A 60,948-nucleotide genomic window follows, 5' to 3' on the forward strand; every position below is an offset into this window, starting at 1 on the left:
TTGTGGACACACACACGCAAAACCCACAGACATACCAATGCACGTTCACATACACATACACACACACGCACACACAGTGCTGAAGAGGATCAGGGTCCTTTGGTAACACTAGGAGGAAGTGGCATGGGCATTCCAGCAGCGAGACTCCATTTCACGCTGAATTGTACAAACTGAGAGAAACTGTGAGTGTGTGTGTGTGTGAGTGTGTGCGTGTCGGGGAGAGGTGCAGCTGTGAGTGTATGCTCACGTTTGCTTGTGTGGATAAGCGTGTGTGTGTGTGTGTGTGTGTGTAGAGAATGAGAAACACAAGTGTACCAACTGCTGTGTCCCAGTCAGTCTGTTTTCTCTTTGCCACCTTAGATGCTGTATCAATAACAACAAGCCAGCCAAGATTTTAATGGGAATTTAATCTCCTGCATGCTTCCTCTGGCTTTGGGAGTCCCCTTGTACTTGCGAGGGGTTACAGTGGCCTGGTGTTGTTCCACCCCGTGGTTGGTCCAGTTAGAGGAGAGAGAAGGAGGGATGGAGAGGGAGGAAGGTGAGGCGTGGTTATTTGTATCAAACATTTCACACACAATGGTCATTCAAAGTGCCGTACAGCGGTACAGGAGACCATAGAAAATAAATTGGACAACGTTACAGTAAATCAACAGAAGAGAAACAGAGATGATAAAACAGGACAGATACACAGGAGAACTGCTTTTCATTCTAGACTTAAAAATGGCACCAGTAGGGGAACGTGATTGCTTCTGGGTTCTGGTTCTAGCAGTGGGTGGCATGGAAGCTAAAAGCTGCCGCGCCCTGTTTGAACCAGTTCATGGCTCTACTAGTTGGCCCAACTGTTGATCTAAAGCAGGCTGCTTGGTTGGTGTTCTAGAAGCACGTCTGAGCCCTTGAGTGATTTGTTCACAAGACAAAGTACGTTAAACTCAGTTCCGTAGCCAACTGAAGCCAATGTAGGACTTTTAAGAACTGGATATCAGGGCTCAGTTGTCTTGGTTTTGGTGAGCAGGAAGAAAGGGAAAGAAACTAAGAAAGAAAAGAAACCACCTAAGAAGCTTTCCCTCTTTTTTTATCTCTCTCTGTTTTGTTACGTCTCTTCCCGAATCTCTCTGCCCTGTGCCCTTCATGGCTTTGTGAATGCTTCCAGGCCCCATTTCTTTACTGGTTCCTTTTCCAATCACCTCAATCACACACGCACACACACAAAAATACACACACAAACACACACACACACACACACCACAACCGATCCCTTGCTTCTGCTTCCAGAAGAGCAAATACCTCTCTTAGATAACAAGATCCTAGAGTGGAGAGAGAGGAAGGAGGGGGGCGGGATGGATGGAAGACTCCACAGAGAGGAGGAAGGAGAGAGAGAGAAACACAGATGTAAAGAGAGAATGCAGTAAGCGAGAGAGAGGAGAGAGAGAGAAAGATGAGAGAGAGAGAGCGAGAGGGGGAGAGAGAGGAAGAGCGACGAGAGAAGTGATTGGGGGTGAGAGATAACAGTCGCCAGAGCTCTTCAGTCTCTCTGTGTGACTGCAGACTAATAATGCTGTCCTTCATGTGGCTGGGGGTGCTGTTCCCCTCGCTTGGCTTCTTCCCTCGTCTTTTTTTGTGTCTGTTCTTCGTTTGGCTTCTCCCCTCTTTCTTCTCTTCTCTTCTTTTTTCGTCTTTTTTTTTGTCTTGCCTTTTTTCTTTGGTGGGGTGACTGGGGAGAACATATGCCTTTTTGGACACTTCAGTGCCCTAAGCACCCACTTGTGTATGTGTGTGTGTCACAGGCATGGCCACACATTGTCCCCTGCAGGGTAGGTCTGGTATCTCACAGCATGGCAATCTGCAGCGCACCAGCAGAAATCCCCCGACACGACTTTGTAATGTTGATTCTTGCCCTTACAGACGGATTCCTACTTAACTCCAAATGAACAAGAAACAGTCCGTTTTTGATCAAATGTTGTTAAATATCTTATCTGTGTTTTAGTCTCCAGACATATAGACGGTGTTGCTGTGTTTCATCAGAGAGGACGGTACTGTGGAGAACACCTGAAGTTACAGTCCTAATCAAGGCTACTAATGAGTACATACTCATTTGGTTGTTACTTACTAAGATGGCCGAGAGTGGAGGCCAAGGCTACTTCCGAGTACGTGACGAGGTCGTTGAAAATACTCTGATATCCTGGATCACCGGCAGCTCAGCCTTGGTTTCACTCTCCTCCTTTCGCCTACACTCATCACACACAAAGACAGGAACACTTTGAAAATGGTCCGCCATTTTGTACGCTGTGAAATGGCTGGCAATTTTGGAACCCATTTCTTGGTGCTGTGATTTGCCTCCTGTGGTTACTTTCAAATGAGGACGCCCTTCCTCCTCACACTCATGTGCACACACACACACACACATACAGTACTCACTCAGAACAGAACGACCTCCTTACCACCAGTCATCTCGTCTGCACTCAGAGGAAGAATGGGCAGTAGTTGAAGGTTCTGTCTATCATCATCAAATCCAGCTAGGTTACACACACACACAGGCACACGGGGGGGGGGGGGGCAAGCAAACAGTCAGACACACACTTTCACACACACAGGCACACACACAAACGCATGCTCACACACATACACACAGGGAAACATAGGTATGATCACAGACAGGCATGCATACGCACACACACACACACACATACACACATACAGTCATACTGGCGCACACACAGACGCACGTTCACGATGGTAGAGGAGTGACCCCAGCTTTGCCGTCCTCTCAGTGAGAAAGAAAGATTCCCTCTGTTGTTGTTTTTCGCTACTGACAACTGAAGAGATGGATGACACATAAACATAGAGAGAGAGAAAGAGGGAGTGAGGGAGAGAGAAAGAGAGGGGAGAGAGAGAGAGAGGGGAGAGAGAGAGAGGAGGAAAACAGAAATGAAACAGAGATACAGAGATTCCCTCCTCTGTGGATGACTTGTGCAGCGGTTGATGTTGTGATCGTGAAGACGTCTTATCAATAAATGAGAGCTGCTCTGTAATTGCTCACATAGCAGCTGATGTCTTGGGCCCTCCCTGAGCCAGGCATCAATAATAGATGGCCGATCGGGGGCGTACAGGGAGCGAATATGTCACAGTTCAAGTCGGGAGGAGGGGAGTGTTACTTTGCTGTCCCAGAGGTGGTCCTGTCAACCATCTGAACTCATGGACGAGCGGTGTGTGTGCGTCACTGAGAGACAGACGCATAAAGAGTCACCCCCTTGATGTAATTCCCAGTGGCTCTCTTTGTGTGTGTGTGTCTCTGTGTGCATTACACCTGGGAAGCTCCCGGCTTGCCTGAAGACTCGGAGAGCTGTGCTTGGCGGGTGCGCGCGCGTGTTCACCTGTGGCCCGTCACAGGGCTTCCAAGCGCATGCGGCGCAAAGTCTGTGTAAGACAGCGGCAGCAGACAAGACTTCAAAGGAGCCGAGTGTAAGTCCTCCTCCGACTCAGTCAGTCAGGTTTTACCTGACAAGCCTCTTACTCACTCTAATCCTGCTAATTCACAATGTAAGTCTGCTTGCTGCTCTGCTCTCATGCGAAACACGCAGATAGAGTTGGGACCCGGCAACACACAACGGCACCGAACAAATGAGTCTGGCTCACGGGTTTCTGTTTGTTTGTGTGTGTAAGGTGTGTGTGTGTGTTGTATGTCTCGCATGTGTGTGCGTGCGTGTTTGCACAACTGTGATTCCAAGTCCTTGTGAGCATGCCTTTGATCAACGCTGAGTAAACAGGTGTGTGTGTGTGTGAATTGTTTTCTGTGTGGGTGTGAAATGTGTGTCCGGGTGAGAGTGCGTGTACGTGTGCGTGTGTGAAGGTGCGTGTGAGTGTAAGTTTCATTTTTACCCAATTACACGTGAAGCGCCTCTCTCCAAGGGTAACAGTATCATGGACAGCCAGGTCTGAGTTATGGAGTTGGGTGATTCATTGAGCGATTCGGATGAGGTTATGAGCGAGCCAAGGACAAAGTTATCTCTCCTCTCTCCCTTCTCAAACGAAAACATGGACTTTATTAGCTTCCAATCCCGTTTCCTCCCCTGCACACCCTCCCTTCCCTCATCGGCTCCTTACACAGAACACACGTTGGTCAACACAATACATAACATGGCAGTGACATCTATCCCCCCCCCCCCCAAAAAAAAAAAGAAGACCAGAAATCCATTTGCCGGATGCCTCAGCTCGTGGACTGGGAATTCTGGGTAATTTATCCTGCCGCTTGTTCAACCCGGAATGGCCCTATTTACAGAATCCCATTACGACCATGAGACTCAGGGAGAGGTGAGAGAGAGGGAGACATAGAAGAAGAGAAAGGAGGGGAAGAATTGCTGTGGAGGGGACAGAATGGCCCGGCACGCTATATTTGTACACATAGAGAGAGTGAGAGAGAAAGAGAGAGATAGAGACAGTGAGTGGATGGAGAGGAGAAAGAGTTATTCTTGGTGAGGTATGGGCTGAGTGTGTAATTGAATGATGGCACTCCACACCTCCATTATACCAGCTGAACCGAGGGCAGACAGAGAATGAGAGAGGGAGAGAGAAAAGAGAGAGAGGGCCACGGAGAGAAGGAGAAATTAGCGAGAGAGGGAAACAGGAGAAGAGAGAGAGAGAGAAAGGGGTAAAGGGAGGGAATGACAGAAAGGGAGAGAGGGAGAGGGATAGCACGGGAGAGACAGAGAGGGAGAGAAAGAGGGAGAAAGACAGAGAGAGAGAAACAGAGAGAAAGAGAGAGTGAGAAGGGAACAGACAGGGTTGCGATGGGCTAACATGGCAGGACCCTTAGGCTGATGAATGGAATCATAATGACACACCTCTCAAATCCACACACACACACACACACACACACAATTATACACAAACAGTTACACACATTCACCTACACACACACCAACAACTGGACTCACCATCACACACACACACACACACACACAGCACCCAGAGCAGACAGGATGATGTATGGAGTTCTCTCTCAGACTCTAGACAGTGTATGAAGGTTGTTAGGATGTGTGAGCCAGGCTTGTTGAAAAAGAGCTGGAGAGGAAATTAACTGACTTGTGTGTGTGTGTGTGTGTGTGTATGTGTGTGCGCGGGTGTGCAAATGTGTGTGTGTGTGTGTGTGTTTGAGTGTGTTTGTGAGCGTGTGTCTGTGTAAGTGTGTGTATGGGCGTGTTTGTCTTTTGAGGGCATTCATTTGTTCCATCAGGTGTCCTTGCAGCCCTGCTCTCAGCCTAGGGGGCATTTCTGTGCTCAAGTTTTCTTCTTTGGGCACACACACACACACACACACACACACACACAGACACAATCTCACCCTTTACACTCACCGATCTAGAGAATGACTCATCAATCCAAAAAGCATTCCCATCAACGACAAAACAGACACGCACACACATACACACACTGGTTTGGATGCCAGACAACTGTGAGGCGTTGTCAGCCTGGGGATCTCACACTCTGCCTCCGTGCTTCATGAAGTCATCTGTTAGCCCAGACAGACTGAGACGAGCATGTTTATAGCATGTCACGTCGAGGCCACATTAAACCCTGTTAATGTTCGCTCTTGGTCGCCTGGGGCACTCTGGTGTCCAGCAAAACACGAGTCATCAAACCAAAGGGCTAAAGTTCTCATTTTGTGGTCATTTTGTAACAATATAAAGATGAGTTGGTGTGTTTTGTTTGTGGGTTAGCGTGTGTGTGTGTGTGTCTGTGCCTGTCTGTGTGTGTGTGTATTTTTGTGCCTGCATTTGTTGTGTTTGTCTGCGTGTCGTGTGTGTATGCATGTGTATCTGCATGTGTCCGTGTGTGTGTGCGTATACAGACGTTCATTTGTGTATGTGTGCATGTGCTTGTGTACATGCGTGTGCTTGTGTGCCGGCATGCGTGTGTGTGAGTATGTGTGTGAGTGTGACTGAGCATCATTCACTTATCAGCCTGATGAGAGCACCCAGGATCAATAAAACATCAGGCGACAGATGGGCTGCTGTCCTTCCATTCATTTGTTGCCTCTCCAAATCTCCTCCCACTGCAAAAGTAATAGACAGCTACAGCTACAGAGAAAGAGAGAGAGAGAGAGAGAGAGAGAGAGAGAGAGAGAGAGAGAGAGAGAGAGAGAGAGAGCGAGAGAGAGAGAGAGAGAGAGAGAGAGAGAGAGAGAAAGAGAGAGAGAGAGAGAGAGAGAGAGAGGGAGACAGGAGGAGGAGGGGGAGAGAGGGAGAGAGGGACAGAGAGGGACAGAGAGGGAGATGGAAAGAGAGGGAAAGAGAGCGAAAGAGAGGGAAAGAGAGAGAAGAGAGGGAGAGAGACCGAGAGACATTGAGAGAACGAGATAGAGGGAGGGAAGGGGGGAGAGATATAATGAGAGAACTATAGAGCAATAAAGAGAGAGAGAGATGGAGAGAAAAGGAAACAGAGAGAGAGAGGAATGAGGGAAGCTAGGGAAGATGAGAGAAGCGCAGGGTAGTTTATCATCTTCCAGTGATGGAAGCACCAAAGACGAAAACCCCGAAACAGCTCACAACACCTGATGGAAACTGACCTGTGTGTCTATTTCACAGATTTACAGGAAAAAAAAACGTTCGTTTTGTAAAGTAACAATCGTTATTAGCCAATTTTGCCCACTATATGTTCAATATAGCCTCAACTCTGCCTCTCTGTCACCCTCCTCCTCTCTTTCTCTCCCAAGGGCACAGTTGTTAAAGTAGCACTCGGGCTTCTTGACTAGGAACACGCCACTTCCATTCCATCTCCACACCCCTGTCAGACTAAGCATCCCGATGCTGTGTGTCACAACTGAAGTGCTCTCTCCCTCCACCTGACCCACGTTTAACCCCTGCTACCGGGGGTGGGGGTGTGTGTGTAGGGGGCAGGGCGGAGGGGGGCGAGGTGGGGGGTGGGGGTTGAAGGGGGGGGGGGGGGGGGTTGACTGAACAGGCATGTTCCTGGCTCCCTGTGGTGAATGGCTGTCTCTCCAGGCCTGAGGATGGAGATAAGCTGCTGGGCTGTCAATCATGTGGGTGGAGGATGGGTCTGGGGGGGGGGGGGGGGAGTGGGGGAGGGCGGGGAGTGGGGAGACGTTGGAGGTGGTGGTAATGTGTGTTGTCATGACGCCAACGCCTGTCTCCTTCTTCTGTGTTCTTCTCTCTTCAGGCGGTCTGCTGCTACTCCTCTCCTCCTCTACCTCGGGGGACAGCTGGATCCATCACTCCCTCCTCCCTCTCTCTCTGTTCCCAGTCTGTCTTACAGCTCTGTTTCTCTCTCTCTCTCCCTCTCTCTCTGTTCCCAGTCTGTCTTACAGCTCTGTTTCTCTCTCTCTCTCCCTCTCTCTCTGTTACCAGTCTGTCTTACAGCTCTGTTTCTCTCTCTTTCTCCCTCTCTGTTACCAGTCTGTCATACAGCTCTGTTTCTCTCTCTCCCTCTTTACCTCTCACTGTTTCTCTCATTCTTTACTTCTCTCCTCTCTCCTTTTCACCTCCCTGTCTGTTTCTACTGTTTCTCTCTCCCTCTCAACCTCTCTCTCTTTTCCAACTGTTTCTCTCTCTCTTTCTCTCTCTCTCTCTCTCTCTCTCTCTCTCTCTCTCTCTCTCTCTCTCTCTCTCTCTCTCTCTCTCTCTCTCTGTTTCTCATTCTCTTGTTCACCTCTCACTCTCTCTGCATCTCTTTCACGTTCCCTTTACTCCCTGCCACCCTGACTCCTTCCCTCCCTCTCTCTATCAGTCCACATTCCCTCCTGTGACTCCTACTACGTGCCTCCGACTGTGTCACCATCCTGGCCTATAGCTCTCTTTCTTCACCCCCCCCCCGCCCCATCCCCTCCGCCCCCCCTGCCCCCCTCCATCTCCCCTCCCCCTGGGTTGGGTGCTAACCGCTCCCTCCTGCAGGGTAAACTTCTCTACTCCTCCAGCTGCCAGTTGGAGAGGGCTGGGGGGCTGGGGATGGGGGTGGGGGTGGCGAGTGACTGGTTTACCATATCAAAGGTGCTGTCTTGAAATAAAGCTAGCTCATTATCTCAATGTGCAGAAGAGTGCTAAGGTGAGGAGAGGCCAGAGGAGAGACCAGGGGGATCTCCTCCCTGTGTGAGATCTCTTCTTTGACACAGGGGTCAGAGCGGCACAATAACAGAGTTTTATGAAGATTGCCAGGTGTTTGTTGACTGCTATTGTCAATCAGTGACCATTGATATATGACATGAAAGAGGGCTACTTCCAAACCTCAAATTTAGAAAGTAAAAGTGCTTTGATCTGCTTGCATTTTTAAAGTACAACTTTGAAAATGGCACTATTTTCTCTGCTTTTCTACCTCCATCTATCCCTTTATCGCAGCCCCCCCCCCTCTCTCTCTCTCTCTCTCTCTCTCTCTTTCTCTAATTAGTGCTGAGTGCAATGACACTCAGTTTGAACCCAAGAGATTTTCACTATTCATGTTTGCCTGTAATTTTTTCTCTCTTCTCTCCTCTGTATCTCTCCCTCATCTCTCTCCACTCTCTCTCTCTCTGTGTGTCTCTCTCTCTCCTACATGGCGTTGTGAGTCATGATGATGGGATGACCATAACTACTCCTAGGAGTACAGTTGACGTTACAGTTTACTGCAGCTCCACTGGGAGTTTGGGGTAGAGTTACTATGAACTTTAGGGTAGGAAGGGGAAGTTTAAACTAAATGTTTAAGGATTACTTGGGGTAGTTTGGGTTAGCAATTTATGGTTAGGGGTTGTTTACAAAGACAGCTTAGTGGTACTGTGGGCCATTTGTTTAGGGGTCGTTCATGTGAACAGTATTTAGATATCCCACCACCTCATTCTAATAGTGTAGTACGGACACACATGTATGTACTCAGACACGCATGTGCACACACACACACACACACACACAGTTCTGAATGCACACACAAGTCATTAGTGACAACACGATAGGAGTGTGGTGGTGGTGCTTAAAAGTGGCAGGGCTTCTCAGTATCGCCCTTCGTCTGCACCCTCGTTTAGTCAACGTGTCTAATGGTCTCTGCCCTCGTTAATGTAATCACATCCACCACAGCCCCACAAGCTGCGACGGGCCACCTCACACACACTGTGTGACACGGCAGGGAAGGGAACTATCGGGCAGGCAGACACACCCTCCACGGAGAAGGGCACACACACACACACTTACATACTCATGAAACACACACACAGCAACTCTTGTATCCCCACATGCGGCGACACATGTCGGCATCAAATGGTACACCGACCGACAGGGTGATGCGTCAGGGCGCTCCGCAAGGAACCAATTAAATGACAGATTTTTTGCATATGGTCCCGCCCACTCCATACAACCGCCGGCACTTTGATAAAAGAATGGAGATGAGAGAGTGAGAGAGTGTGTGAGAGAGAGAAAGAGAGAGAGAGTGAATGAGGAAATGTGAGAGAGAAAATTCATGAGAGAAAGAGACAGAGGGAAAGAGAGAGAGAAAGAGAGGAAATGAGAGCGAGAGAGGGCATACACAAGGGAGAGAGAGAGAGAGAGAGAGAGAGAGAGAGAGAGATAGAGATAGAGACAGAGAGAGAGAGAGATAGAGAGAGAGAGAGAGAGAGAGAGAGAGAGAGAGAGAGAGGAAATGGGAGAGAGGGACAGAATAGTGAGACAGAGTAGTGAGACAGAGATGACAAACAACACACTGGTTTGACCAAGCGAGAGGGGAAGAGTAGGACGGGCTCACCGTTTGTTTGTTCATCACTCAGATGAAGGGTCATGTTGGAATGAGACACGGAGGCTGACTATCCATCACCAGAACGCATGCTGCAATCTGCCACTGACTTCCTCTCCTCCTTCTTACTGTCCGATTCTTCTTGTCTTCCCATCCTCCTTCCTGTCTTTCTGTCTTCCTTCCTGTCTTCCCATCGTCCTTCCTGTCTTTCTGTCTTCCTTCCTGTCTTCCCATCGTCCTTCCTGTCTTTCTGTCTTTCTGTCTTCCTTCCTGTCTTTCTGTCTTCCTTCTTGTCTTTCTGTCTTCCTTCCTGTCTTTCTGTCTTCCTTCCTAACTTTCTGTCTTCCTATCCTCCTTCTTGTCTTCCTACCATCCCTCGTGGCTTCCCTTCTTCCTCTCATGTCAGCAGACAGCTCTGAACATTGTGTGTATCTGATGATATCATCTCCTCACATCTCTTTGATCTCGTTTTGCTTTACCATATCACACACACACACACACAAAACCGAGCAACCACACATATCCTTAATGAATGGTGTATGTTTCCTAGGTAACAAGCTACATTAAGTAGATAATTACAAACGATGAAATAGATCATAACTCCAGGACAATCTCAGCTATTTCTAACCATGAGACCCAGAAAAACAAAGAGCATTTAACATGTGAATAGGCTGAAGTAGTGCTAATCCACTTTACTGTACTGAGATGAAAAAGATTATTCAGATGGAAAAGGAACCACTACTAACCAGCTATGCGGGTGAACTGTATACTGAAGAGTAGTGAATTTACTGATGCACCGTAACTACATATGCAGCCTGACCTGAACTGTGGTACTATGTCATACTATTTGTTGTAGCCTACTTGTATCCTATTGAACTAAACAGACAAGTCCTGTAACGATTTGATCTTGAAAGTTTTGCTTTGGTAGGGGTTTGGAAAATGTCTTGAAGTATTTTGCGACACTTTCACAAGCCAGCTAAAGCCAGCTGCTGTGCCCTACATGTGCGTGTGTCTGCAAATAAATGCCTCTGTGGGTGCCTCAAACACAATCACCAAAAACAAATCCACAAACAATAAAACGTTTTTTAATATGTAAATCAAACACTCAATAATGTCCACTCTCTCCGCTCACAGTCTCACACTAATCCCGAACTATCCCGGTATAAAAATGTGTTTTAAATGTAGGCCCGTGTTGGTTTTAATTGCCTTTGCGGTTAAACAAAAGAGAGAAGGTAGCGGGTGTTGCAGCACCCCCAGCACCCCCACTTCCCACCTCTCTGGAAACCACTCCTGCTGCGTTCATCCAGGGATGGAGAGGGTGTGAAAACACAGGTGCAAAGAGGGCTGCAACAAGGAGCAGAATGGGGAGAGAGACAGAGACACACACAGAGGTAGATGAGCAAGGGAGAGACTCAGAGAAAAAGAGAGGGAAGGAGCAGATTGAAGTAAAGAGAGAGAGAGAGCGGGCAGGAAGAGAGAGTTAAAGGGTGAGAGAGTGAGAGAGCTGAAGAGAGAGGGAGAGGAGAGAGACATGGAGAAGGAAAGAGACTAAGAGAGAGGGAAACAGAGGCAAAGAGAGAGAGAGAGGAGAGATAAAGAGAGAGAGAACAAGAGAGTCAAAGAGAGGGGGAAGGAGAGAGAGGGGGATGTAACATAGACCAGCAGGGAACTCCCTCCTATTGATTGTGAAATGTGATCTCAGCAGCGTCTGGCTGATAGATTCAGTACTTAACTATGACCTCTAGTTCTCTTTCTTTCTGTCTTTTTCTCTTTCATACACACACACATATACGCATGTACACACACGCATTTTACATACATACCCACATATCGTACAGACATTTACAGTTGCAATCTAAATTATTCAACCCCCATTGCACATTAGGTTTATTGGCAAAATACACAATTTCTCAACTGTTTGCGATAAACAAATTACACAGGAATTGTTTAAGTAGTTCAATGAAACTGATATTACAAGGGTTTATCCAAATTCAACACAAAATGCTACTTTTAATGACTTTAATAAATTTACTGCAGTCTCAAAATTATTCAACCCCTTCATGACAAGCATCTTCAGTACTTATTAGAGCACCCTTTTGCTGTTATGACCTGCTGCAAACATGATGCAGAGCCAGACACCAGCTATTGACAGCGTTCCTGAGGAATCTTAGCCCATTCCTCATGGGCAATGGCCTCCAGTGCAATAATATTCTTTGGTGTGCGTTTGTGCAACCGCCTTCTTCAAATCCCACCAGAGATTTACGATGGGGTTCAAGTCCGGCGACTGTGACGGACACTCTAGAATCTTCCATTTCTTCTTCTGAAACCATGCCTTGGTGGACTTTGAGGTATGCTTGGGATCATTGTCCTGTTGGAAGGTCCAATGACGCCCCAAGCTTCAGCTTCATAACAGACGGCATAACGTTTCCTCCTAAGATTTCCTGATACCTCACTGAATCCATTGTGCCCCTCCACACGCTGCAGGTTTCCAGTGCCAGAGGCAGCAAAGCAGCCCCAGAGCATCACTGAGGCACCGCCATACTTCACTGTAGGCAGGGTGTTCTTTTCAGCATACGATTCATTCTTCTTCCTCCAGATATACCGCTGATCCATGGGCCCGAAGAGTTCCAGTTTTGTCTCATCGCTCCACAGAACAGAATTCCAAAGCTTTGGTGGCTTATTTATATGTTTTTTAGCATATTGGAGCCGACTTTTCTTGTGCTTTTGGGTCAGTAGTGGTGTTCGTGCATGGAACCCTTCAGTGTTTAGTATACACCTTACTGTGCAAACTGAAACCTCAGTGCCAGCTGCCACCAAGTCTTGCAGCAGTTGTTTGGCAGTCACTCGAGGGTTTTTGACCACTTGCCTCCGCAAGAATCTGGTGGCAGCCGCTGATAACTTCTTCTTTCTGCCACGTCCAGGTAGTGTAGCCACTGTTCTTTCAACTTTGAACTTGATAACTATGCTTCCAACTCTATCTCTAGGGACATTCAGGGATTTTGATATCTTTTTGTATCATTTTCCTTGTTTTTGCAAGGCGATGATCTCTTCTCTGAACTTTTTGGACAATTCTTTTGACTTTGCCATATTTCTAACATGCAATCAAACATCACTCTCAAAACCCTAGCCAGTCCAGGTATTTATGTGTTCTATCTCAAGCACACCCGAACTAATGAAGCCCTTGATTAGTTGCACCAGGTGTGCTTGATACAGGGATTTGAATCATTTCAAAGAGTGCTCTACTCAGTGCTGAAGATGCATGTCATGTAGGGGTTGAATAATTTTGAGACTGCAGTAGAGATTAAAAGTAGCATTCCGTGTTTAATTTGGATGAAAACCATGGTAATATTAGTTTTCTTGAACTATTTCAACTGTTCTTGTCTACTTTGTTTATTGCAAACATCAGAAAAATTGTACAATTTGCCTATAAGTCTAATACGCAATGGGGGTTGAAAATATTTGATTGCAACTGTACACACACATACACTCAAGCACACAGACAGACATTTACGCACCCATATAGAAATGTAGACACACACATACATTGACACGACCTTCACGTGCTCATCCGAAGATCCTATTTCCTACTTGTGAAGTCGAGATTACCAGGACGTCACGTTCAAAGCTTTTGTTGTCGAAATGATGTAAAAATTGTGGCCGCAAAATTTGGCTGCACCACCATATTATGGAAATCCGTTTTGGATTCCATTTTTCACCTTCCACGGATTAAAATCATGTACACAAACAACAGCTAACAATGGTTGCACTGTCAACAATAAAGAATGACATACCTTCCACTACCGTCCCAGTCCTCTTCTCCACCATGTTGAAAATTGAAAGGTCATTCAACTCGGGAACTCGAGTATCAAAATGATCTCTGACTTTCCAATGGTAATTACGACTTGAGGGGGCTTTCATGTGCAACTTCCCAGTTGTAAACTCTAATTTGCCATGATTCCGATGGCACGTGAAGGCAGCAATAGTGTGCACACATCCACACACGAAAATGATGAGTGGTTATGGGTAAAGAATCAGAGCCCCAAACTGTCAGCAGGAACTCATTACTCATGAGTGTGTGCTTGCTGCCTCAACCTCTCTCTCAACCCATTATCTCGTTCAATCCTTCCGTTTCTCCATTCTCTTCTTCCATCACATCTTTCTCTGTTTTATTTGATTTGATTCTATATTTCCTCTCTTTTCCTGTCACACCCCCGTCTCTTTTCCTCTCTCTGTCTCTCTAGCTCTCTCTCCCTTGCTCTCTATCTCTCCTTCATCTATGCTAAAGAGATTCAGCACGCTCATCTAAAAGGTAGTTTTTAGTGACTTTGGCTGGCTCTGCATACAGAGTGAGATAATTATTACCGCCCGACTTCCATCACATCCTCACCACCCTTCACCTCCTCCTTCACCACCGCCCATCTCTCTTCACCATCGCCCCCCCCGCCCAGTCCATCCATCCGTCACCACCCAACCTCCCCAACCCCACAACCCTCCTCTCCCACCAGCTAACTACTGTCTCTGGTGTTCATTGGCATTGTGGTGGGGGTGGGGGTGGGGGGGGGCGGTAAGGCTGTGGCACCTACCCCCCACGGTGCCAGCCCCCCCTCCCCCAACACACACACACACAGCACACACAAACCCCTGCCAGGCTGGCATTAGCATGCAGGCCGAGCCGCACCGCCTGCCAACCTGAGGGTGGTGACTCCACCCCCCCCCTCCACCCCCCCCACCCCCCGGTGACACAGCGGGCGCCAGCAGTAAAAGTGCCACGCAGACGGTGGGTGACGGCTCTACAAAACGGCACGAGTGGCAGGGGGCCGTAAAGAGGAAAAGAGTGAATGGGGGGAGGATGAAATAAAAGAGGCGACGCAGGAGTCACACCCTTCCTCTGGCACAGAGTCAGACGGGAGAGGGGGAATGGGAGAGACTATGCGGCAGTGAGTGCTCGTCGGAGGTATTGATGTCATTGACCAAGGAGAGGGCTTTAGGACTGGCCACAACTGTAAGAGATTAATAGTTATTTATTTTCGCTTTTATTTTTTCAAACGGAGGCTTGAGCAGACGAGGAGGCGGGCCAAATTTACCTCAGGTGACGTAGGTCATCGTATTGATCCACAAGATAACGGTGGTGGAAGTTAAAGAGGACGCCGCTTTGTCGTCGACAAGAGGCATGGCTCTGGAGTGTTGCCGCTTCTTTTGTTTATGGCCCTCAGCGCTAGGGAGGAACGCTGGGGTCAGGGGGAGGTCGGAAGGTGGTGTCAGGACAGCAATTGGTCAATGATTGCCTCTCGTTTGTTGCAATACTACAGAAGGGAGTCGACTGTGGTTGTTTGAGTGTAAACACTCTCCTGGTCGCTGAAGGCCACACCACAGATTACTACTCTGTGAACCTTTGCTACTGTACTAGCCGAGCTAGCCACAGAGTCAAGGCCTTATTTTATAGAATAGTTATTCTCCGTTTTTTATTTAAAAAAATTGGCAACACTTTATATCACCAAAGCAACACATGCAGTAACAGCATAGTAGTTACATAGGAACTGCTGTGTAGTTACACACCATTCCGATTTAGCAGTACAACTGACTATCCCTTACCCTAACATTTAGTCATTTGCACCCTGAGCTCCACACTCCCCTGTCCAGACCTGGAAGGCTGTTTGGATCTGAGGCAGTCTGGGAGAGCTGACTGTGCAAAACAAGAAGGAGCTAATAGTTCCTATGCATTGTCATGGAAGAAGAGAGAGAGAGAGAGAGAGAGAGAGAGAGAGAGACAGGGAGAGAGAGACAGGGAGAGAAATCAGAGAGACAGAAGGAGAGAGCAGAGTGACCAAGAGACCGAGAGAGAGAGAGAGAAACAGAGAGAGAGAGAGAGGCAGAGAGGCAGCGATGCAGAGAGACAGAGAGCAGAAAGACAGGGAGAGAAAGCAGAGAGACAGAGGTAGAGCCACGGGACAGAGAGAACAGAGAGACAGACAGGCAGGGGTCACAGAAACGGAGAGACAGGGGGATGCATGCAGAGAGACAGGTGGGCAGAAAGCGGACAGACAGGGGGACGTAGAGCAGTAAGAGGGGATGGAGAGCAAAGAGACAAGGGTATGCAGGCAGAGAGAGAGAGCGAGCAGGTAGGGGAAGGCAGAGATAAACAGGCAAGAGAGAACTCAGAGACAGGGAGATACAGACAGAAAAGGAACATACTGTTCTACCTATCAGGTAACAGGTGTATTTCAGATTACGAATAAAATGTCAGAATGTAAGTACAAACGGTTGCGGTAGCTGCATGGTATCTGATGATGTAAGGCAGAGCCGTAAACCAATCCGCTTTGTGCTCCCAGCTCCCCCGTTGCTGTCATGTAGAACTGTCTCAGTGAAAAAGTCAGACTTTATGTTCACCATGTTCACTCTAAAACATGTCATGTCTTCCTTCATCCATGACCAAACTGGAGAAATGCTTCGTGATTTATTTTTCTTTTTGCAGTGTCCATTTTACCTAACAAATGATACGTTGTTATTTGCTGTCCTGGCAATGTTACTGGCCTTTTCTTAGAACCATTTCTGAGAACCAATTAAAATGTTTTATTCGAATCCACATGGTTATTCCATGAATACTGAGTACAGTATTGAAGTGTTGTTGTAAGAAGCTCTATTATATTTACAAGATTGCATTGTTGGATGAACAATTATTTCTTTTTGTCAACATAATGGAAAAATAGGCATGATTCAAACTCAAAGTAATGTTTAATTTTACAATCACATTTTCAGATGGAATCTAAATGGACCCATAACAGTAATTGCTTCACATAGCAGTGACAGGTGAGTCCTGTAAAGCCTTCCCTGGATGTGTGTGTGTACGTGTGTTTGTGTGTGTATGTGTGTGCACGCACGACACAAACTCGACATGACACAAACTCTGCTCTGCTCTTCCGGTCTGAACAGCAGAGCAGAGCTGCAACATCCAGGCAGTAGGCCTCAGCCCTGCTGAGATCCCAGCTGACACGGTGTCACCTCCGTCCTCTCGTGGCTCTCCACACAGGAGCCCTGGGGAGCCACAGACAACCTGGTCCCACCCAGTGTCAGGCACTTCACATCAAGCAGAACGATAAGAGAGAGGAGAGAGGGAGAGAAGAGAGAGGTCGGAGAGAGCGAGAGACGGCGAGAGAGCGGAGAGAGACATGGTGATGGAGGAGAGAATTTCTCGGAGACTTCTCAAACTGCCCCTCCATATCATCCTGTCAAGAGCGATTCTCTCTCTCTCCGTCTCCCATCCTGAAAATTGAAAATATGATGACTCAAAGCCCTCCCCCCGCCCCCCACACACACTCTCTCTTGCTCACACACACACACATGTACATACACATGCACACCACACTCCCCAGTGTCCCAAGTTCCATCCCCTCTGATGGCCACACAGAGTGAAAAAGTGGACCCTTTTTTGCTCATCTATTATTCAACAGGTGCTGCTTGGAATACGGTGCTCCCTTGTCCCCACTTCTACCAGGGTTCGGAGAGGGGGTGGGAGCGTGGGCGAGAGAAATAGAGAATGAGGGGAAGGGAGGGAGAGAGAGAGAGAGAGAGAGAGAGAGAGAGAGAGAGAGAGAGGGAGAGACAGAGAGAAATAAAGGGGGGGTGGGGAGGAAGACAGAGAGGGAGAGAGAGGAAGGGAGAAGAGAGAAAGGGGGGAATGGGAGAGGCACAGTGAGAGAGAGGAAAAAGGGAGAGAGGAGAGATAGGAGAGAGTGAACGACAGAGAGAAGGAGAGAGAGGGGGAGAAAGAGGAGATAGAGAAAAATGTCCTGCTTGAGAAGGGGAGAGGATGGAGGGTTTTGTGGAGTGAGAATGAAGTCTCATTCGCCCTATTTTTTTCGTTCTCTCTTTATCTCATTGTATCTGCTCCATATCTCCTTCCTGTCTCTCTATTTCTGTCTTTCTGTCTCTCCATCCCTCCTTTCGTTTGCACTAGGAAGTGAGAGGTAGAGGAGGGTGAATAATGGATGATTTTTTATCTCTCAGCCCTCAGATCTGGCCAATGCTGGCGATTAGCATTCACATCCTGTCTGGAGAATGAGCGGAAAGAGAAGAAAGAGGAGAAAGGGACAAAAAGTATTGAGGAAAAGAAGATTAGGACTGAGGGAAAAGAGCCAGACATCTATCAGAGAGCTCTGATATATGACACCACATCAGAAGATTTTTCATTAACCAATAGGGAAATAAGTAGTGCAAGAAAATGCATTTAGAAATGCTATCTTGTTTTTTTGTTTGGTACACACAATTTCCTGGATAGACCGCAGATACCTGCTTTCCTGTCAGAGAGTGAAAAAGGGTTTGGGGAAATCGATTTTCTGAGAGGTTGAAAACAACTCAAATGGATTCCAGTCAAATGTTAATACACGCTGCCTGTCAGCAAACCAGAAAATATTCATGCCAAATCATTGACAAAGATCTGGTGATATTCATATGAATGTGCAGTTGGCATGTATCATACTCAATGACATGTTGCACAAGTTTATGTAGAAACAGACTCATACTGTGCAGAGCTCATAAAAAATAATTAATTTTTCATCCGAACAACCAATAATCATTCCAACAATATCCTGCATATGCGCTTACTCATGAATATATTCATCTGTGTTTGGTTTAGCTTAAAGACCATTAGCAACCAGGCGCAAACTCACACACATACAGTAGGCCAGTAGTATTCCTGCAAACGTTTACTGAAGCATGGAGGATGAAGACATGCTGAAGTTTCCCAGCTCATTTCTACATCAAATACCAGCAAGCTCCCTGTTCTCTGGGACACGGGGGGGGGGGGGGGGGGGGGAGAGGGAGGAGGCTTTCACGGCCCATTGACTCAATCTAATTTAGTGGAAGAGAACAATGTATGTCTAAATTTGTCGGGGAGGCCACCGAGGTCGGCGATGGGCGATGGGCGATGGATCGCTAAGCAGCAGAGTCGTCTCCCATATCCATTTCCCCACAAACTCTAAAAATACCCTCAATTAGTCAGAGAGGAAAAACGCAGCTTGTGGACGTGAGCTCTCCAGGGCTCCGGCTGGCACACCCAGGTTTCTGTCTCAGCTCGCTGGACGTGACTGGAACTGAGCTGGCTCCTGCGTTCCACCATGCCGTTGCATGCGTGTGGTCGAAGAAGCATGGGGAAGGTGTGGACAGGTTGATTGAATGTCGATCATGCGTTCATTGAACAGGTGCATTTATGCAAGGTGACTTGCAGGGTCTTCAAACCTGGAACATCTTGATCTCCAGTCAAGAGCTTGAATATGTTGTTATCTTTTGACTCATTCCTTGAACGGTTGCTGCGCACACCCTAGTGAAGGTATGTGAAAGTATTGAGACATGTGTATGCAGTTGTTCATAGAGTAAATTATCCCTAATTTAAGCCTCTAAACTATGTAATTCAGAAAGTCATGAACGATCAACAGGTGCCGAGTCAAATAATCTACTAAACGTTCTCTCTCTCTATCAACATCTCTTGCTCTCTGTCAGTTTTTTATTTCTCCCCGTCTCTTCTTTCTATCTGTCTTGCTCTCTCCCTCTCTGTGTCTTCTGTCTATCAGCCACAACTTATAGTGTCATTCACCAGCGGCTGTAAAACTACAACTCCCATTCATTCGACAGCCAGGAAGTAACTTCCCTCACTAATGATGACCAATTACCTTACCCCCCCACCCCACGCTGCTCTGCAGAGCCCTCTCTCCACGACTGACAACCAATCACGACTGTCAAAGGCGAACGCTAATAAGCTAATACTGGCAACAATTGGTAATTAGCTGTCCCAGAGTAAGCAATTAATTATCGCCTCACAATGGGTCTTTCCCTGGCTAATAGTTTGGTAAAAAAAAAAAAAGAAGACAGCTCAGCTTGATGTGTATAATAGTCATAAACCTTTATTGCCACTCAGACATGAAGAGTCAATTACATTGGAGAGGAGGGAGGTGCCTGCTCTGTTGGTGGGGGATAGATAGAGAGGGGGAGATAGAGAAAGACTCAGATAGGGAGAGAGAGAGAGAGAGAGAGAGAGAGAGAGAGAGAGAGAGAGAGAGAGAGAGAGAGAGAGAGAGCATAAAATGAGTGGGAGTGCTAAAAGGATGGAGGGAGAGTAAATAATGAACAGATAATTAGGAGCGGTGCCTCTGTTATCGCTCTCACTCTTTTTCTCCCGCTCTCGTTGTTTTGTTCTCTTTGCGTTACCTTCAGTTGTTTAGAGATCTTCCAGTAGAACTGTTGAGTCGGAAATAAAGGGTTCATAAAAACTGGCATAGGCTTCTAGTGCAGGGATGTTCCATTTTTATCTCGGTGGATGATTGTGTGTCTACCACTCATTCATTATTTTAGCTGAATCCATTAGCCCAAATCAGCCAAATAAACAAACATCTTATTGGCTTAACATACTTATTACCGTAACATACATTCAAACAACCCAGAGAGGAACTTGAAGAGGAAGTCATCAGCTGGCATGAACACACACACAGAACAACCTAACACACAAACAAACAAACAGAACAGAACAATGCACACATACACTCATACACACACAAAAATCTTAGTGGTTGTAATGAGCACTGATTGGGCAATCCAGAGGGGTAAAGAAAAGGAAAGCCTTCAACTGTCTCACACACACACAGTCACAGACGCACACACACACACACACACCACACACACAAATACACAGACACCCTCTCCTCTCAGAAGTGAAGTACTGTATGGGTCAGGATGCCCTGTGAGCATCTTCAGTTCTCCCAATAGACCACAGAGTGTGAGGAGAGTGTAGCTGCACTCCTCAACACCATTACCAGCAGCACTGCTCAGCGATGACTCATGGCTGCTCCACCCAGGAGCCCTCGCGCTCCCCAGCCTGTGAGGGCTGGAGGGGGCTGGTCGGGGCTGGAGGGGGCTGAAGGGGGCTGGTCGGGGCTGGAGGTGGTCATGCCAGGTGGTCAGACACCTCCAGAAACATCGACCCAACCAGCTGGGAACAGAGAAGATGGTAAAGGAGCGTGTAATAGGATGCATTTCTGTGTTTATGGAACTGCAATTGATTTAGGGGTTAACATACTGAACACTTTAAAGGCTCAGGGTTAGGGTTATAGGTTTACGGTTCAGGGGAATTCCGGTCAAGGTCAGGGTCAGGATTACAGTTTTGTCAATAAAATGCTGGTAAGGAATGTGTGTTCACATCAAACCTGGGCCCAAAAGCATGTTTGCACGTAAAGCGGAGAATCACTGTAGAGAATGTCTCTTGTTGTTGCAGTCTGTTTAACTGTCCAAAGGGATGTATTTAGTTCTGAAAGTTTGATGATAGGAGACATGCAGGCAGAGACTGCCTGAGACTTAGTCAAAAAGAGAGCTAGAGATAGACATGGAAAGAGAGAGAAAAAGAGAGAGAGAGAGAGAGGGAGAGAGAAAGAGAGAGAAAAAGAGAGAGAGTAGACAGATGACAGTTCCATTGTGCTCAGTATTGCACCTCTTATTGCTCTGCCTGTGTCCCCTCCGGGCATCTCTGCATCACTCCTCTCTCTCCCCCACTACTTACGTTCTCATCCTTTCCCCCCTCGCTCTCTCTCTCTCTGTCTCTCTCTCTTTGTATCTTTGTCTCTCTCTCGCTCTCTCGCTCTCTCGCTCTCTCGCTCTCTCGCTCTCTCGCTCTCTCGCTCTCTCGCTCTCTCGCTCTCTCGCTCTCTCGCTCTCTCGCTCTCTCGCTCTCTCCGTCTGCTGTATTTGTTTTTGTGTTTGTTTGTTTTGACACGTTAACGGGCCGGCTGATGGACGGCAGGCTGAGCCGGGAGGGGACGACTTGGTCGGCGTCAGGAGAGAGGGGGCAGGCGGCAGGGGGGGCAGCGAGAATGTGGAGTGTGGGGGTGTGGGGGTGTGTGGGGGTAGGGGGGGGGGTGTTGGGTGTGTGTGCCGTGGGGTGTGTGTGCCTGGGCGTGTGTGTGTGTGTGGGGGGGGGTTGTGCTATTCTGACAGCAGGAGGAGGAAGGTCAGCAGTCTCATAGCTCACCTGCTCTCTCTCTCTCTCTCTCTCTCTCTCTCTCTCTCTCTCTCTCTCTCTCTCTCTCTCCTTCTCTCTCCCTCCCTCCCTCTGTCTTTCTCCCTCCTCCCTCCATCTCTCTTTCTCTGTCTCTCTCTCTTTCTTCGTCTCACAATTTTACTCCCCACTCTCTCCCCCTCTCTATCTGGCTTCCTGCCCCCCCCTTCTCTCTCTCTCCGTCTCTCTGCTTCTGGTTCATGCTTCACTCACCACACAAGGGTACATTGAGTACAGCAGCTTCTCAACTCCTAGCTCCTAACTAGCTTGGGAAGAGGCTTAGTCAGCTAGCAACTTCAGCTTCTCACAGGGGTTTCCACTGGCCAGGAACATTCCCATGGTTGTTTATTTAAGTGTATGAGTGTGTTTCTTTGTTTATTGTGAGAGGACAGGGTGAGCTCTGTAAAGGTCCAGTGAAAGTGACTGAACGGCATTCTGTGATTTCAGTGGAAGTGAATAAAAGGACTTGTTAAAAATATCAAACACCTCACAATAACAAAACACCTCACAGCAAGTACCTACTATGGTTCTCCATATTGAAAGCCCCAGAGATTGCTCATGAACCCTTTGAGTTATGAGATTAAATCATATCCGCTAAGCCACGTAATCACCAAAACAGGCTTTACCATACTTCCATAGCAGCTTCATTCACAATGACTGGTGTTATTTTGTGAGGAGTCTATTTTCCGAAAGGCTGGGTAGTCTTTACCCATCAGCTCTCCAGTGCTGTGACAGGTCCTCAGTCCTCTGTACTTTGTAGCAGGCAGTAACACCACTGGTTCTGCTGTTCCAAGCTTGCAAGACCAGGCAGGATGCAGATTGTTTTCTACCTTCCTGCCTTTAATCTTGTCAAGTGGGTTATAGAGCACAGCTGTTGGCTCGCTACAACAGTCAGTCAGACTGCTGTTTCTGCAACGTTGCTCTCCTCCGTCCCCCCGTCCCCCCCTCTGCCGTCCTCTCTTTCTCTCACTCTTGATTTCTATCTCTTTCCCTGTCTCTTCCTCTCTCTTTCTCTCTCTGTCTCTTTCCATCTGTTTCTGACATCCCCTCACCATCTTTCCTCCCCTCTTTCTCTCTCGTTCTCCCCTCTACTGCACTCTCCCCTCTCTGTCTCACCGCCCCTCTCTGTTTCTCCACTCCGGCAGATGGACCTATGGTGCCACCCTGTGGTTGAGAGCGGAACTAGCCTAGTCCGGGGAGACGTTGTGTCTTTCTGATTTCTTGACCTACTTACTGCACTTCTGTGCCGTGCTTTTTTTCCTTCATATGCGGCAATCAACAAGCTCCAAGCGGGAAGCGCTAATGCAAATGGCGCCGTCGAGAAGCGGGAAGCGTTGCCTTCAAACAGGAGGGAGAGGAAGGAGAGATAGAGGGAGGCAGAGAGGGGTGGGGGGGGGGGGACAGAAGAGGGGAAGGAGGAAGGGAGGAATATTCCCTCCAGTTTTCCAGGCAGACGGAGATGCATCGACAAGGAAGTTAGCAGGAGGCTTGATACGGAGAGGGTCGCTTCACGCACAATTTGCCGGTAATTGGGTGGAGGCTGTTTTATTCCAGGATCAGTCTGTTTTTGTAGATGCTGTCAGTATTTGTGTGTGTGTGTGTGTGTGGAGGGGGGGGGGGGATAGCGTAGGAGGGAAGAGCAAGGACGAGAGAGACGCAACAGAGAGAGAAGAAGGGAAATGGAGAGAAAGAGCGAGGGCGGGGGGGGGGGGGGGCGGGGGGGGGGCAACAAGACAAGTCATTTGGCTTAGTGGCTTACCTGCCACCACGCAGAGAGAAGTGACAGTCGAGGTCTGTTGATTCTACCACAGTAGGGATCCCCACTGTGATGTTCTCATGACAATCTTTCCCCAGTTCATGTCTTATACTGGTCACACGTTGTCTATATATACTGTATAACTTATCAATACAAATATCGACAGCAATCAAATGAGCCATCCTCTTAAAGCGGGTTGTCAGGGGTACAGAGGGAGATGAGGGGGAGATGAGGAGAAGTAGACTAGACTGTAGAGCCATAGTGAGGAGTTTATTTAAAGACATTTACATGTGTGCTAGTCTCTTATTCTTCTTTCTTCCTGTCTTTCTTTCTTTCTACCCCTCGCCCTCTCTCTGCAATTCTCTCTCTCTTACTCTCCATCTTTCTCCCAGTCTTTCTGCCCCTCTCTCCCTCTCTCCCTCTCTCTTTCTTGCGCGCCTCTCTCTCTTTTTTTCTCCCACTTTGCCCCAATGAATGCCTTCAAATAGTTCTAGAAAGAGTCTTATTCAGTGGCCCAAGTGTTCTTCCTCCCAATGCTCATGTAACAGAGAAGAGACACCCAATCTTCCCCAGAATCCATCTTGTTGACCTCAAAGAACGAACTCCAGCCGATTCATTATGTCACAGGATGACGGAGGGACGGGAGGAGGAGGAGAGGGAAAAACGTATACATTAATAAATAAAAACCTGAAACGTAATTTCAGCGTGCCAATGACAAAGCGGCGTCCTGTTCCTGCTTGGGGAGGGGTCAAGGCGGTGGCGAGAGTGGCAGGGAGGTTGATGTAGGGCCCGCGGCACTCTGACAACTTATTTTCGGAAGGTTTATCCGTCACCCATGTTGATTCCATTAGCAGGGGGACTGACAGGGACTCGCAGTGGACCAGGATCCATCAGTCTCACGTCGGGGGGGAAGGGGAGGTAGAGAGAGAGAGATTGTGGGTTAGAGAGAGACAGAGAGAGAGAGATTGTGGGTAAGAGAGAGAGACAGAGAGAGAGAGAGATTGTGGGTTAGAGAGACAGAGAGAGAGATTGTGGGTTAGAGAGAGACAGAGAGAGATTGTGGATTAGAGACAGCAAGTGAGAGATAGAGATAAATATTTTGGGTGGGAAAGAGACAGAGAGAGAGAGAGAGAGAGAGAGAGAGAGAGAGAGAGAGAGAGAGAGAGCTTGTGTGTGTGTGTGAGAGAGAGAGTGAGTGAGAAATATGGGATTAGTTCTTCAAACATATTCCTCTGCTTCTTCAAAAGGTCCGTGAGGGCTTTGCCAGGAGAACATATAGTCTGACAGATAACTTACTGCATGGTGTGAGGTGGGTGGAAGTTAGCATTAGCATAGGCCTATAGCACTTTCGGTATTATGGGATGTTGGAAAAGGAATGCCATTACGTTCTGTCGAGGTGAATTGAATCCAATTGAGGTGAGGGCGATTGTGTTTTGAGTGGAGGTGGTGCACAGGTGTGCTGTTAGCTTGGGGAGACTGGTTGAGTGAGAGAGAGCAGAGCACTGCTGGGGGCAGAGCTTAACTAATTGGGAAGCTCTGGGTTAAAGAACTGGTTCGGCAGAAGTACTCCATCGCTGAGAGAAATTGGCGTAAAGCCTTTAATGCCTTCTTTGTATACATTGACAAAGTTGAAAATGGCCGCCGTCAGCTTGTTATCCTCAGCTCCAGCGAGGCGGGCATAAATCTCCCCTCGTTTACCGTTCAGACCATTGAAATTCAATTCCTTGGAAACACGCTCTAAAAGACACTTCAGGTCTGCTGGGGTGTCGTTTTTGTCCATATCCATCCCCATTTAGGCAGAATCAAATTAACTCTGGGGGAGAGGGAATGGGGTCGGCCGGACATATTTCATCTTTAAAACTAAAGCTCACATCTCCGTCTGTCCTCCCTAAACCACTCTGTCTGTCTGCATGATGACGTGCGCTGGTTAACCTGACGAGCTCCAAACTCCTCCATCCCTTTTTTTTGTACTTTCGGCGGGAGTTTTCCTTGGTCTTTTCTCTGCCTGTCTTCCTGCATGTCTCTTGATGCATTCCTCTCAGATACAGCGGGCACGGATCTTCTCTCTCCGTCTTAAGTGCAAATGCAGGTGTCGGGAAGTTTTTTTTTTACATCTTTCGTCTGAAGATGATGTAAGTGACTCATACTAAACCCCTTCCTGGTATCTGTCATGGCGAGGGAGGAAACTTGATGGAAAAATATGTCGGAAAAATGGCTAAGGGGTGTAAGGCATCAGTCATTCTGAGGGTAATGAATTCAAAACATGATTAAAACTCTTCATTCTGTTGAGCTCGCGCCCAAACAATTGTAGCTGGCAAGAAACTTGGCCCAAATTCAAGATTTGACAGAACAATTTGTATGACGCCTCCAAAGCCATTAGCCAGAGGAAGCTAATTAATGCCGTGTGAATGCATGTTTGACCTTAGAAATCCACGCATCCGTGAGAAAAAAAACGAACAAAATAAAAAATCTTGACGACGATCTAGTGAAACTGGAATTGATTATTTGAGCCCTAAATGCCCTCTTGTGACCTGAGACCATCAAAGCCGCCGTTGTAGATTCAACTGCGTAGACTGTGTAGAATCTAACCATTAGAAAAGCACACATTAAAACATTGCATGTTCTCTTATGTTCTCTTGACAACAAAAAGACAAGAGGTCCCAGAACCATAGATAAAATCCTACCCCAACAACTACATTGGATCATAATATCATATGATAGTATCAGTCGAAGCCATCGACTGGTACTCCCTTCATTAGCATGCTGGATGCTGTGTTCTTGAACTTAAAAGGTCCAGTGGTCCCTGGCTATACACGTATCATACCATTGTCCTTTATCATTTCAGAACATGACATGACATCATAACATTATTTTACAATATCATATCACAACGTAAAATCATGTCATTTCAGAACAACATAATAACAAACCCGTGCTTGATAAACCAGTGACATCAAATGAAAAGTGATTGACATGGCATGTAACACGAAGAGGATGAATAGCAAAAGCACAAGTGTTCAAATCACATCAGTAATAAACAACCTGCCATTTCAACCTCTTGCATATATCACATCAGCACCATGCATGATGCCAGTGTATTCTAACATTAGTCATGCTGGTATTCTGCTACAGCGTGTTTCATAATGAGTATTCTGTCAGTACCAGTGTGGACCATGCTGGTATTTTTCCGAGCAATGTCACATTTCAACACAGCTTTCAGCAGTGCACAGTATTGAGTGCCATGCCGAGCACTGCCCTGATCTTTTAAGGAGTCCTCAGGAGGGTTACCAAGACTGAGTCACCTTCTCTGCTATCTTTGAGGACTTCATCCTCTCTCCCTCCCCCCCCCCCCCCAGGGCAAATCCAAGCCCAGTCCGAAACAAACCATGTTTTATTCACGGAACCCCCCTGGTCTGACATTTTAAAAGTGGGTGGGGGGGGGGGGGGAGGTTTGGAGGAACGTGAAGCTGCATTAATGATGGGAGATGGACCTTGATGAAACAGTACGCCTGCTCTGGAAGCCCAGTGAAGGAGCCTGGGGTCTCAGCCCGGGGTCTCGCTGCCCGACTGGGACTGCAACTGCCTGGAACTCCCCTAAGGGCAGACAGAAACAGTCCCCCCGTAATATAACACTCACACACACAGACTCCCAAATAAGGTTAATCCCTGCCGAGCCAGCGACACAGGCTTTCCAATCTGTGATTGTGAACACACACACACACACTCTGGAACACACACATGCACACTTGCACCCACAGACACACACACAAACTATTCCAAGGTCTATTTTGTCCACAATAAAAATCAAACAAAATATAGAAATACATCAGGAACCCATGTCAGGTAGTATAATTGGTACTGCAGGTGACTTTACAGTAATCTACAGGACCTGGGATTACCCTATTCTGAAACCTAATCTGAATAACAAGACTCCTGGGACTCCTTCAGCAGTTTGTTTGCACTTCTTTCTTTGTGTCTTTCAGAGTAAAATACTGTCTCTGTCTCTCTTTCTCTCTCTATGTCTCTTTCTTTCTCTGTCTCTCTTTCTCTCTCTGTCTCTCTCTGTCTCTGTCTGTCTGTCTGTCTCTCTCTCTCTCTTTCTCTCTCTCTCTCTCTCTCTCTCTCAGTCTCTCTCTCTCTCTTTCTCTCTCTCTCTCTCTTTCCCTCTCTCTCTGTCTCTCTCTGTCTCTCTCTGTCTCTCTCTCTCGTTCTCTCTCTGTCTTTCTTCTGTGTAAGAGTCTCACACGTGCATGCACACACACGCAGAAATGCACACACACTTTGCTCAGAATCTATTGCTAAACTGTTCATCTATGGGTCTTTTTACATACACACACACACACACACAAGATAGCACCACAGCTATGTACACCTTAACCTTAGATGATCTCATTGAGAATTGTATCGCCCTAACCTTTTTCCTTTGGGCCCATCCCTTCTAATTCAAGCAGTTTCAACGATATCTGAAGTATTGACCCCAGGGTCCAATGAAGAGAACCCTTAGAGTCTCTTAAAGGGGTTGATCTTTAGTAATGGCTTGGAGCATCGATAGCAGCACTGTGGGCCATTCAATATGTTCTCCACCTAACAGTTCAGAGAGCTGCTCTCTGTAGGAGAAGCATGCTGGTTGGATGCAAATGAATGATCAAGAGCTGAATTGCTGTATGGATCGAACACCTGAAGAGAGGTGTCTGTGACCGTGGTGGTATGGATCTGTGCTTGTGTGTGTGTGTGTGTGTGTTTATGTACACTGAGTACACTGGCATTACTAGAGCATTGTGGTGTGTGTCTGTGTGGGTCACTTGTGTATCCGCGTGTTTGTGGATACTGTACACTGGAATTACAAGTGCTCATGCATGTGTTTGTCCAGATTCACTGTGTGTGTCTGTGATTGTGTGTGCGGGCATTGTCTGGTATTCTGAGTGTTACTGGTGCAGTGCCCATCCGCAGCACACAGTTAGCATGAGAGCCATGCCTCCATCAAAGCTCAACATTTGATTTCGCAAGACCCCTGGCTCTCTAGCGCAGCTCAACATGGCAACAACTTCAGAGTCCAGAGCAGTACATCTGGCATATTTCGACAAACTTCACACAATAACCACTTCTCAAAATAATTGCGCAACAGACACACACACACAGCGTGTGCATTTGTGTGTGTGGGAACGTATGTTTGTGTGCAGAAAAGTGTAAGGAGGTATGGCAGAGCAGCGTAATGGTTTGGCGTGTGTGAAAATGAACGTTGTGATTGGGATTAATGCCCTCCCTGAAGCCTTGAGCAGGAACAATGGAGTGGAAAAGACATTTTCCAGATAAACCCATTTGAATAGTAATAGGCAGACTGTTCTCCATTTGTAAGCGTGTAAGTGTGTGTATGCGTGTGTTTTGGAGTTGTGTGTCTGTGTGTGTGTGTGTCTATAAAATACCTTTGAGATGTAGTGAAGGGTTAGCCAAACCAATCCAATAATAAATGTTCTTTAATGCAATACATTACTTTCATTCTCTGTTCCTGGCTCTATCTTTCTTTCTTCCTTACTCTGGTACTTTTTTCTTTCTCAGTCTGTCTCTCTTTCTTTCTTTTACTCTCTTTCTTCTTCTCTTTCTCCCTTTCTTTCCTCTCCCCACTTCCCCTACATGCCGGTATCCCAGGGGACAGATGTGTGTAATCCTTGCATGACTGGCCCAGCCCGGACCAACCCTGAAGGGTTATGGATGGATGGAGAGATGGAGGGGTGGAGAGATGGAGAGAAGATAATGGAGGGATAAAGAGATGGACGGGTGAAGAGAAGGAGAGCTGAGAGATGAATGGATGGAGGAGAGGTTGTTAGATGTGTGGAAACAGTCCCGGTGAGGGCCAGGGAGAGGGAAGGCGGAAGAAGAGGACGAGAAGGAAGAGAAGAAGAGAAGGGATGATTTGAAGCAGAGAGAGAGGGGGGGGGGTGTGTGCGGGGAGCAGGTGACACATCTGCTGTCACTACCCTGGTGGCTATGCCTCAGGAGAAAAGAGGGTGGAGAGAGAGAGAGACCGAGAGAGAGAGAGAGAGAGAGAGAGAGAGAGAGAGAGAGAGAGAGAGAGAGAGAGAGAGACCAAGAGAGAGAGAGAGAGACAGAAAGAGAGAGACAGAGAGAGAGAGAGAGAGAGAGAGAGAGAGAGACCAAGAGAGAGACAGAAAGAGAGAGACAGAGAGAGAGAGAGAGAGAGAGAGAGAGAGAGAGAGAGAGACCAAGAGAGAGAGAGAGACAGAAAGAGAGAGACAGAGAGAGAGAGAGAGACCGAGAAAGGGGAGAAAGAGCCAGAGAGTGAAGAAGAGAGAGAAAGTGTTAGGATTACATGAATGATATCATCTCATCCATGCAACTGAAAGTGGTGTTGAGATACAGAGGACACATGTGGGACTCACTGATAGTAGAGAAATCTAGTGTGTGTGTGTGTGTGTGTGTGTGTGTGTGTGTCACAGTGCCATTGTGTGCACATGTCTGCATCACTGTGTGTAACTGTAGTATGTCCGTCACCTGACGATAATATACAGTATGTCTGTATTTCGGCATGCAGGATAAACCGTAGAATAGCAGCCAGTCCACTTCAGCAGTCTTCCAGTCCAGGAATGTGTGGCGTGCCCTCACTGCTGTCTGGTGTCTCCCTGTAGTCTCAGCAGCGTCAGGGGGTGACACATGAGACAGGGGTGCTGATTGCCCATCAGCCTTGGGGTATTTTGAGGAAGTAAAGTGGTCATGAACACTGACATGGGACCAGCTTTGGCTGGCTAAATGCCTCAGGGCGGATGTCAAGATAAGATCAATTTGGTCTCTTAGTGAATCAATGTCTATGTACTGTTGTTGGTTGTCTCTATGTACAATTTCACTGGATTAAAGAGATGTTGACTTGTGTGATAGCTTGTTTATTGTTTGTATATTTACCTTGGGTTCTGAACCGACAGCTATGGATACCTTTGAGCTAATTTAGAGTACTGTGCCATGTGTTATGAGATGCAGATGCTCCTATGAAATCTAAATGTCCGCATCATGATCATGTCATCGTTTCAACCTTGATAGATTCAATCTATCCATCCGTATTGTGTAGGTCCAGAGGGAGCATGTCAGTGGAATCATGGGTAGTGTAGTCTTGGGCCCAGAGGGAGTTGACCAAGAGAATCATGGGTAGTGTAGTTTTTGGGCCCAGAGTGAGAGGTCAGGGGATTCATGTGGCCAGGCTAGAGAGAGGTCGGGGGACAGTGCTTGTAAAGACATGGTGCAGTGTTTAGGTAAGACCGTAGAGTCTGTCCCCTGAGTCTACTCTGTCATCCTCCACACCCCTCACAAACACTGACCTGGTTCCCATGGTCTCTCTGTCACAGTGAGGGAGGGAGGGAGGGAAAGAGAGAGAGAGAAAAGCTGGGAGAGGGTGGTAGAGAGATAATGAAGAATGGTGGAAAGAGAGATGGAGGTAGAGAGAGAGAGAGAGAGAGAGAGAGAGAGAGAGAGAGAGACAGAGAGAGAGAGAGAGAGAGAGAGAGAGAGAGAGAGAGAGAGAGAGAGAGAGAGAGAGAGAGAGAGAAAGCATAAGTCTGGAGTGAGATGATTAGGTAGACAACCCATGGAATGTGAGTCCTTTTCCTTGACATTTGGGCTTGCTGCCTCCCATCACTCATGGCAGAGTGACGTGTGTTGGAAAATGGAGTGTGTGCAAGCACGGAAGACATACATTTCTGCCTGTGTGCGTGTGCGTGTGCGTGTGCGCGCATGTGTGTGTAGGTCTGCTTTGGTGTGGATGTTTGTGGTTGCTTCAGTGTGCGTGTGTCTGCGTACGTGTGGACGTGTGCTTTAGTGTGAATGTGTGTGTGGGTGTATGTCATTCATCACAGAGTGCTGGTAAATGGTCCTGCCATGTCAACATATTTGCCCGATGCAGGAGGAATGGCCGGAATGACCGTGAGGATGGAACTGCTAGCAGGCCAGAGATGGATGACCCATCCAGGGTGTGTGATCAGAGTGTGTGACCAGAGTGGTCAAGCCACACACACTATCACACACCCGGGCCACTCAGGGGTCAGATGCTTGTTCACACACATACAAACACAGAGGCAATGTACTCACATGAGAACATTCTAGTCTTTGTGGCTGGCTGGAAAACGGTCTTTGCGCCTGTGTGTCTATCCAGCGCAGTGAAACCGCTGTCATAATAAACCACAACACATCACATTTACCTCGACGGTGAAGACTCATTAGATGAAATTAAGACTGACAATGTTTTCGATCATCTCTGTAATCATCTGGAAGAACACACAAACACACCCACATACGTCCATCTCGGACACACACACACACACACACACACACAAACACACACACACTTCCTCTCAGATCCGCCTTTTGCACTCTGGTTCCCAGCTCTCAGAGCAGCACTGCATGGCTCTACAAGCACCGTATAGTTGTTGACAGGGGGCTCGATGTGTGTGTGTGTGTGTATGTGTGTGTGCAGTGTGTGTGTGTGTATGTGAGTGTGGGAGCGGTGGTGTGTTTTTATGTGTGTGTGTTGCTGACCCACTTTCCTGTGAGAGAGTTAGATGGAAAAACAGAGACTTTCTCAACCTGACACTTCTCCTCCCCTTTCACCTCCTTTTCCTCTCTTCTTCCTTCCTCCTCCTCCTCCTGATCCATTCCTTCGCTCCTCCCACTCTACTCCTCTTCTCCTCTCCTCCTCTGCACCTCCACTCCTCCTCTCCTTCTGCACTCCTCCTCTCCTTCTCCATTCCTCCTCCTCTCCTTCTGCACTCCTCCATCTCTCCTCCATTCCTCCTCTTCCCCTCCTCCCCTCCTCCTCTACTCCTCTGCGCTTCTCCTCTTCTCCTCCAGCTCCAGCTCCTCTCCTGTTTCTACTTGCCTGGAGTGTGATGGTATCTATGGAAACGTTGCAGTAGATAGAGAAGGTTATGTTTCTGTGGTTCTCTTGTCTCGCTGTTTTTAGGGAAGCTGGGAACCAGACGCTTTATTTAGCAGAAGCTGTCCAAAAATCATAATCATAATTTTTTTTACTGGGAGTATTTTAGGTCCATGTTAAATTGAGTTTTTCCGGTATTTTGATATGGTTGAAAGCTTGAAAAGAACATTTCAAATGGTCCCAATTGTTACAATAATGAATAGAACACAGGTCTTATTTTCACAGAGTTACATTTAGTCATTTAGTCATTTCGCAGACGCTCTTATCCAGAGTGGCTTACAGTAAGTACAGGGACATTCCCTCCAAATTCCCCACAATTCCCCACAAAGTTAAACTTGTTGCAGAAACAGGATATAAGCTGGCAAATGCAACCACTGTTTAGTATCTGTGGGAGCACTACGTCTAACATTAGGCAGGGGTCCCACAAACACACTTTGCTGCGGTGTGTGTGTATGTGTGTGTGCGTACACACTGCATATTGTTTTGTTTATTCTCTATCAGTATCCTCCTGACTCTTGGATCACACTTGCTCTGGCCCACTGCTCTTTTGCTGTATGTGTGTGTGTGTGTACATGTGTGTGTGTGTGTGTGTGTGTCTGGCCCTATCGCTCTTCCCCTGCCGGGCGATGTGAACCAGAGGACTCCTGGCGAAGACAGAAGAGCTTTTGGGATTCTGGGACCTGCAGTCGTATTAATTTTGTATTCTCTCTCTCTGTCTCTCTCTCTCTGTCTCTGACACACATTGTCTACTGCTCATTCAAAGCAAGAGCTCACCAGGTGCCAGTACAAACAGAGCATGAACAGAAAACACACATACACACACGCTCAAACACACACATTCTGGCACACACACCATACACCCGTGCATGAACAGGAGGAGGAAACCTCTAGACAAGCTAACTTGGTTTCCCATTTTCCAGGCGTTATCCTCCTCTCTAATCCCTGGGTGGAGGAGAGGAGAGGAGGGGGAGAGGTGAGGGGGAGAGGTGAGGAGAGGAGTCACGAGGAGGAGTGATGTGATGAGGGGAGGAGAGGGGAGGAGAAACTCAGTGGTATGAAGAACTTCAATAAGCACCTGTAGACAGGAAATTAGCTCAGAATATCCAGTGACTCTGCATCAAGGCAGGGTGACATGTGGGGGAAGACGTTTGAAATAACCTCTGTCTCTCTCTCTCTCTCTCTCTCCCTCATTCCCACTTCATCTCCCTCTCTTTTCCATATAGAAAGCTGTTAACATGTTTACTGCTCTCCATGTCACGCTCAAAACCCCAACATTGTCAGGGGCATGGCAAAGGTGTCTAGTTATTGGTGAAAGGCCATCTAAAGTGCAAGGGGTTGTGGGAATGGCTCAACAGCTACTGATGGATCCAGAACATCTCCAGCAACTCATAACAACAATAACGTAGGGCGTGAGAATGGATATTGTCATTATCAAACCAGACACTATCTAATTTAAACATAGACCGTATACTGTGCATATATATTTGTTTGTGAAGTAAATAGATATTGTACATACTTGTACAACATGCTCATGACTCAACAGACAGTATCTTGAGTCTGAAGCAAGACTCAAGATCACATTCAGAACCTCTCTGCATGTATTACTATTATGTTAGGAAGCACTAATGAAACATTGAGGCCGAGAGAGAGGGAGAGAGACATGGGGACAGAAAAACAGAGAGAGAGAGAGAGAGAGAGAGAGAGAGAGAGAGAGAGAGAGAGAGAGGGAAGAAAGAGTGAGAAAGAAGCTTGCGTTTGCATGAGGGATATTATGAACACGGTCTCCGTCAGGATTGACGTTAAGAAACGGATGCAGCTATTGGCTTCTGCCCCTGTCCGTCTCCACCCACCTGACCCTAGAGACTAGGGTGGTGTTGTCTAACCTCGTATCATGACCACACAGTACATCCCTGCCTCATCCAGTCGTTTGAGATGCACACACACACACACACACACACACATGCACATACACACATCCAAGGGCACACACACTCACAGTCCCTTTCCCACCTATGCACACCCACGCACACACATACACAAGAGAATAGATGAGTCATTGCACATCTCTGGTCCCTGACGTGTGCTTTTGGTGGCCCAGAAAACAAAGCTGTCAGATGACAATAGCAGAGCACGCCCCCAGACCCAGCCTGGCCAGACTGCCAGCTAAAATGGGAATCAGACAGCCACTGAACCAGACGGCCAGGCAATTTAAACTCCCTGACGCCCGGGTTTTCTTTGTGAACGTGAATTTTCCGCGGGTCTATTGTTTTGAGCACATCTGACTTGAACCCATACGCACACGCACTCAGACACACACACACAGACAGACGCACACACCCAAACGTGGGGGGGAACTGGGGTGAGCTGAGTAAATATATATGGCTGAATAACCCACAATCTCTGTATCGGAGAAATAGAAGAACGGTAAGAGAGAGTGAGGGTGGAGTTCTGAGGGGGGGGGTAAGAGAGAGTGAGGGTGGAGTTCTGAGGGGGGGGGTAAGAGAGAGTGAGGGTGGAGTTCTGAGGGGGGGGGGTAAGAGAGAGTGAGGGTGGAGTTCTGAGGGGGGGGGGTAAGACAGAGTGGGGGTGGAGTTCTGAGGGGGGGGGGTAAGAGAGAGTGAGGGTGGAGTTCTGAGGGGGGGGGTAAGAGAGAGTGAGGGTGGAGTTCTGAGGGGGGGGGGTAAGAGAGAGTGAGGGTGGAGTTCTGAGGGGGGGGGGGTAAGAGAGAGTGAGGGTGGAGTTCTGTTGGAGGTGGGAGAGGGTTCTGAGAGTGCATTCACTGAGAGGACAAAATGGACGCCTTTCTGTTCTCTCCCTCGTCAAACAGTGAGAAAATCCCTTGGATCAATAATTGATCAAAGCCATTATAAAGCCTTTGCTAAGTCTTTGTGTGAGTGTGCCTGTGTGAGTGTGTGTCCTTCATGCGCTGTGTGTGGATATACATGGGTTTGTGAGGACGTGTGTGTGCCTGTGTACATGCATGAGTAGGAAAGACAGACAGAAAGAAAAAGAAGGAAAGAAAAAAGAAAGAAAGAAAGAAAGAGAAAAAGAAAGAAAGAGAGAAAGGTAGAAAGAATAGAACTGCAGCCCCAGGCGTTAGAACTCCCTCAACATGTGCGTGTATATCTCTGACAGTGTGTGTGTGTGTGTCTCTGTCACCATCCTGGATCCCAGTCCTGCACACGTCAAGCCAGCAATTACGCTTAATTAACTATTCTATGCTAAATTTCTGTGTGGCTTATGAGGAGTGGGGGGGGGGGGGGGGTTGTGTGCGTGGGGGGGGGGGGGTGTTTGCAGAAGGTAATGGAATTAAAGAGTCTAGATTCAAGAGCTGACAGACTGTACGACAGTCATTAGTTGTTGGAATGAAGAGTGGCATTCCATAACTTGAAGACCATCACATTGTGTTTTACGGTCCAGAAATGAAAAAGAAAAACCAATCAAACAGAAAAACAAACAAGACGTCTCAGATGGAATCAGCTCTTGATTACAGTGCTGGCTATAGAATCACAATGTCATAATTACTCTATTGACGACTGTCATTTCTGGACTGATGTTGCTGATAGTCATGCTAGACATTTTTGATCAGTCTAACCAACATATATTTTATAAATCAAACCAATCAAACTCAATAAATGCCCACTGATTTAAATCACTTTAAAGTAAGGGCACTTTAGAGTGAAATGTATGCCTGTCTCTCTGCCTGTCTCTTTTTTTGTCTGTCTGCCTGTCCATCCATCTATCCGTCTGTTTCTCCAGCTGCTTCTCCGACTGTCTGTCTTCCTCGGGCAGTACCTAACTGTGTTAACGCTCTCCAACTCAAGCTGTGAACTAATCACCAATCCTGACCAATTAGAGCCCTAATCAGAGCTGCTGGCAGCTGGCCTTGTTTCAAACGTCCAGCAAAGGAGGAACCTGTCAGGGTGTCCTCTGTTGGCAGGAAAGTGAGGTATGGCAGAGCTGGCCTAGTCTGGTCAGATCCATCTTCCCTGGTCTAGTCTGGTCCGGTCCAGTCTGGGTTTGTTCTTTCTGGTCTGAGAGAGAGAGAGAGAGAGAGAGAGAGAGAGAGAGAGAGACAGAAAGAGAGAGAGAGAGAGAGAGAGAGAGAGAGAGAGAGAGAGAGAGAGAGAGAGAGAGAGAGACAGAGAGACAGAGAGACAGAGAGAGAGAGAGAGAGAGAGAGAGAGAGAGAGAGAGAGAGAGAGAGAGAGAGAGAGAGAGACAGAGAGAGAGAGAGAGAGAGACAGAGAGAGACAGAGAGAGAGAGAGAGAGAGAGAGAGAGAGAGAGAGAGAGAGAGAGAGAGAGACAGAAAGAGAGAGAGAGAGAGAGAGAGAGAGAGAGAGAGAGAGAGAGAGAGAGAGAGAGAGAGAGAGAGAGACAGAGAGACAGAGAGAGAGAGAGAGAGAGAGAGAGAGAGAGAGACAGAGAGAGAGAGAGAGAGAGAGACAGAGAGAGACAGAGAGAGAGAGAGAGAGAGAGAGAGAGAGAGAGAGAGAGAGAGAGAGAGAGAGAGGAACTCATCACAGCCCATAAGAGAATCCTGAAGGTTGGAATGACAACACATTAACACAGTTTAGGTAACAGAATGAAACAATTTAAAGGTTAATAAATAGCAAAAAAAAATTGTCAGCATGACAAGCATATTTAGATTTGAGTATTTTAGTTGCTACTTTGTATTTGACAAAAAGTCCAGATTTGTTTTTCACATAATTCGTGTTCTGTTAGAATGAGCTTCACACACACAATCTGTCCAACACACACACACACACACACCAAGTCACTGGTCGTTTTAAGGTACGTTTCCCTATAAGCTACACAAACAAAGATTTTCCTGAGGTATTTCCCTGTCTGTCTCTCTCTTTCTCTCTCATCCTCCATAGCCTTTAGCGACCCATCTGTTGAAGAAGGGCAGCATGTAGAAGTTGTCGTGTTCACGCTAATGACATAGTTATGTAAGGAGAACCTGCAGTGGCAGAGGGGAGGAGGGTGGAGAGGGAGAGAGAACATTAGAGAGACAGAGAACATTAGAGAAAGAGAGAGAGTGAGAGAGAGAAGGGGAGAGAGAGAGAGGACAACTTTCTTCAGGTCTCCTAAAGCACGAACACAGTGAGGTAAAGCTAAAAGTCCCCTGTGCTGTGATTGCCCCCTAGTGGCTGAAGTAACACTCTTCTCCTCATCTCTTTCTGTGTTTTAGATCGTCAGATTTCTGGACAAAAAACCCTAGGGGTTATGTCTAACTATGATTAGATTCATGTTAATTAGATCAATGAACAATAAATATAACTTTTGTTTCTATTCTAATGCTTCATATGCAAAATTGACCAACCAGTTGACTGTTTGAAACCTCCAAGAGGAGTACCCTATACATCATCCTCTTCCCCCAAAATAGTCACCCTGTCCCTGGCCTCGCCCGCCCAGATCACCCCCCAATGAATCAAACGGCTGGAACAGAGGTACAGAACGACAAGGACTTATGAGCACGAGTCATCTCTGCTGTTCTCCTCCTCTTCCTGCCCCTCGCTCCCTCCTCCTCTTCTTTCTCCTCCTCATCTTCCTCCCCGTATTCCTCTCCTCCTCCTCCCCTCACTCCCCTCATCCTCCTCCTCTTCTTTCTCCTCCTCATCTTCCTCCCTCTCTTTCCTCTCCTCCTCCTCCCCTTGGCTCCTATGTTCCTCCTCTTCCTCTGCCCTCCCCTGGTTTCTCTCCTCTCCCTCCTTTTTTCTCCATGCATTCCTCCTCATCCTCCCTCTTGCTCCTCTCCTCCTCCTCCTTCTTTTCCTTTTCATCTATCTTGGCCGAGAAGATAAATGATCAGATGTGGTTCTGGGCTCTGTTGGAGAACAACTCAGTGGACTGCTGCTGTGGGGACAGACTCATCTGCTTACACACATACACACACACAGACACACAGACACACACACTCAAAGATTTCCACTCACACACAACATCAGCCCTACAAATAACCCCCATAATAAACAGAGCGGCGCAGGAGAGGAGCGAGGCATGAGCAGGCGGTCCAACCTCCACCGCTCCACTGGACCAGAACACAACCACTCCCCTAGCCCAGCAGGGTGTGTGTGTGTGTGTGTGTTGGCTGTGGAGCCTGGGGCACGGGGTCTTTATAAAACACTCTTTGATGGATTCACCCCTCCCCACCTGAGCTGTGATCCATCACATGTCCAATCTGGGAAGGTCATAATAAACCTGTTTAGTGTGGTGAACCGTGCCTACAGATGTGTACGTGTGTGTGTATATCTTTGAGTGTGTGTGTGTGTGCACGTGTGCGTCCACACACTATGTCTTCATTTGCCTGTGGGTACTAAGACTGTCCTGCACACTCATATCCCCCTAGCAAACGAGGCTGTTGTGATGATCTATGCAGTTTCTTCGCAAATTCCACTGTGATTGCGTCGTATATTTATACATGCCGTACATTAAATGAAGGTGTGAGATATGGGGAGATTCAGTAACAGCAACTGTATCTCTTAGAGTAGTTTTATTGTTGTGTTTATTTCCCTGTCCTAAAGGAGTGCTACATCAACCCAGAGGAACAGGGAGGGCCAGCTTGGTGTGATGTGCAGTATATCAGGTGTTTTTACTGTATGTGGAAAGGTTATGTTTTTACAATGCATCAAATGAATGATTCTTACGTAAACCAATCAGAGGTTAATATTTTTTGGGCTCGATTGAGCAGCCAATCACCAGGTCAAGGATTCTGGTTGAGATTAGGGCATTATGTAGCCAACCGCTTAATTGTGGCTATATGGAATATTTTGGAACATAACTGGAAAACCTTTCAGCTTTGTAGGGGACGATTAAGAACCCTTTCTTAAAAGCCTGAGACTGTATTCTATGTTGAGGTTTCTGTTGTTACAAATGTACTGTGGACGTTGTGAAGTTCCCCTCAGGGATGGTGGTTGTATGAATTGTAAGAGTGTTGGCAGGACGGGGGAAAGTCTTGCTGAGACCATCATGAAGTCCTCTAATGGTGCTGCTGGGATTGCTACACGTGTTCTATGTAACTATGATGGCAGAGAAACTGTAACAGTGCAAACAACAGTGGACCACTCCAAACTTAAACATTATTTATTTCAGTTTTTATTAGCAGATTTCCGCTTCGGAAAGTAAATGAACTTGTAAAAATACGCCAGCTTTGATTTATTATGAGGAGGTTAATCGCATAGAAATAAAAAGGTTTATGAGAATCTCACTGCGGTGTAGCTGGCAGCATTCAGAGACTTGTTCGAAACATTCAAACAACAGGAAAGTTATGTAGAGGAACCAAAGAAGAATAAATAAGGGGAGACTGTACTAATAACCATAAAAACAATGTGTCCTTACGGTCTACTGTGCATCTCCAGTCCTCATCCACTCCTACACCTGGCTTCTCATCCCCTCTCCCTTCCAGAACATGTTCAACATCAGACACCGCTGCACATTATGACATCATCAGCCACGCCATCAGAAGTCTGCAGGGCGGACCATCATGGTCGTCATGGTAGCCATCAGACCCGGGCCCTTCCAGTAGTACCACTTGATGCCGTTGTAGCGAATCACGTTGGAGACTCCAGGGTAGAAGATCCCGTTGAGGTTGGACGGCCCGCAGGCTTCGAACCACCAACCTGAGGAGTCAGGGGTCAGGGGTCAAGACGCTGCTCAAAGACGATCAGACAGACATGAGATAACTCCAGCATACTATATAGCCTTGCCTCACTCTAATAATATATAACATGATGTGTTGAATGGAAGGTTGGCAGATAATGAGAGTGAAATAGAATGGTTGATAGAAAAAAGAGGAATGAATTGAGGATGAAAATATATAGGATAGAGGGATGGAGAGAAAGATGCAAAGAGGTAGAGAGATTGAGGTATAGAGGGATGGAGAGATAGGTGAAGAGAAGGATAGAATAATCAAGGGATAGAGGAATAGAGAGTTACAAAGACAGACGATTGGTTGGGATAGAGATGGAATAATGGATGGATAGAGGAATAGATCAAATGAGGGATGGATGGAGAGGGAGTTAAGAGTAAAAGTGAAAGTGAGATAGAGATATGACTGGATCTATGGGGATGATGGGATACAGGGATAAAGAGATAGAGGAATAGTGGGTTTAAAATCAATCAACGGTCCTTACCTCCTGATGCCATCTGGGCACACTTACAGCTGCAGCGGTCGTTGTCCCTGTCCTTGGTGCTAAACGGGGTACCAGGGTGGGTCAGACTGCTGGTCTTGCCTGCTGTGCCACTGAAGCCCTGGGTATGGAGGCTGGCAGAGAGAAGAGGAGGAGAGGGAGGGAGGGAGGGAGGGAGGGAGGGAGGGAGGGAGGGAGGGAGGGAGGGAGGGAGGGAGGGAGGGAGGGAGGGAGGGAGGGAGGGAGGGAGGGAGGGAGGGAGGGAGGGAGGGAGGGAGGGAGGGAGGGAGGGAGGGAGGGAGGGAGGGAGGGAGGGAGGGAGGGAGGGAGGGAGGGAGGGAGGGAAGAGGAGGATTAAGAGAAGGTAGGAGGAAGGAGGAGAAGGGACAGAAGATGAGGAGAGAAAGGGAGGAGGAAGATAGTGGGTAACATTACATGTAAGCTGGACCATACACATACACGGCACAAATATATGCTGTGAACACACTCATACACAGCGTTGCTTTAACTGACAACTCAGTATAAATAGAACCCACCTATTCCACTACATCTAGTGAGCCGGGTCTAAAAGTACATTCATTGGGCTAGTCATCCCACTTGTTCAGCAGTTAATTCTCTATCATGAACTGGCTATCCGTGACACATAGATTAGACGATATACTCAAAGGTTGTAATTCCAACAGTGTTTAACCAGGCTTGGGTAGGAGGTGAGCTATCAGGATACTTCACTGGCAGCACAGACCTCTATCCAAGGAGACCCAGCATGAACCCAGTACTGTGGGGATGTTAGCCAGGGAGCTAATAAAAGTAGCACATACTGAAGGAGGTGAGATGGAACAATCTCTCTGTGGTGGCTGGCAGCAGATTGAACTGGGTTTGCCACACACAGCGAACAATGGGGTTTCAAAACAACAGAGGTCTTTAATGCATTTTACTCCACAGAGACGTTTGTGCTAAGCTAACAAAGGAGCTAGGCCTAGAGTAGTTCCTCCAACTGTTCAAAACGTCATCTGTTAAAAAGTTTGCAACCTTCCAGTAACTGTTGAATGTAACTTCATGTGTTGTCTAGTCAGGTTTTCTTATCTTGAACAAACTTTGGGTTCAACTCCAGGCCTCGGTTTAGACTCCTGTTAGCAATGGAGGGTTAGAGGATTGTTAGCAGCAAGCTAACGGTGCACTAGCACTGAGGTTTCATTTCAGTTGGCAGTTTTTCTGGCAGAAGCAGGTGTTGTGATGTATTTTGTTCATGTTTTTCTCTGCCAGACAGGTTTTCCCAAAGGAATATGCTGGGGCAGCGCTAGCTGTGGCTATGACTGGAGAGACAGAAGCAGAAATGTGGCAGCTAGCCATCCTGTCAGATCATCAGTCTGACTGGTGGCCTGACTGACTGACAGAAGGAAAGGTTGTCTTAGCTTCCTCTTGACTTGATTCCTATACATTTTAAAGCATGTTCTCCCTCCTCCCTCTCTCTCTGGCTATCTCTCTCTCTCTCTCTCTCTCTCTCTCTCTCTCTCTCTCTCTCTCTCTCTCTCTCTCTCTCTCTCTCTCACTCAATTTATCTTCCTCTCTCTGTCTAGCTCAGTCAATCTTTCTTTCTGTCTCTTCCAACAGGCAATGAAAGAAAAACAAAGCCTAGATAATTGTCCCTAATTGTGAGAGATTCCTGCCACACTGTGTACAACTGTGAAGTGTATTACTGTGGAATTATGCCTTTTGGAAAGTGAAGGGTTCTGAAAGCTCTTCACAATTACGGTTGCCCCTATTGTGGTTCAATGTACATAAAATGATGGCATAGTGATGAACTGTTAAACTCAATATTTTTCAGTATTGATCAATATTTTTTAATCAATGTGATTCTTTTACACGTCTTTTGTACAATCAGACACTTGTAAAGATGTGCTTTTGACAGTTTAAAGATTACAATTATTTATGTTAGCTTGAACCACTTTGAAAATGACAGCGCCACTTTCCCACATTGAGATGTGAATACATTATGTTTGCAGAGGAGGATTCTCTCTCTCTTTATCACGTACATTAACACATTACCTGCCACAGTCCCTCCAACATGTAAGCCCATAGACTCAACCATTTCCCCACTCTCCAGTAACAGATTACAAAGCCCAGTTACATTCTGGTACCTGTAGTTCTTGTCCTCTCCATTTATGTAGAAGTGGTCGTAGTGTGAGTAGGCTTGGTTCCCCTCTCCATCCTGCAGCAGGACATGCAGACTGTACTCCTGGGAGATGGTCACATGGTGGATGACATCATTCCCCAGCCAGTACTCTCCAGAGGGGTCCCCAAAACCCTGGGGATAGGGACAGGGAGAGAGGAGGGACAAACTGAGCCTGCATAAAGACATACGGGAGACATGTAGTGTCACATAGGATCTGTTTTTGTGTGTGTGTGAGACAGGGAGAGAGCGGGAGAGAGACAGAGAGAAAAGGGTATTGAAAGAGAGAGATAGAATGAAGAAAAAGACAGATCATACACAAAGAGCTGAGATAAACATGACAGATGCCAAGATGTAACACAAAATGTTGAATCTGAAATTAATGTGTTTTAATTGTGGTTGAACTGTAAATTCCTGTGTTGATTGTTATGGAATATTCTGGGAATAGTTTATAATTTGCAGACAAGGAGTTCAGTCAAGAGGGGGTGAAAGATTAGGAGGAACGTTTGTTTGACCTAAGGTGCTGACCACCTTATGGAACAGTTGACCCTTGGGGATGGGTGGGATTTTTTTACGCCCTTCTATCCAAGATTATTGATACAATGGGGTAGTTTGACCAGGGGGTGATATCCGAAGACAAGAAGTCTAGGTGATTTAAGAGTAAACACGTTTTTGGGAATATGTTGATGAGAAGAAGCTGGATTACCTTTACCTTAGAAGACATCCATTGTGGATAAGAAGTTATCCAATGTCTATATTGATTGATTGGCTGTTGCCTAGGGAGACCAGATGCTTGACAAATTTCAGTGTAGTCCTTTAAATATGAAATCTTAAGTTTGTTTGGGCATCAGGACTTGTGAGACGCTGTTTGGGCGTACGCTCATTGTGATCCCATCTGATACATGGACAGGTGGTTTGGTGTTATTGTCTTATGTTTGTATGTTGAAGATGGTTACGTTGGTATAAAGTTTTCTTTGAATTGATCTCATCTGAGGTCTTTATCACTTGGCTGAACGACATTTGCGTTACGTGTCCTTCAGTAGATCTATCTCAGAGTACTCTGATAATTATTTTACGGTATTGACTAAAGAATTAGTATTAATCCAGCATTTTGAATGTTTGAGTCCACAGTGTTTTCAGAATTGTACATAACAACTGACACACACACACACACACCAGAGAGCAACCTTGGCTAAACGTTAGCTGAACATCGACATGCAACATCAACCAACCGTTATCCAGCATCACCAGAGCCACTGCCCTCTCACTGCACTGCCACGGCCAAATATATATCATTATGAAAGATAACATGGGGAAAAGCAGTTTGGAGATCTCTGTTCACAGTGTGTTTCATTCTCTTGCAGGCTGTGTTCATTCATCTGCTACAAAAGACGAGAGACAAACTGCATCTGGTCGTTCAATCACCAGGCAGAGTGGTCTGCTGTACACCCAGGCTGTTATTTCAGTCAGGCACAGAGAAGTGGATAACAACACACAAACATTCCTGCTTATTTCTGCTACGTCTAGGGAATACTAACCAGTCTCTTTCAGGAGGGACACCAGTGGTAAAACCATCTTGTTTTATGTTATCAATAACTTAAATCCAAATGAAATGTGGAGGTATGTTGTTTTTCTTGTGGTCGAGAAAATCACTTAGTCAACATTTTTTCATATTTCCTTAGATATAGTCCATGGTAAATACTCTAAAAGGTTGTGATATACTTAACGTATTTGAATAACATATGTTTAGGTAACAGCCACTTACTGTAATCTGTCTTTGAAAATCAGTTGCTCTTGCTATGTAGGTGATGGGAGTATTTGATGAGTAAGTGCCTTGTGTCAGAGAATGCATGAGTATGTGTGAGTGTGTGTGTATGTAATGTGTGTGTATGTACTGTATGTGTGTGTATGTACTGTATGTGTGAGTGTGTGGGTGTGTGTGTGAGTGTGTGTGTGTGTGTGTGTGTGTGTGTGTGTGTGTGAGGAGGGGAGGGGCAGGACAGACAGGGAGGACAGAGCAGGTGTATAAACAGGGAGGAGGGAGGAACACACGCGGGCGGCCAATCAAAACAACCACAGGTCACTGGGGATCGTGGGCCTGTCAGTATCCCACGCCCACACACACACACACACACACATACACATACACATACACATACACATACACATACACATACACATACACATACACATACACACACACACACACACACACACACACACTGATACTGATACTCTGATACTCTGCTGTGTTAAGTCTCTGATACTGTGCTGTGCTCTAATGATGCTCTTGTGATGCAATCTGAAGTGTTTGAAGCCTGTGGAAACATTCTTGACATGCCCCCGGTTGTTGGGTGGAAAATGCATGTCGTTATTGTTGTCTCTGTATTTCCATGGCAACACATCTCTGATGTACACTATTGTGAATCTTTCTGAATGACACTCCTGAGATTATTTTCAAATGTACTGTTTTACATGTCTTGTGCAGTGTTGTTTTGTGATGAGCCGAAACAGAGTTTTATAATACTTAATATTATATATTTTAAAATATACCATGTATCAAAATGTGTGTGTAGTCCTTGTAAACTTACAGTTTTGTAGTCCTTCCAGCCACGATGGAAGTCCACTGATCCATCTTTGCGATGCTGCACAACCGTCCAGCCTCCTCCTCTCGTCTTCATGTCACAAAACACCTGTGAGGGTGAGAACAGACTCCTGGTTAGACCTGTAAACACTTGCAGAGGTGAGAACACACTCCTTAAGACCTCTAAACACTGTAGATAACACAAATAACGTCTGGTCTGTGATTGTGGGTCCTCACTAAAGCAATCTAGAAAATTCCTGTCTCACTATCCAAGTATGATAAGCTGGCATACAGGCACACTTCAGGTAGTGCTAGCTAAACATTGTCGGGGTCGAGGGATGGTCTAGTGGTCATTCTGTGTTCTTATCAGGACAGAGCGAACTCAGCTGACACTCATTTCTATCAGTCGTCTCTCTCCTCTTCACCCCCTGCTCACTGTTGTGAGGTATCGGCAACCAAGTCAGAATTGAGGTAGGCTAAGAAAACGATACAAAAGAAAGTTTCTAGATGAAAGGACAACCGATCATGTTATTTGTACTCAACATTATAACATGAGTCCAACATATTATAGGCCAAAAATAAATAATATAAAATATTGCGGGAAACAATGGTCTCGATCGCTGCCACACGCTCACATTAGCTATTGCTGTCCCTACCAAAGCTGATATCAAACTTGCGTCCCTGAAGTGCCCCAGTCTTACTTCATGTCTAGCAACGCGCCTGGCTAGAAGTGACAACTGATGATGAACGCACTATTCGTAGTAGTTGAGAGTATGTATCTTAATCTGCTAATCTGAGACAAAACCTTCTTTTAGGTGCAAAGGTGGAGAGTGAGAGGCACCAGGAGAGAAGTTTCCTGAACTTGGAAAAAGTGTTGGAGAAGAGAGAGAAAAGGGAAAGGGGGAAGTGTACACCAGAGGGTGTCCTACACTGATATGACCCAGGTGGGAAAAACAACAGCCTGTTATGATCCCAGAGAGAGGAGAGAGAAAGAGAGTAAGAGGGGGAAGGAGAGAGAGAAATCCTGGCTTCTGTCACCCAATATCACTGTATGTTTTCTGTTCAACCTCATTACACATTCATCCGATGTAGATATGTTTGGAAGGATGAACACTAATGAGTCACAGCTATTCATCTCTCAGGCAGACAGAGAAATGTTGCCCAGTGGGGAAAATAGAGCTACATCTCAGTCTCTATTAGGACTCACATGCAACAGTGTATGAATCAATCTCCTGGGTGGTGAAATGATCTGCATCTCTGACTGTGAAATACCTGTTAGTGGAAAAACTCAGGTCCAACTGTGTTCTTGGTGGTTTGAAAGTATTTGTTTTGAGGTATTGCTTTTCCTACGCATTTCAAAGTCATCGGCGCAAACTATTGTATTCATCAAATATACAGAGTAGCAGTGTCTTCTAGACAATGAAATGCTTGAGATATTGAGAGTTGTAGTACTGAATGTGTGAAGTGGAAAAACAACTTGGACTTGAACAGAAGTTGTTAATACAAGGATTAAAATTGGATTGGGAAAAAGTCCATTTACATTTCTTAATATGGAGCTTCACTTCAACTAAAAAGTAAACGTTTAAATATTAGAGAAGTTCTTTCAAACTGAGAGGAACATACTTGGTGGACAAGAATCTAGAACGTAAAAAGACTGACCCTCTCCCAGAAATCACAACGTTTTATTTTTAGGGTTGCTAAGAATGAACCTCCCCACGTCCATGCAGGGCCCAAGTCCTCCTGGGGTGACAGAACTGACACACAGGTACTGCTGAGTGGACACCCTCCGCTGGGAATTTCTAACACGGCAAACATCTGAACGCTTTCTAGCTCTTTTCTACAAAATAGATCCTTCAGACAATGTCAAACCAGGGTTATTGTCGTTTTTCACAGAAAGCTAAAGAGAAAGTCTGTTATATTCTGTCAGCCTTCTTTTCTAAGAGTCAATTCCCTAGGAAGGTTATGAGACTTAAACATTTTAAACAGACTAATACAGAATATTCCATATTTTAAAAGAAACATAATTTAAATGCTGACAGAAAGTCCTGTGTGGCCATTCAATGTTTCCCCTGGTAACTGTCTGCAGCTACTGTAGGCTCACTGGGGACACCAGAGGTTATTACTCCTTTTTAAAATATGGTCTTATTGTTTGGACAATAATATTCACTAGTGGAACAGACTGTGAGATTTGTATTCTCTCAAAACTAAGCTCTGACACTGGAAAACAAGGACAGATCACAGAAACCATGTAGTAGAACTCATGAAACTCACAGTCCAGAGTCCAATGAACCAAAGCTTCTATTAGAAACTAGAAGATTCCTCCAAAGAATGTTTCGATCAATGACTTGATCACAGGATAGGCAAACTGTGGAAACATCAGGCCAAATTTACAGCCCACACAAATATGTGATTTAGTCTCTGGCTCCTTTTGCAAACCACACATACACTTAATGACACACATACTCTTCTCTCTCTCTCTTTTTCTCTCCCTGAATAGAAAAATGGGGCATTTTAACCTGCCCCACTTTAATATAACCACCCAGTTTGGCCGTGCCAAGGGCCTGAGTGTGTACCAGCTTGCATCTATGTAAACCTGCTAGGCTCCACAGCTGGCAGGAAACACACAGTAGTACTGCCAAACACCTGGCTGCTGTGACCACAGGAAACAGAAGAGGAAGGAGGGAGGGAGGGAGACACGGAGAGAAAGAGGAAGAGTGGGAGAGAGTGGGGGAGATAGAGAGAGAGAGAGAGATAGAGAGAGACAGAGAGAGAGAGAGAGAGAGAGAGAGAGAGGGCAAGCGATAAAGGGAAAACAGAGAGAGAAGGCTTGTGTTTCACACTAATAAGGAAGTGGTTCCAGCCAGGAATTTGAGGGCTGGTGAGGTGGGGGTGGGGGGGAAGGGTCATCCACTGGTGGGTAGCGGGTGATGCAAGTTCTGTGTGAGCGAGCCAAGGCTGCTCCAGGTCAGTAAAAGGGCCTCCTAAGCTAATGGGACTTAGCATTCAGATGCACACTCCCTCACTGTGGGGCCCTGAGGCTCCTGATGCTGATTATGAGAGCTTCCTGAACCCCGACATGGCATTTCCACCTCACCTCGATGCCAGACAGCTCTGCTAGCGCTGCATTACACTAAACATACCCTGACCTTCCAGCATTCCACGTGGCCCCCTCACAAACAATGCACCAGCTAAAGATTGGGTGTGTGTTTTCGTATGTCTGCATTATCAAAACGCCAAGAATAGACTGTTTTGGAAGTTCATGTTGTAATAAAAGGTTATCAAAAAGTCAAGAATGTTTTCAGGTAAAAGAAAGACAAATGTGGACAAACTGATATCAAAGAAGGAACGACATTTGGTTGCACAGTATGTTAACAACATGATTCCCTTTGTCAGGAGCTCATTAAAGTTGCTGTGACTCAGTAGTCTCCTGAAGATTTAAATAGGAATCACAAATAGTTTATTTGAATAAGGTATGACCTTTATCACCTCCACCAAGAGATTGTCGGATGTGTGAGTCATCCATCCATCTATTCCATCGATTTATCTATCGATCAATATATTGATTGATATATCGATTTAGCAATATATTGATAGATAGATATATCGATACAGTTTATACAAATACAGTGTATTTATGTCAAAGACTAAAAGTTTGGGACCATGATTGCCCTCTGACCTTGACGGTGCGTGTGGAGTTGGGGAGCCGTATGCTGTAGACGCCGCTCTCTGTGACCCCTGACCTGAAGAGCTCAGCACAGTCCCTCAGACTGGACCCCTCCTCTATAGGAGGACTGGAGATTTCTAGAACAACAACATTCACATTCTGATCAACACATCAGCAAAAAATCAACCTTAGTAACTTCAGAAATGACAAATGACTTTTAGTAAATAATATAACAGTAATGTTAATATACTGCATACAATATCATGTTCACATCAATTTAAAGTCATTTGTGCAACTGAACTCTTTAAATCATGTTTAGATCTAACAAGATTGAACATATTCATAAGCAGCATGTTTGAAGTTGGAACAGCTTGATTCCTCGACCTCCACACATCCCCAGCCCAGAGTCTCACCGTTGCAGTGTGTGACCAGAGCCAGGAGCTGCTGCACGGTGTCTGTCAGGGAGGCCTGCTGTCTCTGCAGCAGGCTGCTGTTGTGGCTGGACGCCCCCAGCCCAGCCTGCAGCTGCCCCACCAGCCGGCTCTGCCTCTCCACCAGCTCCATCAGGTCCTGCTGCTCCCTCTGGTGCCTGGCCTCCAGGGAGGAGACCCTCTGCTCCAGGAGACTGGGGGACACACGGGGGGTGGAGGTGAGGGGGAGGGAGTGAGAATAGGAGAGGAGTGGGGATTGAGGAGTGAAGAGGAGAGGGAATTGGAGAGGTGTGAGGTCAGAAGAGGAACAAAAAGGGGAAGAAGCAGTAAAGGAGAGGAGTAGGTGGTGGAGATAGGAGAGAGGGGAGTAAAGAGAATTCGAATGGAGTGGGGATTGAGGAGAAGAGGGAGGATTGGAGAGGAGTGGGGATCAGGAGAGAAAGACAATTAGGAGAGCAGAAGAGAGGACAGGACACAGTAAAGCAAACAAGAGAAGTGATGGAGTGAAAAGAGGAGAGGAGATGAAGGCTAAAGGGAAACCTTGTTGTTTATCCATTTCCTTTTTGCAGCACAGGGCACACAATAGAATGAGCACCCAGCCTGGATGGAGAAGAAGGCTGAGTGATGGAGGGAGGGTAGAGTCTCATTGGTTCAACACCCCAGAAACACCTGTACAGCAGTAGTGTCTGCAGATGGACTTGCAGAGCAGGACTCTCAATCACCACCCAGAGGCAGGGATATGACAGGCCACCGTCTTTGTGTGTGTGTGTGTGTGTGAGAGAGAGAGAGAATTACATTGTGAATGGAGACGAAGAGAGATTGGGTTTATACAGTGTGTGTGTGTTTCTGTGCACGTGTGTGTTTCTGTGCACGTGTGTGTGTGCCTGTGTGTATGTGTGTGCATGTTATTGCTAGCAGCAAATGAACATCATAAATCCCCGTCCTGATCTTTATAGCTGTGACTAACGACACTGCGGCCATTATTTATTGAAACAATCCAGCCGCCCTGATTGGACAAGCTACTTCCCAGCATTCCGCTCCATCGCCCGCTCTCCAACACGTTCCCTCTATCTCTCACCGCTACACACACACACACATATTTCTGCTCACACCCTCCGAGGACACTTGTCTCTGTGAATATCGATCTCAATGGCACTTTTATTTCACATTGTCTTTGTGTAAGAACACTTGCCCAGCCAATCCACCGTGAAGCACGGCATGTGCTGACTTGTGATTGGACGAGGGTGAGGAGGAGATGATGTCATGATCCAGAAAGGTTTCAATTGTTTAAAGAGGATCGTGTTTTTTTTTGTTTTTTTTTAGATTCTGAGTTAAGCATGTCTTTTCTCAAGACACTTGAAGATGGGATAGCATTTTGCTCATTAGAACGTTACAGACTTTTAACATGACATCTCTATCTCTCTCTCTCTCGCTCTCTCACTCCCTCTTTCTCTCTCTCTCTTTCTCTCTCTCTCTCTCTCTCTCTCTCTCTCTCTCTCTCTCTCTCTCACCCTCTTACTCTTTCTCTCTTTCTATATCGCTGTCTTCAGTCTCTGTCTCTCTGTCTCTCTCTCTCTTTCTCTCTCTCTCTCTCAGCCTTGGGAAGGGATAGGGCCACATGTTCTGGTAGTACATTACCAGAACATTTCTCACAGATTAGCATGTCAATTGTTGAAAAAACTCTTTCTTCTTGTTGAGTGGGCGGTGGATCAAAGCTCACTCACAGACCCCGAGGCTACAACAGTAGCCCCTCTGAAAAGCAACCAGAGATTCATTCCTCTTCTTCATTCATCCTCTTCTTTCTCTTTTCCTTCCTCTTCCCTCTCCTCCTCTTCTCTTCTTCTTTCTCTTGCAAGTAATATCCTTTCTCTTTGTCCAGATGTTCCCTGAGTGCATCTGTACTGACACCACCCAGTGCCAATATTTACTTGTTTCATCTACTGACGCATCATGAACCTGGTGTAAGCATGTACGGTGGGGCCGAAGGGTCAAACAGACCCAGATGGGCAACTGTTGGCTGGGAGGCTAGGATGTTAAACAAGCAGATAGACAGGCATTGTATATGCACTCTCTACATACACAAACACATGCGCATACACAGGCAAGCATACACACACATTCACATATGAGAATACAGACACACACACAGGTGAGAATGTAGACACACACAAATATATATAACCCACACACACAAGTAAGAACACAAAAAAACACAACTGAGACTACACACACACAAGCACAGGCAAAAGTGTACACAAACACAGGTGAGGACACACAGGTGAGAATATACACGTAAAGGAATAAAGGAATTTGCACACCAGTAAAGGGTTTGCGAGAGTACGCACCAACACAAAAATACATACATCCAAACACACAGTTCACATACTCTCTTCACACTGTGCAGACACACGCACACACATGTAGACACACACACACACACACACACCAACAAACGTTTACTTGTTTTTGTGGTTGAGTCGTGAGATCTCCTGGGTCTGCAGCAGGATGTGGTTCTCCAGGCGGCTGGTGAACAGAGAGTACTCCAACAGCTGGATCTCCAGCCTGCTGGTTTGGTTCAACACCTACAAGAGGGAGGGATGGAGGGAGAGAGGTATGGAGGTGTAGAATAAGGAAGAGAGGGGTAGAGAGATGAATATATTATGGGAGGGAGGTATAAATGGAGGGAGTAAGAGATGGATAGAGAGAAAGAAGAACAGGGAAGGGTGGGGGTTGAGAAGATGTATGTATGGATGGATGGATGGATGGATGGATGGATGGATGGATAAATATATATATGGATGGATGAAAGAGGATGAAGGGAGGGAACGAGAAAAAACAGAGGATAGTTGAATGAGGGATAGATAGATGAACAGTTGAATAGGTGGATAGCTGGATTTTATCAACAGTGAAAAGAGAAGGCTGACATGTCAATTCACCTGTGTTTTGAAATAAACAGCTAAAAGACAAATATTTGCTCTGGTTGCCTCATCATGCATCACTTCAGGGACAGCTAACAAAAGGAGAGTGAGAGAGAAGGATGCTAAAGCTACAAAGGATGAGAATTGTGAGGGATTAAAACAATCTGTAATAACAGCCATGGCATATCTACAGCCACATCTGTGTTGTGGTACTGTGGGGACTTGTGTTTGAACTGGCTAGTTGTCAGTCACCTAGCTTGACCTAGAACGTCAATCAGAGTTTACTCAGCCCAAATATCACCTGTTACAAAGAGACGGTCACAAGCTGTTGACCTGAACTTGTGTCTGGCCTTTTCCCAGAGTACATAACCCATCAGTTTCAATTTAACTTGTGACTTTAAAGTCTTGCTAACATATGATAACTTCCTCGTAGGCAGTTTGAGCATTGAAGTTGCTATAATTTTAGCAAATGTTAGCCACTAAAATTAACACTTTTTTTCATTTTAACTCTTCTTTCCACACTAGAATCAGTTGATGTATAATTAACAAGCTGTAAGCTTTTTAGAGTTGTTTCTTACACTTTAGCTACAGTTGCTAATGTTACCTAACCATTAGCTACTTAGAGGTGAGTAATAATATGCTAATACAAGACCAAACTGTTTTCCACTTGGCTGCTTGTTATTGGCTGACCTGGGTCTCCACATCTGTCAGTTTGCGGGTCTGCTCAGCTGATTGGCTCAAGAGGTTGGTTCCCATTTCCAACATGGCCGCCGTCTGGGTGTGGACGGCGTTCCTCTTCATCTCTTCCATCCTGGAACGCACGTTCTCCTGGATGTAGTTCTCTAGCTGCTCACAAAGGACACAGGAAACACATTTTATTCCATTTATATTGATGAGTTTAGACTTCTATCCAAACCTTTACATTCCATTACCATTATCTCAACATTTGCATTCAATAATTATCTAAACCTACACATTCCATTCCTACACATTAGCCTATTGACTTATGGGTGTGGAACTTAAACCTATGAGGAGATGTACACAGTAATGCAGGAGTGGAACCAGCAGGGGGGGGGGACTCGAACCCACAACACTGTACACTGCACAACACTGCTGGATTTAGTCAAAAAAGAAGAACATTCTTCAGAATAATTCTGCTAACAGGTGGCTAGCCACAGCAATGAGGGGTGAGTGTATTCAAACAAGTCCATGATTATTGGTTTTCACAATAAAACTGTATTTTTCTGAAAAGTGTAATTATAAGCACAATAGACACCGGCCACAATAGCGCCTTCAGTTTTCAATAAAATACCATATAAGGTCAACAAAAAATAAAGATAAATCAGAATATAATTGTTGACTTTGGAGTCATTTCTGGCTCTATAATTTTGATCTTGCTTTCTCTCTTTCTCACTATCTCGTTTTTTTCTCTCTCTGTCTCTCACTTTTTGTCCTCACTTTCTCTGTAAACCTAAATATATCCTTGCTACCGTGATGTATAGAGACATCTGAACAGGAAAGAAATACATGATGAGCAGAGCTGGGAGAAGAGATTAGTAGTGGATTACCCTCTGCCTTCAACCCTCAAAAGGGAGGAATATATCTGTCTTTCTATCCCTCTCTTCCTCTATTCATCTTTCTGTCACTGTCAATCTTTCTCTGCCTCTCTGTCTCTTTGCCTCCCTCACTCTTTCGCTCTTTTTCTCCATCTCTCTCTCCCCCTCTATCTTTATCTCTCCCTCCTCCCTCTTTCTCTTCCACAGATATCAGAACACAGCCCAGCGTGTCTCCACCACAGTACATGATGTAGTTCACTCCCTGAGGTCAATATAAACTCCCTCCTTTGCTGTCAGAAACACAGCCAGCTAGTAGATCCCGTCTGTATGAACACACACGTGTGTGTGTGTGTGTGTGTGTGTATGTAAATCTCAAGCATTAGGCCCACAAAGAATGCTGTCTGAGCAGGAATATAAATGGATAGCAGAGGTGTAAATCAGCTTAGAGGATATCCACCACTTGATGTCTTCATTTGCTGAGTCAATAGGATCATTGTTCTCTATCTGTAAGAGTTACACAGACAAGGAAGTTTGCAACTGTGTGTGTGTGTGTGTGTGTGTGTGTGTGTGTGTGTGTGTGTGTGTGTGTGTGTGTGTGTGTGTGTGTGTGTGTGTGTGAGAGAGAGAGAGAGTTTTGTTGAGTAAAGACAAAAAGAGAGAGTTAATGAATCTTAATGAAATTAACTTAATTATTATATGAACAAAGCTGGCCACTTAAATCTCCTTAATCTCCAGACTCTAATGCAGGATACAATTAACTCTACCAACAATTAACACATCAGAGACCACACACACACACACACACAGCTGCTGGGGGGAGCAAAGCACACCACATGGGGGGTGTGGGGGAGGATGGAACAATCCCACAATGCTGTGTTCTGGGAACACTACTAACATAATCTGGAACTCTTAAAACGGAATATTGCAGCCCTGATTTAAGAACTCACTGTAGTAACATGCTGGATCGTGTGTGAGTGTGGGTGTGCGTTGGTGTGTGGGTGTCTGGGGTGTGTGTGTGTGTGTTAGTGTGTGTGTATGTGGGGGGCAGTCTTGGGTGTGTGTGTCTGCATTTTTACAGCAAGACTATTGTCAAGATTATCCCCATTTTAGAAACACACATACACAGAATCAAACACAGATATAACACTATTGATTGAAAGCAGTCTCTCCCAGCTACACAGCTGTGCAGGTCATGAACAGCAACAGGATGTATGCAAGACAGCAATGTGTTGAAAGATCTTGTTTTATTCTTGTCCCTAACCCTGACAATAGTCATTCCAGGCGCCCCAAATTGTCACTGGCCGGGTTTCCCAGATTTGTTAAGAAGCTCTTAACGCTAAGAGCTTCTTAGAAGCGTTCTAGAACGTTCTTACTGTAAGAAGCTCTTGGCGTGAAGAGCTTCTTAACAAATCTGGGAAACCCGGCCACTATCTCAAGCCCTAAGAACAGAAGGTCTTGGGGCCCAGACTGCTTCTAACCCTCAGAACAGAATGTCCGCAGCTCCATCAGAAGCTGCCTCTCACAGGGGCTCTCCACTGTTTGTTTAGAAATCCCAACATCGCCAGGCTAAAACCAATCATTTATGCAAACAGTCATCCAGGTGGTGAAAGACATTGAGAGGCTCACACTGGATGCAATGAGAAGGAGCCAGGTGGATGGCCTGGGTGAAGGTGAATGACAGGGAGAGAGAAAGAGAGATTGGTTGAGGGACTGAGAGAAGGGGAGAAAGAGAGAGAGGTGGTAGGAACACCCTAACTGGATAGGTGCATAGTTTTACCCTCTTGTAATCTACAGTTGCGGTGATACAAGACTTTGGTATTAGTTTGACGAGCTTCACACACACCCACATATAATACACACACACACTCTTCAAGTGTTTATGGAAAATTCCCGGGGGAAGCTTGTTGGTAGCCTCATTTCCAGTTCACAGTCTGTATGTCAGATTGACAACACACAAGGGACAGCTGTGGTGTATGTGTGTGCGTGCGTGCATGTGTGTCCGTGTGTGTCTCTGTGTGTGTGTGTGTGGGAGGGAGTTAAGACAGGCCAACCAGGGAATAACACCAGACACATTTTTCATCTTTACTGTAACACTGAGATGAACCAACACCAAAGTTAGAGGAGAGAGAGATCCATTTAAGGATGACAGAAAATAAAAGAATAACCAAAGAGGGAAAAAAGTGGAAGAGATAGAGGAAGGGGTTAGAACACAAGACGGAAAGGTGTCTAGAGAGACATCAAATAATATCTTAGCATCCATTTACAGTGTATTCTCAACAGAGACAGGGGTGGTAGGTTTTACGTAGTTTTAAGAGAAAGTCTTGTGATTTAACACCATGGTTTACTACTCACAGAGACTAAGACAAAGGCAGGGAGGAAAAAAAAAAACACTTCACTAGCTCTGAAAGTTCTCAAATTAGGATAAATGCCCTTAGTTGGCCTTTAAAATGTAAATACATGAACACAAAAGCCTTTGAACAGGCTGTGGGTCAGATAAACAGCATGTCTGCCAGAGAAGCCGTCTGTGAATAGAGGACAGGGTGGGGTAGCACTCTCTCTGAGAGCAGGGAGGAAGAGAGAGATGGAGAGAGAGGAGGGAAGGAGAGAGGAGGAAGGGGAACAGGGAAGGATGAGGGAGAGCAAGGAGAGAGAGAGAAGGGACAGAGGAGAAAAGGTCGAGGTTTAGGGAGGAGGGAGAAGGAGACAACAGGATGGGGTAGTATCAGATAGTCTCTGGTTGACAGACAAACTCTGATCTCCACCCTGATAACGTTAGCAGCTGGAACACTATTGTCCACTCAGCAGCAATCTCACAGTGCCAGCGTTCCGGTTCAGAATGGTGCACATGGCACAGAAATAGTAAAGGTAGATGACCCGTAAACTAGAATTGTTCAGAAGTGTTAAAAGATATAAATAAATAGTTCATTGGCAAGGCAAGGTTTGTGCTTGTGAAAGCTCTTCAATTACCAGTTTTTGTTTAAATGAACTTAAACAGTATTTTGAGGCGTGTGTGTGTTTCTGTCTGTGTGTGTGTGTGTGTGTGTGTATGTGTATGTGTGACGGAGGAACACTACTGGTTTAATGGTCTGATGCATATTTGGCTGATATGCTAAACGTCTTGTCTTTCCTCTCATGCTACAGGGACTCCTGGCTACCCAATGGTCTTAAATAGAGACTCTCTCTCTCTTTCTATCACACACATACACACACATACGCATATTGTCAGAAGGCCGAAAGAACACTGAGTATCCAGTTTATTATACTAAATGATCACAAAAAAAACGTTACTGATGAGGCCTTGTCAACTCTATTGAGAAGTATGTGTCATCATTATCAAGTCATCATCTGTTTGATGATGGCTTTCACTACATCATACAGACTGCTGGAAGAGGAGAGGGTGAAGCAGAGAGGAGGGTGAGAGAGAGAGGAAAAGGAGGGAGGGAGATAGAGGATGGAGAGATTGAGAGAGTGAAGGAAGGAGTTGGGGTAAGGACAGAAGATGGATAGGATGGAGGGAGATAGAGAGAGAAGAAAGAGAGAGGGAGAAGAGATGAGAGGACAAGAGAGCAGAGGAGAAGAAGAGCCTTGAGAAGACTATACCAGTCATTGTTAGCCAACACACACACAAACACACCAAACACATAAACCAAACACACACACCAACATGTACACAAAGGCACGAAACACACAAACACCAACACAAATACACACCTCCCCCTTACCCCAGCCCCTGAGGTATCTTACCTTCTGCAGCCACAGTGTGTTATTCTCTGTGGCGCTTTCCAGGACCTCCAGCTTTCTCTGGTGCCAGGAGGGCCGTGGCTGGCCACCACCCCCCTCAGGTTGGCCTGTGCCTGGGTCTGGGTCTGGGTCTGGGGGAGAGTCCCTCTGGAGGGAGTTGGTGACCTGGAAGTCCTTGAGGGGCGAGCAGTGGTCGACCTCGGGCAGCAGGAAGGTGTAGCTACAGGGGCCGTGCTGCACACGATGTGGGCGCCGCTCTGAACCAATCACCACAGCCGACAGGTAGACGAGGTAGGTGAGGGAGAGGGCGAGGGGGAGGCCCATGTCGGGCAGGGGGGAGGAGGGGGAGAGGTGAGGGTTGAGGGGTGGGGAAGGTGTGTCCGGTGAATGTGCACCTACTGTCTTAGTCTCTGTTGACTCAGTTGTTCTCTCTCTCTCTCTCTCTCTCTCTCTCTCTCTCTCTCTCTCTTTCTTTCTCGTTTTCTTTCTCTCTCTGGATCTGTTAAAAACACAACAGGCTTCTGTCTGGCTGCTGTGTATCCTCCAGTTTAGTCCTGTATCTCTCCTGTGGCAGATGCATCCAGCTGTCTTCCCCAAAACTCAGCAGTGCTCCATCATACCTGCTGTGTGCTGTCAGGACAGACAGACAGACAGACAGACAGACGGTTGCTGGGGCTGGACGGCTGCAGGGAGATGGGATGTCTTCCTGTTTGCCCCCAGCAGAGCTTCGCTGGTCCAGGAAACAGGCTGAGAAGTACTTTATCTAGCCTCTGGTCTCCTCTTTTCTTCTGGTTGTTTCTTTCCGTCTACCTCCTTTACTCCAGCTGTGTGGGTGGTGTCCGTTTTGCCTGGATGGAGAGCTGAGAGGAGGAGTGGAGGAGGAGGAGAACAGGAGGAGGAGAAGAGTGGCTGGTTTGGGGATGCTGGCTGAAATGGCAAGGCTCTCAAAGTTACTGGAGAGTGTATGGCTCTCTACACACCCCCTCCTTACTTCAGCACATAATCACTCAACAGCCCCTTTCCTTTCCTCCCTCCCTCTGTTCTCCCTCCCTCCCTGCCTCCCTCCCTCTGTTCTCCCTCCCTCCCTGCCTCCCTCCCTCTGTTCTACATCCCTCCCTCCACCGTCCCAACTCTCCCTCCCTCCTTCGTAACAGAGGGGTTAGAAGAGGAAGCCACAGATATGTACACTACAACCAGCACAATAGAAACAACTGGGAACTTTCTCTGCTCGTTGTTTCTCACCCTCACTTTCTCTTTCTCTGTTTTTCTTGCTTTCTTTCCCTCTCTCTCTCTCTCTCTCTCTCTCTCTCTCTCTCTCTCTCTCTCTCTCTCTCTCTCTCTCTCTCTCTCTCTCTCTCTCTCTCTCTCTCTCTCTCTCTCTCTCTCTCTCTCTCTCTCTCTCTCTCAGTTTGCTGTCACAACCCCCTCCTGTGGATTGGTTTGGTCCCTACCCGTAGGAGAGTGCTAGTCTGGTCATGTTTGTGTGGACTGAACCGTTATGAACCCAGCAGGGAGGACAACTCCCCAAACTCCCCAAATCCTCCTTTTGAACAATAAAACGTATCCACACAATAGTTGGACAATTCAAATTTTATATTTCACTTTGTCTGTAACCTTTTTGTTGCAATATAATACTAAGTTTTACTTCAACTTTGAGTTTAATATTTAAAACCAGATGTACATTTTTGTTTTATGAATTTCAATGTCAGGAAGTAAAAATATGTTAAATGAATAAATAAAATCTAATTAAAAAAAGTTTAACCAAATCCAGATTAAGATTTGTTTTTATGTTTATTTGCTAATAAACTTGACTCTTGAATCTCAAAGAGACCTTGGCCTTGTTGTTCCCACGTGAAGCAGAACTATACATCAGGAGTTGTTATTGCTGGAGGAGAGGAGTGCATGTAGACCTAATCCTCTGGGTCTACTTAGGATCAAGTTGCCAACACCAGCATGGATTCATGGCCTCCAGTCCTGCTACTCCTTCATTACCATTCTCTCTTTTTCTCTTTCTATCCATCTACAGTAGAGGCATCTGTCTCTCTTCTCCATTTCTCTTTCTTTCTTTTTATTCTTTCTTTCTGTCTTTCTTACTCACTTTTTATAGGTATTTCTCCTTCTCAGTCTTTCTCCTTTTCATTCCCCCCCTACCTCTCTTTTCATGTATTTTTAGTCTCTCCTTCTATATGTCCTGTTTAAAATCTTCCCGTTGCGTGATGAGACAACCGAACAGACCTACCGTGGCACCATTCAGATCAAGTCTTGCCAGCGCTTCTCTCTGAACCCCTTGCGTGTTCACATCACTCTGCGTGCTAATGACGCTGATCTGCAGCACAGAAACTCGTTCACTAATAACCGTCGAGTCGACCCCGAGGGTGGGTGGCACTTGTGCACGGAATTATTCAGACGTCCGACACGATTATACTGATTACACACGTAGACGCGCCGGTTATGTCGTCAACGGGAGATATCCACTCTGCGTTGTGAACAGCCACGGTGTGTAAGCGCGTTGAAATAGACCTGTACCCAATCTTAGTTTTTTATTAGAGAGGCAGACAATTGATTTGGTGCATGATGCTCCGGGATGATAACGTTGTTCTAGGAGGTAGTGAATAAGTTATGATGAAACATGAGTTTTCTCCCCAGACTCCCCAGAAACACTGTTGAATCACTTTTCAACCCATTTACCAACGTTGTAACAACGCTGTGGCAACTTACAATATGGGTCTCCATATTAAACTGTGTGAGGCTAGGCCTAGAGATACTCTCCAGACTGAGTGATTTGCTGAATCACTTCCAAGACATAGTCTACTCTCCGCTTTGCCTAGAAAAGCCATGTTCCATATCGCATCTCTTGATAACATCTGTTTGTAAACTATGAACAATGTTGCGATTAAGAGTGATTCTTGATGGATTGAACATGACAACGTTGTGCAGTGGTTGGAGGAAGAAGAGTTGTCCTCTTTGTAGAAGAATGATTGGTTTTTGGAGCTCACTGACAACGTAACATTCTGTTGAAAGTTTCAGAATCTCGCCCTCCAGCATGGCTTGTATAACAGTAAATGTAGGCTACATATAGCAATTTTTTGAGGCAATTTTCATCTTGAGGAAAGAAAACTGTTGAAGCACACAGAGTGGAATAAAAAAATATCTTGAGTAAGTTACTCTGACATAAGACGCATCAAGTAACTCAAGATGTGCCCGAGCATGGCATCACCATATGGACAAGACCAACAGCTAAACTCATAGATTAACTATTTATAGAAAATAATGAAATATGGATAGTAGACTGTATAACTTGCTGTAGTTGTGTGTGTGTA

At 46.3% G+C, this 60,948-nt stretch overlaps 1 protein-coding gene and 1 long non-coding RNA gene across 2 annotated transcripts; one reads left to right on the forward strand and one right to left on the reverse strand.

Annotated features, from left to right (window-relative positions):
• Positions 1–39,550: 39,550 nt before the first annotated feature.
• On the reverse strand, positions 39,551–58,007 carry angpt2b (angiopoietin 2b). Its single transcript, XM_084695461.1, has 9 exons — positions 57,632–58,007; positions 53,022–53,177; positions 51,874–51,995; positions 49,396–49,607; positions 48,995–49,119; positions 45,326–45,427; positions 42,703–42,869; positions 40,568–40,698; positions 39,551–40,054 (listed from the first exon to the last, which is right to left on the reverse strand). Exons 1-9 carry the CDS (start codon positions 57,950–57,952, stop codon positions 39,894–39,896), a joined length of 1,497 nt encoding a protein of 498 aa, XP_084551587.1. The 5' UTR covers positions 57,953–58,007; the 3' UTR covers positions 39,551–39,893.
• On the forward strand, positions 45,288–46,905 carry LOC146294946 (uncharacterized). The gene is made up of 3 exons (XR_014753233.1): positions 45,288–45,477; positions 45,689–45,789; positions 46,134–46,905. It is a non-coding gene; the product is annotated as an uncharacterized LOC146294946 (long non-coding RNA).
• Positions 58,008–60,948: the final 2,941 nt, after the last annotated feature.

Source organism: Hypomesus nipponensis, chromosome 4, assembly GCF_054491055.1.
Source record: "Hypomesus nipponensis isolate SF chromosome 4, ASM5449105v1, whole genome shotgun sequence".
In the NCBI taxonomy this organism is placed as follows: domain Eukaryota; kingdom Metazoa; phylum Chordata; class Actinopteri; order Osmeriformes; family Osmeridae; genus Hypomesus; species Hypomesus nipponensis.

Coding starts and splice junctions, on each gene's coding strand:
- angpt2b (XM_084695461.1), bottom strand. CDS start 57,952: ATGGGCCTCCCCCTCGCCCTCTCCCTCACCTACCTCGTCTACCTGTCG. Junction 51,996..53,021: donor TGACAGATGTGGAGACCCAG/GTCAGCCAATAA, acceptor TCCCTCTTGTAG/GTGTTGAACCAAACCAGCAG. Junction 45,428..48,994: donor ACTCCACACGCACCGTCAAG/GTCAGAGGGCAA, acceptor TCACCCTCACAG/GTGTTTTGTGACATGAAGAC.